The following is a 72,089-nucleotide window of genomic DNA, read 5'->3' as shown; positions in this document are numbered from 1 at the left end:
CCCAGAAATTACATTAAATTAAGGGTAACCAATTTGTACGGGATGGTTAGAGTATGAAACCAACTCCGATTTGAAATCTGAAGTTATAGGGATCTGTATCAGATACCTAATGGTTAATTTGAACCCTCAATTGCACCAAAGTACAGTGATTAGCACTGATTAATCACTGATTAGCAAATTAATGCTCTGGTTTGTGTGCAAAAATCAAAGTATGCGGGGAGTCCAGATCTGGTGCCTTCCACTTCAAATGAGCTCAAATGCTTTCAAAGGCATCAATAGCAATGAGTCTAGTAGAGGATTAAGCCAAGAAACATAAGATTTGACCAAATATTGAAAGGTTAATCTCTGTTTTACCAAAGTCACCTGCAGATTTGATGAAGAGCTTGGATCTCAATGTAGACTTGATGAAACTCAATTCTATCTTCACCAGCTTGTAGAGCATGCTTGATTACACCTTGGGCTAGGAGGAATTGAATCAATTTGACTTGCACAAGGAGAAATCTTCAAAATGCTTCAGAAAAACGGCGCCCTTCATTCTGCAAAAATCTGCAGTTCTGCGCTGAATTGGCCCACAAGAATTGAGTTGAGTGTAGCCCTATGAGTCTACTATAAGTACCTAAAAGGGCTTAGCCTAATGTTATGTGTGCAAGGAGAATGGAGTCCTCCACTGACTGGGGGTGAAGGGGGAAGTAGAAAACTCACTAAAATTTGATTTTTTGCTAATTATCTTACTAATCCTCATTAATTAACTAATGGGCTCATAAATCTGATTGATTCTAGGCATGGCTCTGATACCATGTTGAAATTTGAGCATAATGATGAGCTATGGTGGATCATACACTAGAATCAACATGATTAACAAAGTAATTAAGAAATTATTAAGACGTTATTAGTGAATAATTAGCAAATAGATTAATGTAGGCATGGATACTCAAAAACCAGCAAATTCTCATTAGGGCTATGCCTCAATTTATAGAGTTTACATCAAGCATCAAATCCCATTGATTTCTCCATGATTCACTCCCAAAATATCTCCACCTTTTGCCTGATTCTCTCCACCTCTTCTCTTTTCCCTGAATATCTCCCAGAATAACTCCACACTCCTAAATTCCCTCATGCTACCCATTATTCTCTCCCAGTAGATTCTTCTAACCTTTTCACAGGTTCTTTCACAATTACATCTCCTCTTTTACAGCCTCTATCCAAGAGCTTGTTCCCACACACACCCTATTCACTTGTATATTTCAACAGTATGAACCCTAAATCAGTTTTGGCAAGGTTAAAGATGTCTGACAGTGATCATCAAGGGCCGGAAGTTGGATCCGAGGCATGGTTGAGAGAAAAAATTTGATGTGTGTGTGATCGATGCAAGGGCTAGTATATACAACGTCCATAACAATTGAGCATGTTCGGACATATGGTCTTCATGAGGCAGTGGCACAACCAAGTGCGGATGATGACATGGAGGAGAACCATAGGAGAGTTCTAGGTAACATGCCACACCATTTGGTGACATCGAGTAGAGAAGGTGGCAAGGCTTCATATGGAAAGCATGGCTGAGACTCTTCTTTCCCAATCAATGAATGAGGTGCCTCCACCATTGCCACATGCCATTGCCACATGAGAAGGAAGAGACTCTCATCATGGACGACATGGTGAATGACTTCTTTGGATGAGAGGTCATAGATGATAGTGAGCAAGCTCCAATGTCACAAGAGGAGGAAACCTTGCATAGAGAGGCAAGCACCCCTTTGTATGAGGGATGTTCGTACTCCACACTGTGAGAAAACTTGGAGCTATTGAACTTGCAAACAACTTATGGATGGAGTGATGCAAGTGTCACAAGTCTTCTTCTGTAAGACCGCCTCATTCTATTGAAAATATTTCATGTTCTATATACTCTCATTGCTAATATTTGACATATGATTTCTTACCCTATGTTGTAGGCTTTTCAAGAAGATTCTTTCCCCTCAAAAGCTATTACCAAACTCAATAGATGGGTGTCGTAAAATGCTATCTATGCTAGGTATGGATTACACAAAAATACATGCATGTCCCAATGATTGCAGACTATTTAAAGGGGTTAATAAAGATGCAACAGAATGTCTACAATGTGGGGAGAGCCGCTATAGGGATGACTTGCAAGGAGATAAAGTTCCCCGAAAGGTTTTGAGACATTTTCCTATCATTACTCGCATCCAATACATGTTTAAATGTAAGGGGATTGCAGAACTCATGACGTGGCATGCTACTCATCGCTCGACCGATAGTATCATGAGGATCGTAGTAGCTGATTCACCAGCATGGCAACATGTGGAGCATCAATGGCCAGAGTTTAAAGATGAGCCTCGTCACTTACGTCTTGGCTTGGGCATGGATGGTGTTAACCCTCAAGTCCACATCATGGTCTACTTGACCTATTGTATTGGTGAATTACTACTTCCTGTTGAAATTTGAGCGTAATGATGAGCTATGGTGGATCATACACTAGAATCAACATCATTAATCAAAGTGATTAGTAAATGATTAAGACATAATTAGTGGTGGGTAATTAGCAAATAGATTAATGTAGGCATGGATACTCAAAAACTAGCAAAATTCTCATTAGGGCTATGCCTCAATTTATAGTGTTTACATCAAGCATCAAATCCCATTGATTTCTCCATGATTCACTCCCAGAATATCTCCACCTTTTGCCTGATTCTCTCCACCTCTTCTCTTTTCCCTGAATATCTCCCAGAATATCTCCACACTCCTAAATTCTCTCATGCTACCCTTTATTCTCTCCCAGTAGATTCTTCTCACCTTTTCACAGGTTCTTTCACATTTACATCTTCTCTTTTACAGCCTCTATCCAAGAGCTTGTTCCCACACACACCCTATTCACTTGTATATTTCAACACCTCCCCTCAAGTGAATACTCCTAGTACACCTAGACCCTATACCAAGTTTGCCTCCCTTTACTTGATAGTCCACGACTAGTGTCTACACCTCCCCTCAAGTTATCTCAGCACACCTGGACCCTATATCAAGTTTCTCTCTTACTTGATAGCCTGCGACCACTGCCTCAGATCCCTAAACTCATAGTCCTTGACACTCTCTCTCTCTATGTGTCCAAGGCTACTATAAGTGCCCGCGACCTTGACTAAAATGCTCACACATACATCTACCATGTGGCCTACATCATCGGTGGCTCAGAGGTGGTTTTACTTTATTGGGGTAGGTTACATTGGGTTGTGGGGTCTCTCTCTCTCTCTCTCTCTCAGAGATTTTCACATGGCTCCTCACTCTTTGGAGCCTCACATCTTCTCTTGTCTTCAGTCTTCTTGTCGTGGCAGCTTCTCTCCACGCGTCCGTCTCTTCTTTCAGTCTTCTCGGGGCAGCTTCTCTTCTTGTGGCAGCTTCTCTTCTCGTGTCCATGTCTTCCTTCAGATCTTCTTGGTGTGGATCCTCTTCTTGGGAAGAGATATTCTTCTTCTTCCATGGCTGGGGCCATGAGCTCGTCCGTCAGGTCATTTCGCTCCATGTGTGAGCAACATGTTTCAATGTTTTGCTAACAGTTCCTTTGGGCTTTTTATGTTTATCTTGTATCATTATGCAATGCAAACCCAAATTTATGCGGGAGGTCTTACCTCTTGCCTTATTCTGGACAAGGGCAGTGTCTGTTCCCATTTTTACACTGATGCAATGTGCCCAATACATAATGCGTATAGCATTCATTCTCATGCACATTCCAAATGCAACTCTGGCTGTGAATAATCTTGAATTTAATGAGATTTACAGGCATTAACCAAGGGTTAAATGCAAAATGATGATTTTCACAATTTTATCAGCATAATTTTCCCAGAAATTACACTAAATCAAGGGTAACCAATTTGTACGGGATGGTTGGAGTATCAAACCAACTCCGATTTACAATCTGAAGTTATAGGGATCTGTATCAGATACCTAATGGTTAATTTGAACCCTCAATTGTACCAAAATACAGTGATTAGTACTGATTAATCACTGATTAGCAAATTAATGCTCTGTTTTGTGTGCAGAAAACAGATTATGTGGGGAGTCTAGATCTGGTGCCTTCCACTTCAAATGAGCTCAAATGCTTTCAAAGGCATCAATAGCAATGAGTCTAGTAGAGGATTAAGCCAAGAAACACAAGATTTGACCAAATATTGAAAGCTTAATCTCTGTTTTACCAAAGTCACCTGCAGATTTGATGAAGAGCTTGGATCTCACTGTAGACTTGATGAAATTGAATTCTGTCTTCACCAGCTTGTAGAGCATGCTTGATTACCCCTTGGGCTAAGAGGAATTAGAAGGATTTGACTTGATGAAGTAGCAATGGCAAAATCTGCAGAGAAAAAAGGCATCGACAGAAAACGCGAAATCTCCTTTGTTACTTGGCGGTTTGCTGCGCCGTCTTGCTGAGCTTGAAGCTAAAGATGTTAGCTAGCTTGTGTTAAAATCTCAAGACCTAATTTTGACTGTGCAAGGTGCTAGAGATCCTCCACTGGCTGGGGGTGAAGGGGAGAAGTGAAAACTCAGTAAAAATTTGATTTTTTGCTAATTATCTATTAATCCTAATTAATTAACTAATGGGCTCATAAACCTAATTGATTCTAGGCATGGCTCTGATACCATGTTGAAATTTGAGCGTAATGATGAGCTATGGTGGATCATACACTAGAATCAACATCATTAATCAAAGTGATTAGCAAATGATTAAGACGTAATTAGTGGGTAATTAGTAAATAGATTAATGTAGGCATGGATACTCAAAAACCAGCAAAATTCTCATTAGGGCTATGCCTCAATTTATAGTGTTTACATCAAGCATCAAATCCCATTGATTTCTCCATGATTCACTCCCAGAATATCTTCACCTTTTGCCTGATTCTCTCCACCTCTTCTCTTTTCCCTGAATATCTCCCAGAATATCTCCACACTCCTAAATTCTCTCATGCTACCCTTTATTCTCTCCCAGTAGATTCTTCTCACCTTTTCACAGGTTCTTTCACATTTACATCTTCTCTTTTACAGCCTCTATCCAAGAGCTTGTTCCCACACACACCCTATTCACTTGTATATTTCAACACTTCCCTCCATGGGTGGCAATCATGAAAGGTCATATCATACTTGCTCTCCTTGTACAAGCAAGTATAAGGTGGCAAACATGGATGTGTACCTTGAGCCTTTGATTGAGGAGCTTGAGACACTATGGCGAGGTATCAAAGTACATGACATTTCAAGGCTAATAAATAGGCGTGAGGCAAAGGTGAAAGGAGTTTTGCTTTGGACGATGCATGACTATCCCAGGTCCTCCGAGTGCTCAGGTACCTACTTGAACCTTATATGCATAAGAGTTTAGCCTTTAAACTTTAAGTTTATATCTCTATCTCAATTATCTCAATTTTAAAATAGGTTTGGCAACCTCCAGACATCATTGATGTCCGATTTGCGGACCATCACTTGTTTCGGAAAGACCCTCTACACTTAAGAAGGTGGTGTATGGCAAACATCATCGATTTCTCCCTCCTTCACATCCCAAGTATGTGCCACATGATTGAGAGGTAAAGATTGGTTTGAGGCATGGAGAAGCACTCCCAATCCACCACCAAATGGGATGTCTAGACACTCAATCTTCTTTCGACTTCCATATTGTGTGACATGAAGATCAATCATCTCTTAGATCCCATGCATATCTTCAAGAATATGGTAACAAATATTTGGGACCATTTAATTGGTAAAAGAGATACAAAGGGTGCAAAGGATGACTTACAAAACATTGGACACCTTTAAAGTGCATGGCCAATTCAAAGTGAGAGTGGCAAAATAGTCATGCCAAAGGCACCATGGGTATTAACCAAGAGGGAGAACAATAAGGTGAAAAGTGTGATCGCCTCTTTTTGTACGCCAACGGGAGTAATGCATTCATTGAAGGGTGCCTTCGCAAAGACCAAAAAGAAAGGAGAGGAACAATTATATGGCCTCAAGACACATGATTGGCATAAGATATTATAGGTATATAAACATTCGCTTATTCATTTTCTCTTTGTGGTACATAATTTGTAAGCTCATATACTAACTTTCATTTTTTTCTATGTATAGTTTATTCTTCCAATTGCTATAACTGGTTGTGGAGACAAGAAGGTGAGAGAGGTTATTTTTAAAATGGGAAGCTTGGTGAGGTATGAATCTTCTCTTCAATTCAATAAGTTATATTGCTTATTTGGAATTCTCATGTGCTCACAAGCTATGTATTGGTAAATAGTACATATAATTGCTATGTATGTAGGTATATATCCTTAAAGGAGATAGATCCTACATCCATTAAGATGGCTCGTCTCAATGCTATTGCGACAGTGTGTATGATCAAGGACAACTTTCCTAGAATAATTCTCACTAACCAATTGCATCTTGTGGTGCATTTGGTTGATGAAGTGGCATTGTGTGGTGTTGTTCATGTTCCATGGATGTTTTTTCTTGAAAGGTTCATGAAAACCTTAAAGGACTTTGTGAGACAAAGAGCAAGGCCAGAAGCAAGCATCGCAGAGGGATGGTTGACGCAAGAGTCTCTTGTGTATATCTCCAAACATCTATCTCGCATAGATCCTTCCATGCCACGATTATGGAGCAATGAGGAGGATGACCGAGTAATCACTAATGTGCCTCAGAGAAAAGGAAGGCAATGAAGACTGAATGAAGCATTACGCCACAAGGTGAATATATTCTGCAAATAGTCCCATCATGGAGAAGTGGATTGGGAGATACAAGGATGCAATCAATAGACGAAAGGATGAGAGAAGAGCTTTTAGAAGAGCAAATAGATGCTTGCCATTCCCACCTAGGTTGGAAACTATACCAAATGTGATCAATATAGAATGGCTTTGTATGGCAATATCGATGGCATCGCAAAATGGAGAGATGATCACAAGAGAAGAGCATGAGTATGCAAGAGGATTGTGACCCTCAAGTAAGTACATTCTTCATCTCTATCTCACATATATACCTTGTTTAATGCACTATACTAAATGTCATGCTTTTGTTTAATGTTAGTACAAACTATATAATGCAATATGGTCAGAGGGAAGGAACTTTCGCACAGAGTGTGTGGATTCTAAATGAAACACGTTTGATTGTGGTGTGATGGCAACTTTTGAGTAAGAAAGTCGAGCTAGTAGACATGATACCAATGTCATAGAGGACAATCTTGAGTATTGTGGAACTATTCAGGATATTTTTGAGGTTAGATTTAGAGCCTTTAGTCTACTCATCTTTGATGTCAAATGGTTCAAGGTGATATATAGATGCTCAAGCAACTGTGAAGAAACGTCCAAATGGGTTCTTTAAAATTGATTCCACAAAGTTTTGGAATGATGAGAAAGATACCTTCGTACTACCTCAACACTGCAACAGGTTAGTAACCCAACCAATCCCAAATTAAATCTTGATGTAGTATAATAAAAGTGTAACCCCTTTGCTTTGTGATATTAGATTGTGTTTCACGCCAATCGAATTGATCCAAACTAGTGGTATGCTATACAAGTTTCCCCTCATTCAAAACATATCTTTCAAGATCAAGATGTGGAGGCGAAATCTTTGGATGAGGTGCAAGTACTACCTTAAATCAGCTCATTGGAAGAAGACGATGAAGAAAACATTTTGGATGGGGCCGATGAAGAGCATGAGGAACATCAATCGCGGAAGAAGATGATGAGTCACCTATTAATCATGACAATGCTTCATTGGATCATGATAGTTGTATTGATATTGATATGGAACCCCTTCTTTTCATTGAGCTTCCATTAGATATAGATATTGATGAAGCAACACATATGGATTTATTACAAGATGGGATAGATTCATGATCTTGACATTGTTTTGTTTCTCAAAAGTTTTCAACTATCTTTTTTTTTTTTTGCTTGAAACATGTCTCCAAGGGTCTTAATGGATTTTAAAAAAAACTATATATCATTTTCTGTGTGTATGTGATATGTATTTTGTGAATTCAGCATCCAACAACTCTCTTGAATTTCATGCAATGAAAATAGTAGAGTAAATTCATTGCGATTTTCGTTGCTCAGTAGCGAAATCACAGTATAGCAATGAAATTTTGCTGCTAAAGATGCTACTCAGTAGCGTAATTTTGTTGTGGAGTAGCGAACGAAATCCTTGACATCTCGACAAAAAAAGCGCTGTTGTGTCCCCGACGTATTATAGTGTTGATTACCTGGGTTGATGTTCCCCTTTCCTTGCTACCCCTTGTGGGTAGAGGTGGTATTGGAAAAAAGGGCCCCCTCTTAGGTAGAGGAGGAAGGAGATGGTTTCTTGGGGTGAAATTGGTCATGAAACTGAGCGAAGCGCAAGAGCTGGCACTCACACTCATGAATACAGGTTAGGCATAGGTTCTAAACTAATGGTTTGTATGACAAAAGTAAAGAAACTAGGTGGCAACTTTTCCATAATGTGATGACCTGGTCTTCCTAAGACTTGGCAGAGCCAATGGTGGTGTGCTCCGCGTTAAGGCAACAATATTTAGCAACCTTGACTTTCAAGTCATCCCCTCCTTTAATTAATGGAGAACAAGTTTTGGATTTGATGCTCGAGATCAATGTGATGTGCGCGATCAAGTGCTACATATCTCTCTACAAGGTGTGCCCATTTGTCAGAGACATAGGGGAACTGTTGGAGTTGTGAGTGAAACTCATGCAGAAGGCTTACATGAGCTCCACTATGGCAATGGCATTCCTAGCTTCCCAATAGTGAGGGGTAGGGTTTTCCAAGAACCCTGGGAAGTGAAACCGTGTTCCATAAGGTTAGCGCAGGTGGTGTAATTAGGCCCATTGAAATGAGTATTTTCTGTGAAAGCATTTCTGAACATAGAAACATTAAGGGAGGAGGTGGTGGGGTCTGGTATCCATATCCGGAGTGTAGAGGGTTAGGAGAAACTTCAAAAAAACCACTAATACTCGACACAGGTGTAGGACCTAGCAAGGGTACTCCATAAGATGGGATATAAGGCCGGGCACTCAATGCAGGTGGCTGAGGCACAAATCCTTGAGTAGGCACATAAACTGGTATTGGTGTAGTGCCTGTGATGGGTTGGTAAGCTACCTAATACCCCAAAATGCTACGTGGCAACACAGTGTCGGGCATAGTGCCTAGAGATCCCTGTGTTGGGTAAAACCCATACGCAGGTCTTAGTGGTGGTGCAACTGGTAGTAATAGCTGCATGCAAACACCAGCAACAACAGGAAGAAACATGGATTAGGTGGGAGGGTTTTGTGCTTGTGGTTGTGCAATATTCCAAAACACATTAGGAGCAGGAATAGAAGGTGAACCAGAAGAGAAAACAATGTTACCTCCTTATACACCAGTAGTATGGGAGCATACACTGTTCCTAGAACCTTCTCTATTTGGATTCACATTACTCCAGGGATCAAGGGTAGTTGTTGGTACTATATGCTAAACCTATGCTGCAGGAAGAAGACACCCAGGTAGTGTTAGGCACATAAGCACTCAAAGGTACATATAAACTTGACACAGTCTTTGGTTGAGTTGATGACGATGGATCTCCGGACAACCATGGTGGTACCTATCCTCCCTGAGAGAATGTCACAAACCAAAGTCCAGGCTGTCGGCTAGACTACGCAGTAGGGTTCTCCAAATGAGGCTAGATACCAAGGTCCAGTACTAGCACATTGGCTATAGGAATGTATCCCCCTCTCGAAGTGAAGTCTGATAAGCTCAGAGAGGAAGGACAAGATGCCAAAGGTGTAGAGGGTGAGTAGGTGTAAATAGTCAGGTTGTCTCCTAATGTAAGAGCTCAAATAGGGCTCTCCAATGAGTAAGAAGTTCCATCCTCCATGTGGTCTAGATCTGAATAAGGAGAATCAACTTTTGGTGATGAGAAAGGTTGGTCCTCTGAATCACGGGTATACGATCCATGCTATGTGCTCTCGAGGTCTTCAATCCCTTTGCTCATAATAGCTCTGATATCATGTGAGGGAAAAAAGATGAAAGGACCTGATGTGCAATAGATCAAAGAAAATCAAAATAGGAGGCCCTCTGATATGTGCGGTGACTCTGAGTAGTAGATTGGGGCGAAGGAGCAGAGACAAAGTCAAAACAAGAGACTCAATCGATGAGACAAAGAGCCAACGGATGAAGATGATGTGTTGGGACTGGTTGCTGGGTTGCTGTTGATCGATGTAGATGTTCCAGGTGACTGCTGCCGAAGCGCAAGAGACACAGCCAACGGCTGCAGATATTCGGTGGTTGATTGACCACCTGTGCACATAATTAATATGTAAGTAGACACATAATTAATATACTCCTATTTCCAATTCTCTAACTCCCATATGACCATATAAGCCATACACCCCATACAACCAGATGTAATTAGACATATGACTCAAATACTCCTATTTTTAATTTTCTACAACTTTAATCGAAAAGTTATTTCCTCTTACATCATGTATACATGTTTAGATTTTGAATTAAAAACCTTCTATGTAAATTTACATACATGAATTACATTAAATAACTATTTATTTAGTCCCTCTTACATGTGTACATCATGTAATCCCCTCAATTAAAAAAAATGATCCATTAACTATCATGCTATATACCCCCCGATAAAAAAAAAGCAAAACCACCCCCACATAAATATCAGCATATAGAAGTTATGTTATTAGGATGATGGTTATAGTTGAGGTGTGAATCACAAATTAATGGTTATAGTTGAGGTGTGAATCACAAATTAAGAACAATCTTTTGGAAACTAATATATTAAAGAAATTCAAAAAGGTCTTGAATTTAATTCTCATACCTATGTCAAGTATTGTAGACCTATTTGATGCTTAAGGTGGCCATTTGGGAATATATAGTCACAACCTTTGTATTCTTAGCATGTGCCTATGAATATTTAATGATAATGACTAATTGAAACTTTCATTTAGAACTATAGTTATTCCTTTTTATAACAACAATTTTCAATTTCCTATATCAAACTTGAGTGAAAAAAGTAGCCAAAATTTGTGATCAAGAAAGAAACTATGTATTGCCTAACACATTCATAGATACACCACATGAACTTTTTATGAATAGTAAAATAATCCATTTGAAGTATATATACAAGGCTTCATCATACAAATCATATCTTGTAGTGTGCAAAGATCACACTTATTTCTCAGGGTAAAGTCATTCTAAAAAAACAATATAACTATATATAAGTAGACATGTAATTCATATACTCCTATTTCCAATTCCTAACCCATCTGACCATATAAGACATATAACCCATACAAAAACCATAACATGTCATTAGACATGCAATTAAAATACTCCAATTCTTAATTTTATACAACTTTAATCAAAAAGTGACCCCCTCTTACATTTATACATGTTTAAATTTTGAATTAAAAACCTTCTATGTACATTTACATACATGAACTACATTAAATATAACTATTTATTTAGTCCCCTCCTACATGTAGACATTATGTAAGTCCCCTCCTACATGTATACATCATGTAAGCCCCTCAATTTAAAAAAACCCTCCATTAACTATTGTGCTATGTTACATATACCCCCCTTCCCTTCTCTCCAAAAACAAACACCCCCATGTAAATATCAATATATAGAAGTTATGTTATTAATATGATGTTTATAGTCTAAGCAACATGGAATTATGGTAATTGACATGCGATGTTATGTTAGTAATATGATGGTTATAGTCTAAGCAACATGGAATTATGGTAATTGACATGTGACTCATAGATTTAGAACCCATTTGGAATACAAATATAATAAAGAAAATCAAAAAGTTCTTGAATTTAATTCTCATACCTATGAACTTAAGTATTGTAAATCAATTTGATGCCCAAGGTGGCCATTTGTGAATATATAGTTACAGCCTTTGTATTCTTATCATGTACCTATAAATCTTTGATGATAATGACATAATGAAAACTTTCATTTATAACTACATGAAGATATATTCCTATGAATCTTTGATGATAATGACACAATGGAAACTTTCATTTAGAATTATATGAAGAGTTATTCCTTGATAACAATAAGTTTCACTTTTCTATATCAAAATTGACTAAAAACAAAGTAGCCAAAATTTGTAATCAAGGAAGAAACTATGTATTTCCTAGCACATTCATAGATACAATACATGAAATTTTTATGGATAGTGAATCTATTTGAAGTATATGAACTACGTATTTGCTAAAACATTAAAAAACACACTACTTTTTATGGATACTGAATCTATTTGAAGTATATGAACTATGTATTTGGCGAAAACATTAAAAATTACACTACTTTTTATGGATAGTGAATCTATTTGAAGTATATGAACTATGTATTTGGTAAAACATTAAAAACACACTACTTTTTATGGATAGTGAAATAAATTATTTGAAGTATTATATAGCTTATATATCCCATATGAAATAATGATTTGAAGTACTATATAGCTTCTATATCCCATAGCACATATATGAATGCATGTGATTAAATATAAAATTAGTTGATTTAAAAAAGAACGTGATTGGTTTTGAGAAAACTTGATCACGCGTTTAATTATCATTACTTATTAAAATTTACCTTGAACCTAAACATCGAGATCACATTTTTATTAATTATAATAACTTATAGTATGACAAATGTTTACAAAAAATGTATACTTGACTATAATTTACAACACGTGTCATGCCTTAAAGCATGAAAATGTTTACAAAAACTATTATTGAGTATTATTTATAAGATAAGTCACATGTGTAAAAATTAGATAACCATGAAAAGAATCACAATTGTTTTTCTTTTTGAAACTTAAACTAAGAAAATAAACATTTTTGTCACTAAACTTAGAGATGCACTCCTATTCTTATTTTACATGTTCTTGGGTTGATTTTATAAAACCTATTTTTAGGTAGATGAATTTTTGTCGTCTTCAATCTTTATTATTTTCTTCTTAGGTTGAAAAAGTCTTATAATATAAAATGTTTGCATTAACATGTACAAAGTGCTATACCATGTGTACTCTTTGTAAAAGTAAACTTGCATTGGATGTAAAACACACACACGCATGCACCATGTACACACACAACACACACACACACACACACACACACAAACACACACATGCATGCATGCACATATGCACACACACACAAACACACACAATGTGACACACACATACAATATGACACACATATGCATACATGCACGTATACATGTGCGCATGCACACACACATGGGAAGTACTATACTGACTTGGAGTAGCAAGAAGCAACCCACAATTTCTTTTAGCACAGAGGTAGAGTATAAAGAAGTAGCTATGGCTGAAAAAGTTACTTGGTGATTGGGGAAAGCATCATGATAGAGGAGTCGTCATATATTGTGACAAGATGAGCAGTATTCAGTTGGCTAGTAATCTGGTTTTTTATGCGAGGACTAAACACATAGAGGTCCATTATCATTTCATCAAGGAAAAGTACTATATGGACAAGTTGATTTGACATATGTGAAGACAGAAGAACAGGTTGTAGATACCAAATCACTTGGTAAAGAGAAGTATGAGGACTTCAGAGATAGACTTGGAGTACATGAGATGGACATGGTGAGCTTGAGGGGGAATGTTGAGAATGCAAGCTCATTGACAGCTAGTAGATAGCATCACATATGTGGAAAGTAGTCTAGCAATGTGTGGATAATAATGGCCGTGCCCAACTGGCCAAGTGTGTGTGGACACTAGAACTAGGTTATATCTTATAGAATGTGCTGATTTTGGTGAAGCAGAATGAAGCTAGCTATTGAGCTTCTCTACTTTATGTGAGATGGATTAATGAAGTAATTAGGGTTTGTGTGTGTCTCGTCTAGTATGAGTCTGGTATCTTCTATTCTTTTTTCACATCTTCACAAAGGCTCTTAGTAGGGATCAGATGGATCACCATCTTCATTGACATCGGACCATAGAGGTAGTATAATTTCACGTGAACACTGAGGAGGGGTGTTGGATATCAATCCTTTGACCTCATATTATATTGTCCAAGAGCGCTAGTGGGGATAGCTCATATTTATATGGGCCCCATTATGAGAAGTAGTCCTGGTTGAGTAGCCCGAGTACCTAGTCCTTGTATTCACACAGGAAAGTGGCCTATGAGGCCAAATGGTTTGGAGACAACTTCAATTAGATTTTGCATAGCCAAGTAGGCTAAATGCTACATTGCCAAGTAGGTTACATGCTACACTAGACTATTATCTCATAATAGTCCACATATGGAGTAGGTAGAGTTTACTCTTGGACACCCTGTCTTGACATTGTGTAAAACTGCAAAGATGGATGTTATACACTAGTAGATGCAAGGGAGTGAGAGAATTGATGAACTACGTGGAGAAGGGGCTAGCAATGTATCCATATAGGCTTGTATACATGGAGTGACCATGACATGATTACATAGGTCTGTGATCATAGTCGATGCCTTTGTTGTCCGTGAGGTGGACTTAGCCCATAACCCCACCTCCCACGGCCATCCCGACTCATCAAGCCCCACACAACCATTGAAGCTCTCTTCATATAGGAGTACAAAGGTGCAAGGATTTGACATCTATTATATCACTTCAATAATACATTAATCTTCTCTATCTCTGTTATTGTGCAATTTAAGTTTTAAAATTTTATGTTGTGAAAGATCCTACTTCTTGTGAGCTTTCTCTTGTATACACTACACATTGTATTCACCATAAATCTTATAGTCTTTTAAAAAATTCACGCTTTCCATAATCATGGCTAGGCTCAAGTAGTATAAAGCATGATACATAAGATAGTCTATGTCTATTGCCACACGATAAATTTATCTTCATCATCATTCCTTGTGAATATCAAAGGGTTAGTAACATTGACCGGAGCAATACTCACTATAACTAAGGTAATAAGTTATAGTCATTATTCTATCACTGGCCATATGCTCAAATAATGAAATGTGAATAGCTTTTGATTCTAAAGTACAAGCCACACAACATTTTTAATTTAGACATTGTTACTTAAAATATAAGATTTACAAATACAAGAAACAAAGCAACATTTCTTCATTCTAAAAGTTTATTTAAGTATAATGAAGCATGCCATTAGGCCATCAATGATTAAATCTCACTCTCATAGAGAGACAATACATATGGATAGACATGCCATAGTAAACATACTCAAAGGCATGCCGAGAATTCAAAGTCTTATGGTGAGGAATAAAGTTCCTAAGAGTCCTATACATCTAATATAAGGTACATGTCCATCCCATCACCAGGGATATGGAGGCACCCCACTCAGTAAGATGAATCCGACCCATTGTGAGAGCTGTCTCATTGGTGCCTCTTCTGGGTGATCGGATTTATAAGCTATCTCCACAAGCTTGGGGGTCCTACCTAGTATGTCAAAATATCTCGTTACAATCTAATCTCTTGTAAAGGAAACACCCCACTCATCGGGTCCAATGTGACCACCCGCTTCCCAGCGACTAGAACCATTCATCTATGAGGTTTTTCCTAAGTTACTAAGCAGATTGTTTTCATTGATGATGCAACACAATTCATTTATTTGTTCTTATGCAAAGGTTCCTTTATCCCTTAATGAATACATTCTTTTCCAATTAAGTCATTCCACACATACACAAATTCATCATAAGAACAACCATAATTTCAAACCCTCGACATCCTAAGTTTCATTCATCTCCAATCCCTTGGATCACTGAGTCACAAAATATTCTAGAGCTAACAACCGTCATGGCAAAAAATCACTCATATAGTAGAACAAGAAGTGTCTCCTTCACCCTCTTCTTGCTATGGAAGACCTTTCCAACTCAGGTTTGTTTAACTACTAGAAAGAACCCTCGCCCCACCCCATGCTGGGCTACCCAACAAAGGCGGTTGCCCCAACCTCTATTCCAAGTATTTCTAGAGTAAGTCACATCGAAATGGTTTCCCCAAGAGAACATGTCTCTTGGTTAATAAAGAGCAATGTTTAAAAATAGATCTCCATACTCATCTCAATCTTTTATTTCCATTAACGTTTGTAGCAATTCATGTAACCAAAAATTACATACATAAGATCCTAATTTACCTCTCTAATATATGAGTGGCTGTATTAGACAATCTATTCAACCACACTTACAAATTTACTATTTAGGGTCAGGCACTTACATGGCAAGGAGTAGATTGACCAAAACTTAGTCATCGGAGGCCATGGGCCACTTTCTTTTCTGAGGTTGATCATAGTCAGGTCTTCAAGGTGCCTGATTTCCATTTCTAACCACTCTTGCCTCATTTTCAGATTGCCCGTATCATTAATATTGTCATCTCATACCTTGTCCACCTAATTGAAATAGTCTATCGTAGGCTACTATTGGAGCCACCACTAAAAGATCACTACCATCCATTATTTATTAATCACTACCATCCATCACCCATCTGGGGGAAGAAGCACTAGCCCCATTAAAGATCACTGCTCCAATGGCCTATGAAGATCCCAACATCTCCATCTCCTTTAGCAACATCTCTCCCACCTCCCATCTCCATGCTTGGTCTCTTGTCTACATGCTTTCACTGCTATAATGAGAGAGCTCTCTTTCGTGACTCCATGCAGTAGAAGAAAATAGAATACACAACGGATTTGTAGCTTAGGAATCCTTCATTGATTTTGGCATGGACCTCCCTGCCAATGGCCTCACCTCTTTCCCTTACAATGCTATAACATGCATCACTTGTGAAATGATCAACTTTGCAAGGGAAACAATACCTGTGGTTGTTGCCAATGTTGGAATCAAGGGTTGACATGTATCTCTCAAGGTAGGTAAGATGCAAAGAAATATCCTCAAGGGTTTGAAGAGCTTTCAGTCTCTTCACCTTTTTCAACCTCAGTGAATCCAACAAAGGGGTTGTGGAGTGGGTGCACTCAAAAGCAAGTGAGAAAGAGAGAAAGATGGATGATAGAGAAATTTATGGTTGGCTAGTTAATGTGTTTGGGGTGATGGAGAGCGTGTTCCTTTAACAATGTGGTAGGGTGTGGGGGAGGGTTTAAGGAGGGGGGTCCAACGGACTTGTAAATGCTCCAGGGCATGCCTGCCACCCCGCCACCCCCATCAGGTGACGGGGCATGCCCGCCACCCACCCCCATCAGGTGACATTCTTCCTCTTACCTTAGACTTTCCCTTCTCTTAATGTAACCCTTACCACAACCATGTCAACACGAGAGAGAGAGAGAGAGAGAGAGAGAGAGAGAGAGAGAGAGAGAGAGAGAGAGAGCTTACGTGAGAGTGTAAGGTCCCTAACCTAAAAAGGGGAATCCTTAAAAAATTCTACTAAGCCTTTGAAATAATTTCCTAGTCATCGACACCTCGACCATGTAGAGATATGAGGATAGGACTACTAGTAGTAGGTAAGACCTAGCTCTATCTCATAGGGGGACTGTGGTCTCCTAAATGGTTGTTATCCAAAACATACAACCATGCACAAGAGAGGGAGAGAAGAAGAGAATGATGTCATGCAAAGGTCGAGAGGCTTGCATTTAGCCAACCCTAATGAGGGTTAACTCCCCTATGTGAGGCCACTAGGGGCTCACTCCACCACCACTTGTGTCAGCCAAGTGGAGATCCACAAGCTAGGTAATGAGCAAAGAAGAAGGGAGCTATGGAGAGATCTACCTCCACTCAATGCCAATGTGCATGAAAGAGGGATCTTGAGAGGAAGACAAGAGAAGGGAGAGGAGAAGAGAAGCTAGACTAACACCATCCACTCCATGCATACACAACAATCAAGCAAGCAAGCATTCACAAACACAAGCATGCAACCATAAGCACGAGAGAGAGAGAGACTCAATTGTGACAAATGGGATTGTCCCTTTTCATATTCCATAAAATTATTTATATACATGAGCTCACTTTTTACAATGGCCGGCTGCCCATTTACAATTGGGGGCCCAAAATTGGCTTCCTTATGCATAAATAGATACATAAAAGAATTTTTTTTATAAAAGAGTTACTTTCATCAATATTGATTTTTATGTATAAAATGATGCATAAAAGAAAATTTTTTATTATAAAAGAGTTACTTTCATCAATATTGATTTTTATGCATAAATAGATGCATAAAAGAAATTTTTTAAATTATAAAAGAGTTACTTTTATCAATATTGATTTTTATGTATAAAATGATGCATAAATTTTTTTTTATTATAAAAGTGTTACTTTCATCAATATTGATTTTTATGCAAGTGTTACTTTCATCAAAATGGATTTTTATGCATAAATAGATGCATAAAGAAATAATTTTTATTATAAAAGTGTTACTTTCATCAAAATGGATTTTTATGCATAAATATGCTTTTTCGGCTTTAAAATTCCTACCAAAGAACAGTATAGTTTTGCTGTAGCTCTGCTCCCCACAATGAAAGCTTTTCAATCGGAGTTCATTTGCCGATGCCTCCCGAAGAGTTCCCAACAAGGGTGTAGTAGCCAATACAAAGGGGGAAGAGTAGATGAAGCTCTTACCCTCGTACCACTTCCTGTGCTTCTCTTTCTTGCTGCTCGGCCCTTAGCATGAACCAAGCTCTGATACCATTGCAGGGGAGAAGAGAGTGTGAGCTCTTGCAAGCATGCACACACACTCACACAAACCCTAAAGAAAAGAACACACAAGATGAGAGGCTAAAAATTCTTCTTCTTCTTCTTTTTCACATAACAAAAGAGGTCTACAAAGAAGATAAAGTGATTAACACACATAAAAGAGTATATACAAGCGGTCCATAATGTGAACACGCTAAGAGGAGTGGGTAAGTGTGGACTAGTTGGTGTAGTCCAGCTGCTGCAGAATCTCTGGGTAAAAATATGTCAATGCCAGCCACCAAACCCGCCAGTGATGTAAATGTCGAATGGTCATGCAGGCACCTCGTGAGTGTCAACTCACGAGGTCAAAGCTTGACATCTCAACAAAACGTGACAGCATGGTGCTAGTGGGGTCGCCACGAATCTTTTATGTTCTTAATTGAACATTCAACTACATAATGTGGGCCTTGAAAATGAAAACATTGCAATAAGTAAGCCTTACGATTGTATCTATGGTTTGAGCTCTTGGATACATGTCAATTTGGGTCATCTTGGAAGAGAGAATTTGGGTTGTGCACCTGGTGTTTCAATGGTGGGTTTGTACCCTCTTCCCCAACACCACATGATTAATTCAAATTTCCCTTGGCGTTGTGGGATGGAGTGGAGAGACAAGAGGATGTAAGGGTGTATTACGCACCCTTAGGATCCCCATTTGTGGGTTGTTTCTTATAGTAGGTGTCACAATCACCAATTGTTATGTATAGGGAGTTAGCAATGTAATAGTTGTTTAGAAGATACATGGAGCAGTGGCACTAGGATTGGGCTTGTGTGTAGTGTTAGTGATAGCATTGTGACTACAAAGCTGCATGCAATACACACAATAAAGATGAGGTCTCAGCCTTGGGTGTATGCACTCTAGGTTTGTAAATCCAATGGCACATTGTGCAACGTATCATGACTCCTTATGGGTAAAGATGTGAGTCTTCTTGTAAATCCCACTCATGCATAATGTCACATTGTTGATTTAGATGATCTCATTATTCTTGTGGGCTTGTTGGTATATAAAACTCGCCCAATAAAGGTGAAGTTAATGTCATCATATAAGAATAGTAATATATGCAGTTGAAATATGATAGGCATGCATTCTTTGAATTCGTATCTTGCATCTATCATATCAAATATTTCAAAACCAACGTAGTTCTCTATCGAATATTTCAAAACCAACACAAATATTTCAAAATCAACATAAATAGATGTCAATTTCTCTATATTTATCACACATAACATCCTCCTTCATCACCATCTCCACTATATATCTTCTTATTTTTCACAGCATTCCCTACACAACATAAACATGGACATCCAAGGTCCATTGTTTAGAAGGTTGTTTGAGCTATATGAAAGTCTGCAGTACAGAGTCCTTGAACTGATACCTGGCTCATACACTATATCTTTAGAAAGAATTGTTTTGCTATTCAAGTCAACAGTTTGCCTTAGCCTTGCCAAAGCATTTCCTTGGGTATTTCCTTTGAGGCGCAAATACACCTTTCCAATGTGACTTCATAGCTCATCCGTCGCGTCCTCAGTCCGTTGTCACACCATAATGCTCCTTGCTAAAGAGGTGAAGGGAGAGCTCTCAATGCCTAGATGGAAGCAAGAAGAGATGGTCCTTCACCAAGATGAATCTATTGCAAGAACAAAACCTACAATCAAACCTATCTAGCATGTGGTAGCTCACAGAATGAAGCTAGACTTACACACACAATGCTCAAAGACAAGAACAGAGAGGTGTAGAGTGTGGGAGAGATTGGCAAGCTCAAAGGAGAGAGATGAAGATCTCTACAAGTAAAAAATAAGAAAGTACAAATGATCAACAACCCTAAACTATGAATGAAGTTGCTGATATACCTAGCTAACCCTAAGGTGCCCATTCACACCTAGATTGCCATGGGGAAAAACCCAAAGGGACAAAAGTGCCCATGACATAAGTACATGGCCTCATAGTGTAGTACTACCAAATATCTAATTAACCCCCTCTAGTACAAACGTGAGGTTTATAGAGATTCCACATTAGTCTTTGAAAGGGAAGAGGCCAAAAGCTTTACAAAAGGCCTCAAACTTTTCATGTCAATACCCTCCATGGCACTAGGTGCCATTTTTTTCACTTCTGAAGCTGTAGACAAACATAAAGGTAACCAACCTGATTTCTAATAAATCTTGAAGCTTTGAGTTGGTGAGATTTGTCTCTTTGGCCACATTTTCCCATAAGGCTCCCTTGCCTGCCATTGGCATAAGCTCTTCCCATGCTGGTATTGGTACTCTGATGGGGTATGGCATCCAGGGCTATTGTGTTGTTGGCAATGTGTAAGTGTCTAGGTAAATCCTTGTTATACTAGATTGAATGTAGTAAGGCCTTTGCCATCAACTTTGGCTTCAGACTGGATTTCCACTGTGATCATATCATCATAATCATGTATATAGTAAGTTCATGTAAAGCAAGATTAGCAATTACAGAATGTAAAGGTGGATCACTAGGATTTACCTCACTTGACGTGGATGCTTATTGCTACCCTTCGGGGTCTAGAGGGTGGTGAATTCCAAATGAGGAGGAGAGTAAGAACTGTTAGTATTTTGACAATCAACATTAGTAGTGTCAATTCTTTGGGGAGAGGGATGGGATGGCAATCGATGAGAAGAAAGAGCTCTATAAATGGGATAAGTATAAGCATATATGGCCCTAGAGAATCTTCCTCCTTTCCATCACTTTTTGGTGGTGGAGGTGGCGGCTTACTGAAATCCATGAAAGCATCTAGGGATTCTTGTGTACTTTGATCAATGACTTGTGGGTTCAAGAGAAAAGTCATTGATTAGAGTGACAAGCATGGCTTCTAGATGCTTATATATGGTATGGTTTAATTTTTAAATTCCATAAGGATGGTAGAGTGTAGTGTCATGCAATTGCAGATGGGGATATGTATCTTTACTTCTAGCCATCCCTAATTCTTAAGCCAGTCAAAACTATTAGTGATAGTATCCAGATGACTAGGTGTGGAGGGCAAAGGATTTGGCATAAAAAGCTCTAACTTCTCTTCAATGTCCTCTACACCATGACCTGAGGTTGAGCACAATGGGATGCAAATAATATGTATATAAAGATGTATAATTTGTTGGAGAGATATCTGCGTGGAACATTGCCATGACAAGGGTGGGGTCCGCATCTCAATGCCATATTGAATGAGTGAGAGAGGGTTAGTGTGTTGTAAAAAAGGGTGAAGGTTAATGGAGGGGCTTTCTTCAACCTCAGCATTCTGTACTTCCATGACCTGGAACTCAGGAGCGAGCTTACTGAGTTCTTCTGTGGCCCTATTCAATTCTCTTTCTTGGTTGGCACACTTACTTGTGAGAGTATGCAGGTCTTCATCTTTCTCTTTGATGGGTACAGCATGCTTATGGGCCACAGTGTGTCCATCTCCCTTTCGGGGACAAGAGGAGTTGTTCTTGTCTTTCTCTGTACTCCTCCACCCTCTTGGCCTTTTCCTGCAGGAAACTAAGGGTCCCGTGATGAAGTTCTAGGTTGCGGTCATGAGTTGAGCAGCCATCAGATGGCAATGAGCTAGTCGTGGCTCGTAGGTGGGCATCTTCTTTATCCATATTAACGACATAATCCTGGATATCATCGTATTTTTCCAAACAGTTATACTGCAAACCTTCCATCCTGCGCAACAGTATTTCCTTGGACATTTCTGTTGAGGTCTTTGCTCCTGTCGGCATGTAATGTATGTCAGGGAATCGGAGGCCAAACGTAAGGCACAGTCGCTGGTTCTCAAGCACATCATCTTCTTCCTCGTCTTCTTCTCTATCATGCTTCCTGGATGAACTTGCCACTATGGTCGTATCTGTAGGTGGTGCTACAGTCATGGGTACGTTCAGTGCAGCAGAGGCTATTCCTATGTTGTCAATAACATCATCTATTGTGTTTCGGACCACTTCTTCAACTGTTAGATCAATAAATGGAACCTGCTCTTGTGTCATGATTGGGGAGCTTGCTGGCTACTGGTGTTTCCAAGGTAGGTGGTACCTCTGACGTGATCTAGGCTTTAGGCACACCATCGGAGTGTCCACTGGCACACATTCCTCCAATGCTATGGGGTGACATGTGGGAGTCCTACACTCTTTGGTTCTCGCTAGCACCCTCTTCATGAAATGTTAGTGTCTCCAATCTAGTAAAATTTCAATTGTGCTTGTAAGTTGAATATTGGTACCTAGTGGGGAGTGCGGAACATCATACAAGGAGGACCTTTTCACACAGTCCCCCTTAAATGCCATCATAAGGTTCCAAACCAAGACAAGGGCAGTACCCAAAGGAACATCTCTAACGCTACCAATAAACAGAAAGCCCAAGCTTCAACTTCGAAAGCAACAAGTAGCCAAAGAGCCAGAAATGTAAGCCCCCAAAGGCTTCAGTAGCCCCTACTAAAAAGGCCAATGAACCAGAATCAAAGGTCCAAAAGAATACCTCAAAGATCACAAGAAAATGCAATGCACAATCAATTGTCAAGGGTAACAATGTCGTGACCTTTGAAAGTAGTTTAGATAATAGCTATTAAGCTCATAGTAAAGAAGGCCATTTTATATGTTCTAGCATCATCTTATAAAAGATAGGGCCTATTCGAGCCGAATCATCCCCTTCTTATTTAATAGTACCATTGAACCCTTCTTTGGTTGTTGGTTTTTGTTGGTATTGTTAGTTGTAGAGATGACAATGCAAGTACAATTGTCATTATTTTTGTCTTAATCTTGTGTTAATGGCCTTCCATATTGTCAATCTAAATATGTATTATTGTAATTACATGTACTTAACTCTCTACAAATTCCGAGGGAGGAGGGAGAGCTTCGTTATTATGTTTCATATTTGTATGTGACCCCAAAAGTATAGCCTTAGCTCCTTACATTATCAATATCTATGCACCAATGTTTATCCTTAGTTATGTGGGGTTATTTGCAAAGATCATAGTACTTGTAGGTATGCATGCATGGTGTTGCGTAATCTTCCACCTATTTGAGCATCCAAACCCAAGAATTTGCATGCTGCCTCTCATGCCCATGAGATTTCAGGTAAGTGATCGCTGATAGGAAAGTTGGTTTAACACCTTCTTATGCCATATGGTGGCCTTCAAAATCTTTCATAGTGCCCATTAAAAAATATGAGCATTACTTTGACAAAACTTAATTTTGCCTATGTCCAACCCATTATTAACTTGGGATCAAATAAGCCTAAGATTAGGGGATGAATTAACCGAAGGCCCATAGGATGGAGAGCTAGGGCTTAACCAAGCTTACGGATTGGTAGAATGCTAGACACGAAACTACCACCATCAAGGGTGAGACTTAACATTACCAGAGGCTATAACAAGGTCAAAAATCCAAAGATGACTGCTTCTAACAGCAAAGTGGGTCCAAAAAGCAGAACGTTGGGCACATTGCACAGGAGAGACGATCTACAAGCAGAGATGTCTACCACGAATGTGGACCCTCAAGGCCAAGCGTAGCACAATGTCACCTTTGAGGTGTGGGCGCGGTATGTATCGCAAGTTCTTACTATCATGGCAGAGCTCGCTTGAGCTCATCAGGCTCAGAGGGAACATAAAGCTAGGTGATGGACTAGTAGCCATCTTGTATTAGTCATCCCAGTTTCAAAGTGCTTTCTCTTTACTCAGGGAGAAGACCCAAGAATGTGTGAAACTTAGACTGCTTTGGGAGAGCATCTTGTTATTTAGAAAATTGATTGCAAATTATTTTATGTAGGAATCAGTGAAAGGAATCAGAAAACTGATTGAAAATAAAATTGTTGATTTCTCAAAATACATGTTGAATTTTGGTAAAGATCTTGAAGTATGAGGGGTATAGATCAGATGGCCATTGGTGAATGCTTTAATCTCATCCACTTTCAATAATTATTATCTTCAGTCAATTATCTTGGCACTAAAAAAAAAGTGATATCTTTTACAACACCAGAATGCTTTGCAATGTTCCACTTGGCAATGTCCCTTTCACTACCTACCCCAAAGACCCTATACTCATATGTCCTCAAATGGGACGAGGACAATCGCTTTACATGATCACAAATGGCTGCCTGTGACCTGTCTGCGTTGCCAGTAAAGATCATTAAAGAATTGCATCCATTTTCATATATTCGTATCGGAAGCAGCCTATATTTACGATTACTACCGCTAACAAATCGCCAGCACTTAAGCAGATGTGAGATTTCCAATGAACAGGTCTAAAAAATGAAATTATAGCTTCTTCAATCTTCTAAAGACCGCTTTCGTGCCTTGAGATTCAGTTGCAAACGTTCTGGTAATGGAGGAGTCCTTCCTCGTCGAAACAAAACAGCAAAAGCTCTAATGTTCTTACACAGCGCAAAAACCTGCACCCACAGTAAGTTTGTCATTAAACATGAGATTTCAAATTCTCGGGAAAAATGAGATTTCAAGACTCTAGGGAAAGCCCTTGACTTTTGCAAGACCAGCCTTGCCCAAAATACTATCCTCACAACACTATTACCTGCTTGTAACTTTCTATGAAGTCACAAACCTTACCTGCAATTTACAAGGCATGCAACTGTAATGTACACACTATCGGGGCATGCAACTGTAATGTACACACAGTCCAATGCCTCAACACTACCGGGGCAATGCATTTATAAATAAACCTTCACAAGATCTAGCATGGGTATATATCAGGGAAACAAATGGATAATCATGGATATGCAAGTTATGCACACCCGAGGCAAGGGGAATGAAGCATACAAATGCCCAACTTTAACCCTATTTTGGACAACTTTTGATGGTACAATCAAAGGAAGAGAGTATATCTCCCACCCTCTAGAAGAAAAGAAAGACTAACAATATGGCTGCTTTCATGTAAAAAAGCTTCACTGCTAGGTGTAATCCCCACACCTAGATTTACTCCACACCTAGATTTACTTTTGTTCACGTCTAAAACTGTCACGTGTATCCCACACTTGATGCCACGAGGACATATCTGTATAGCAAGTGCAGGACCTGGAGTGGAAACTAGTTCCTTGTGAGCCCCAGTCCGGGACTAGTCAGCTCTAAGCATTCAAGGTCAAGTGTACAAGTCCCGTACATGGTCTTGGTCAACTGTGCAAGTCCTGCACATGAAGCAGTGCCACTCTGTACTGTGAGTTCACCCTCTGGAATGATGACAGGTGTTCTAGGTGTTTGATTTGTAGCCAGATACCAGACCGCATATAGTTGCATGTAGAAGAAAGGGGAAGCCCTTTGGGCTACCTCAGAAAAGGATTTGAGACCCTTGCCTAGAAGAGGGTAACCCTTGTGGGCCACCTTAGGGGCCAAGAGGCCCATGGCCAATGCCCCACAGCCAAACCCATGGCTGGGCATGCTGTCTGCCAGGCCTGGAGGGCCTGGGCAGCAAAGGTGGCCAGCCATGGGCAGCCAGACTGGAAGGCGGCCAGACTCGAGGCAAGCTGGACAGTATACCAAAAGGCAGCCAGAGCATAGAGCAAAGAGGCGCCTATTGTATGGCATTAATTCAGATCATGGAGTTGATAAAACAGATCGACCCCTGCATATATCAACCGATCGCATCTAGAAGGTGCTATAAAAGCATAGGCTAGAAAATCATTTAGTCGTCTCATAATTCATGAAGTGCTGAAGAACTCCAAGGGGGCCGGGACAGCCAAAGGGAGCCTAAGCACACGTGAAGCTTGAAGGTCAAGAGTCAGATCATCTACAGGCTAAAAGTCTACAGCCACGAGAAGATCTCCAGATTTGCATTATTTTCTCATCATTCTAATAAAGCAAATACACCATCCGTGGTGGGGGGCATACAGAGGGTATTCGGGACCCAATACTGTGTCCAACTCACTCTCTCTCTCTCTCTCTCTCTCTCTCTCTCTCTCTCCATCCACATATCTATCTATCTTGTGTGTTATCTTCATCACAAAAGTTTGCTGAATTCTGTCCATTGAAGAACCGATTCTATTCATCAAGCTTCCGCATGTTACATATACCCAAATGGCAACAATCTCTCTCTCTCTCTCTCTCTCTCTCTCTCTCTCTCTCTGTTTTTTATTTTCCATTCCATGATGAGATATGCCATGGACATTACGGTCTTATAGGCCCATTGGGTCTTTAGTAGACGCTTAATATATCTTTCTTTCTTTCTATCTCATGAGATATACATGGATACAGAACAACTCAAGAGGGATCAAAGGAGGCAGGAGGACCAGACCCAAAGCAAGACATTCCTCATGTCATTCCTCCCGAGCATCAGATCGCACCTAGCAAGAGAGCTAGGCGACAAGGAGATGCAGGCCAACCAAATTAGAGCATTGCATAGAGAGACTCCCACCACTCCGGGTTTCCATCATGACCTCCAAACAAGATCGATCCCGCCCCCACGCAGCAATACCAAACTGAAAGAGACCCATTTCTCCTCAAGATACAGGACCATTTTTGACAGTGGCAATCTGAGTTTGGATCTCTCACCACCGTATTCACACATCTCATATTGGATTGAGCCATTCTAATGTTTTATCCTTAAGCAAACAGTAATGGAGACTTTGACAGATTATTTTTCTACCAAAATTACAAAAACTAGAAGCAGAGAAACAGAGAAATGGAACGGTAAGGTTGGGAAACGGAGTTTCACCATTTTTAGGTGGGGAAATGATGTTTCCTGGTAACTATGACTATCATCCATAGCCTCTACACCTTTCACAGCAGCCAGCCACCTTTTCCTTTCAACTCTCCATGGTCCACTCTTTCAACTCTCCATGGTCCACTTATATCTCCATCCACTTTAAAAGCGCTCTTGCTGCCCTTTTGCAGCCCTAAATCTCCACTGTTTTGAAACCCTAACTCAGGCCCCTCTCTTGCTCAAGCTTTTGCCTGATTTCAGCCCTAAATCTAAGCTGTTTTGAAAACCTAAAATCAGTCCGCTCAAGCTATTGGCCCAACTGTCATCTCATGTGCAATCCAATTGCAATCTTAGCTGTTGAAGTTTCAACTTGTAAACATATCACTGAATGGGATAGATCTCTTATGGTAGAGATCAATTCTAACTCTTCTGACAAAGCAACAAGTTCTCTCAACAAAGTGGGTGTCCCCCATTTGGCCCCTAGTGTGAGCCTTCTTTCTCATGATGGTTTACTTGTCTTGTTTATTGTAGTTAGGGCATAGCAGACCCCTTTTTTGCGCTTCTTTGATTCAAGCACTAGGAATATACTCCTACACAGTATAAAGTATTTGATAATTTTCTTATTCAAGTTTTATCTAAGTCTATTGTCTTTATATGGTTAAGTCAATATGTTTTGAACTTAATTAATATCTCATACTTGTGTTTCCATCCAGAGGATAACCTATCCACTATCCAGAATCCAACTTCATGCGCAAAGGATGGTGACTGTTGCTCATGTAAACCCTTAGAAAGAACTTACTGAAGTCAACTGACCTAACAGCTTCTGATAACAGAACTACCACCCACTAAAGGATTGAGCACACTCCAGGAAGGCCGTGATGTTATGCCAGTCCATCGCCAATGACCAACCTTCCTCGACTCTGGTCAAAGAACAAACATTGCCGGTGACAGTATACAAGACAAGTAGATGCTGCAACATGGATGCCAGCAGATGCTCAATAATCTTCTTCACATCAATGTTCGAACTGATGCAATGTTTTGGCCAACTTTCTGAAATTATGATGGACCTCTAACATGCCCGGGATAAAACTTGCCTAAAATGTCGGCAAGGGTGCATTGCCCTAGGACAATGCCTACTTTTTTGCAGTAAAGAGAGTTCACTGACTCTCTAGTAGAAAGTAATTCAAAACAGCTCAGGTCGAATATCATGGACACCAGTATCAATGAATCAGGATTGAAAGCACACATAAGACTCAATTTTTAAGAGCCAAAGAAACATTTAGAGCACAGCCATAAATCCATGAAATATTGCAGGTCAAGGAGTAAAGTGGAACGTACATCAGAAGCATCTAATTCGGCTACACCCATGCAACCCTTCCCTTGCCCATCCAACAAGCTGCAATACTGTGTTGCTTCCTCCTCATCCTCAAATACCTGCAATCAAACAATATAATCATGAAAAACTTCTGATTCGAAAAGGATGATGCAGCTTACCAACTTAGGTCTTGCCATTAGAAAACAAAACAAAAGATGCTCCTAAAAACATGGTAGACAACCATGCAAAAGTGATACTCAACCAAGAAGAGACAATATATGAAAAGTCAGCTAAGTTACCAGCACCCCTTCACGGACGTCCTCCACAACCATGCGAAACCGGTTGTCATTAGAGGTGGCTGTACTTTTAGAAGGTGGAGAGGACGACCGAGGAAGTCCATTAGAGCCCCTTCTGCTGCCCCGTTTGGGAAAAAGAAGACTCAGCTCATTCTCCACTTCACTAGTGTGAGGAAAAAAACCCGACAAAACAACATGGAGGACAAAGAAGTTAGAGAAATATTGACAACAGTGTGTCACAATTAGGTTCAACAAATCAAATTTTAAAAAAAACTATAATCACCTGCGTGCTCTCCTTGTTCGCATGGTTAGAAGCTTGTTCTCTTCTTGGGCAAGAACATAAACAGGTTTTGAATCTTCCCTCCAAGGGTTTGCCTCTAGCACTGAAATAAGGAGGCACATGTGCACAGTGAGGACTATACAGATTTTCTCTTCTTAATGGCACATCAAATATCAAACACAAAATTTGTCACTACCATGACATTTTTCATTATTTTTCTTTTGGGTTAAATGATGGTGTTGTACCATGATGTCATGTGCATGACATGTACATACTATTCTCTGAGCTAATCCCTGAAGGGCAGCAGCATAAACAGAAGTTTAGGGCATAAGCCAGGCTCAAGAGTGTGTAGGAGAACCCAGGGAAGACTAGAAGGCTGTCGGCCTGAAGCCACTATAGCTAGCCGACAGCAGGTCAGGTGGATTTATCTGCTGGCCAACAGCAGGTCAGCCAGGTTCCTTGCATCAGGAGAGCCTATAAAAGGCTATGCCAAGGTCATTGTTAGGCATTTGGTCCCCTTTTGGGATTGGGTCATAGACTAGGGTTTTCAACCTTTTCAAGGGGCAGCCTATGGCTTGCCAAGAATCGTACTTTCTGTACTATATAGAATATACTGGCCACCTGGGGCTCTAATACCATGTCAGAATACGCAACGGATATGAGACAAACAACTAAGAGCACAACGTAGCAACACCCCACGATGAAGATGAGCAAATGCAAGAGAACCACCAGCCTGAAAACACAGGACTATGTGAAGAAGAGCAAACCCAAACAAGAGAGAGAGAGAGAGAGAAGCTGTATGAACTCTGCTCTATATACAAGATCCAGTACAATACCGAATAACTATGGAGTGTAGGGGGCAGGCCCTCTATATATATGGCCCTGGGCTGCTGGTCGGCAGCCCAAAACAGGCCAACAGCAGCCCCATCTGCTCACAACCAGAAAATACCACAGTCGGCCAGAGAAACTCAGCCGGCCAGCACTGTACAATAGGTTGGGAGGCAGATGACCAGTCGGCCAACAGAAAGGAGCAAGTCGGGTAGCACAACAGCCCCATGTCCACACAAAGATAGGGGAAAATACATGGAAAAACAGGGGAAAACTGGAGAAACACCTAATGGGCGGGCACACCCACAACAGAGGCCCTAGTGTGTAATGTACAGACAAGAGATGACTGCTAACAATATGATGGTTTTGTACCATGGGACTCGTGGATTGTGTCGGGTTATATCATGGTTTAATACCTAGGAACCAACCATAGACTTCTTTGGGTTAATATTACAGTTTCACACATCAGACCAAAGGAACATCTTTTTGGGGTATATGATGATATTTGTACCCCAGGCCCAAGGCTAAATACAAGCAATAAGAAAGGAGATTGTTCAATGCAATCTGTGTGTGTGCATATGCACGTGGATGTGTGTGTGTGTGTGTGTACCCTGTTTTAATGAATGTTGTTTGGACCATGCCTGTTTGACATGTGTAAATGTGCCCGAGGAGCTGGCGACGCCCAAAACGGTGCAACCTCAGAGCTGTGGCATAAACCTGTCTGTTTACAGGCTTTTGACTTGGTTTTACAACCAAAAATCCTTTTCTATTTAATGGCATTTTAAGTGGTCAAAGTTGTGTACATTGACAAGGTATGTGTACACATTCATTAATGTGTAAGGCGCACAATTTACTGTAAAAGCCTGCCCAACACATTAATAAATATGTGAGGAACCTTAATACTTCAATTATAATGTGTTTAACAAGCTTTTACAAATAATATTTTGTGTAGAGCCAATTTTGGAAAATATTGTGTGCTTTTGGACATTGGAGCAAATCAACTTGCATATATCTAGACAAAGAGGTAAAATACTCAGTCCTGTAACACACATGGACATGCTTCTTACTTGCAGTTGTCTTCTAGGCAAAGTACATGGGAGAGAGTGGTCTTTTTGGGGCTGTTTTGGCAGCCCAACAGGTTCCCAAGCCATAGTTTGGACACAAGTTGGGCACAATATGATAACAATAACAGGCATTTAGGCTCCCAAAACTGCTCCAGGTTGCCCATATACAGTCTCCCTTTAGGAGGTTGCAAGAAATAATCATGTCTACGGGGCACCGTCAGAAGGTGTGCATGTGACAAGTGCATAGCAGTACGGCCAAGTGCAACATGTGTACGGAAAATCAAATCGGCACTTGAACGAACAACAATATGGATGTACGGGGATGTGTACAGATAGTGCTGGGGGACTGATTCCTGAATGGCTGGCTGCACATATCCTTTGGGAAGCGTGTAGGTGTAAGCATAGTTAATTATGTTTTAAGCATGTTTAAGCATTCACTAATCATGTTTAATCCAGTAAATGCATCTGTACATGTGTGTGGATTCAAATACATGTTTGGTGTGTGTGTACATGTGTGCATGCTCATATGTTTGTGCATATGCATGTATATGTGTGTTTCTCTTATCTTGTTGTGCAGGAGCATCAGCTGAGGCATCTTGTGGGTTAGCTCTGCAAGTACCATCAGGTACAGGTGCAGCTGACGTGTGGCGCTGTCGTGTGGCTGATGCAGGCGCTATCATATGGTTGGCTGCAGGCGATGGCACGTGTACAGGTGACTGGCTGCACTGCAGCGCCTGGAGCCAAGCGCAGGCAGCAAGCAAGCGAAGCGCAGCAGTGAAGCACAAGGCGGGCAGCAGAAGCGCTGGCGGCTAGCTGCCACGCAGGCGGACAGGCGCATACAGCGTGGGCAGCAAAAAAGCATGGGCGGCAGCGAAGCGTGGGGCGCCAGGCAGCAAAACGCAATGGAGAAAAAAAAAAGCGTCGGGCAGCAAATCGAAAAAAAAACGCTAGCATGGGATTTTCGAAAACGCTAGCGCCGTCCTATTTTTTTGTTATAGAAAATATTCAAAGAGTTTTTGAATGAGATAAAAGCACTTGTATAGTTTTTTTTCTCTCTAAGGGGGAAAAGCATAGCTTTTCACCTCTAGACTTGTATAAATAGGGGGCCAAGGCTCTTGTATCACACTACACATCTTGGGTGAAAGCTTGAAGGAGATCTCCTCCCCGTGGATCAAGGAGGAATCTTCTCGGGAATTGTACAAGGGCTAAGCCCACCTTGAGTGATAAATAAATACTTGCGGGGGCGCCATGCTTTGGGGCCAATTGGTCTTTTGTGCAAGAGCACTCTAGCTCCACTTAAATATTTTCTTTTTCTTCCAAATTTATTATTCCAGTTCATAAAGTGATTAAAGTGTGATTAAGTGTGTTCACCGCCCGTCAAGTTCCCGAAGGCCGGTTTCAAGGTTCCATTGCCGGGATTCATCGTCAACTTTTTCAAGAGGGCGAGCCGGTGGTCGACACATTTAATTCTATGGCTAGAACTAGTGCGGAGATGAAGGATCTATCTTCGGAAGAGGACAACTACTATTTCGATGAAGACGAGGAAAGCGAGCAAGAAATACCTTCCGATATGCCAGAGCTTGAAGATGATGATGCCACCTATGAAGCAAAGTTGCAGAGTTTGATGGAGGAATTAATAGAACTCGCAAAGGACTCACGTTTCCCACGAAACTTCAAAATTGATTCCAAACCACGGAGGCAAGGGTCTGAGAAAAAAGCTAAGCCTCAACATTTGACTCCCATCCACCCAAATTTTCAGCCATACCCTGATTCTTCTTCTTCTTTTCCCCCACCTATCCATGGAAACCCTTTCAATACTTCTCATCCTCGTTACTTTGGTGGAGGCTCTGTCTTTCATTCCATGACAGTTGTACCCAACATGGGCATGACTAGGAGCTATGGCATGCAACCAAGTATGCATGGAGGTATGTATGGAGGTATGCCAGGAAGTATGTATGGAACTTACGGTGGTGGTGGTGGAAGTGCTTTTGGTATGCCTAGTATGGGAGGTGGTATGATGGGAATAGAATCTAATGCTGTGGGCAATTCTCTTCTCAAACCACATCCCTGTAATAATCTTGTTCAAGGCGAGAAGCCAAAAGATTATAAAGAGGGTGGTGCTGCAGTAAAGTTTGATACTTTTAGTGGTGCAAAGGACCGTTTGAAGGCTCTCACCTTCATTCAACAGTTTGATGCGGCATTTTTTGGTGGTAACTTCACAAAGGCATCTAAGGTACGAAAGGCAACTTCTTTCCTAAAGGGTAATGCTCTTCAATGGTGGTCGACACTTCTTCATTAAGGAATAGCACCTAGCACTTGGGTGGAGTTCAAGCAAATCTTCTCTTCCTTATGGTTGACACCGACTTTTGAGATGGATGTTATGACAGCTTGGCATCGATTAGATTCCAGAGATTGTAACAATCTGGAAGAATATAACAAGAAATTTTGGGATGCTCTACTACCGGTCACATCCTTTAGGCCCGTGTCATTGGTTGAGCAGATAGAGACTTATTGCTGTGGGTGTTCCAAGGAGCTTTGCATCAAAACAAAGGTCATTAATATGACTCAGATGATAGAAAATGCTCGGACTGGATATGCCATGCTTACTGGTCAGATGTCAGGATTCAAGGATCAACGTCTCTTCTCCAAGAAAGCATCAAAGGAATCGAAAGAGACCAAAAACACTGAACCACGAGAGAAGGGGCAATCCAAGAAGAAAAAAATTTAGCCTTTACCTCAAAGGACAGATGAAGAAAGGAAAGAGCTTATAGCTGGCAACAAATGTTTCTCTTGTGGAGAAGCAAGGCATCGGTACTATAGGTGTCCGAAGAGAGCACCTAAAAACGCAGATGATTCACAGAAAGAGCCTAGAGCAAAGAAACAGAAACCGTTTGCTGGACTAGTTGTCAAATCCCCACCGGATCTCCTCGTGATCGTTCCTAGTACGAGACTCGAAACCTGCAAACAAACAAACAAACAACAAGGGGGTGCAGGCCTAACTCACCTCCCAACTATGACAGCCGTGGGCAAGCCCACAGTCTTGGCTGTCCCCATCGAGCCACGAGCTGAGCTAACTAGGTTGACGTACCGACCGATCTCCTCCTCGCGACGTCCCATACCGCCACGAAGCTGCCCTCGCGGGCCTCGAGATTGCTGTCGGCCTCGGCTGCGTAAAGCAGGTGCACATCTGCACTAGATCCAGGCTCCAAGACCATAGAGCTCTCACAAACTCGCGAGACTCTATATATCCCAATAACTAACCTTGGCCACCCTTTTATAGGCTCTTGGCCGGTCATCGGGCATCCACACTTGAGCGCCCGCCCGTCCATACTTGGGTGTCCGCCCGTTAGTTTATCCCTAACTCAGCTCGTCAATCAGCCTGCCTAGCTCCAAGCTTCCCCAAACCTCGAAGCTAGTCTTGTGTGCATGTAGCACACAGTAGATACACACTGTGCACATGACATACTCCCCTTCCTCTAAGAGCTCACTCCTGAGCTCACTAAAAAGCCAGGGTAATCTCTCTGAAGAGTAGTCAATGTCTCCCATGTAGCGTCCTCCTCAACACGATCCTTCCACTTGATCTTGTATTCCGTGATAAGCGTATTACACAATCTTCTTTCACGAAATCCAAGAATCTTTTCAGGTTCGTGCGGAACAAATGTCATGTCTTCGACATCTATGATTTCTTGAGTAACTAATTGGTCCGTTCCACCCAGTACTTCTTTAAGTCTACTGACATAAAATACAGGATGAACTTTCACATGAGAAGGCAAATCCAATTCATATGCAACTAAACCAATCCTTCGTGTAATACGAAATGGTCCACAATATCTAGGGGATGATTTCGGAGATCGACCTGTCCGTAAAGTCTCGGAATGTTTCGAAACTCGCAAATACACCATCGTTCCTTCAAAGAACTCTCTGGGTGAACGATGTCTATTAGAATAAAATCTGTCTCGTAACATTTCCTGCATATCTCGCAAAAAATTACGTGCTGCATCATGCTGAAGTCCTGAGAATCCTACTGTAACAGGTGATCTAGATTGAAAACCATACATAAGCATGAAAGGACTAAAATCTGTACTCGTATGCTTAGTACTGTTATATGCAAATTCTAACATAGGAAGATAATCCTCCCATGAACTCTGTCTTTAGGATACATATGCTCGAAGCATATCCTCCAAAATCTGATTCACTCTTTCAATCTAGCCATCATTGAGGATGATCAGAGAAACTCAAATTCAAAGTTGTTTCCAACTTCTCAAAAACAAGTTTCCAAAAATCACTCGTAAACTTAGAGTCCCCATCACTGACTATGTCCTGCGGTAACCCGTACAGTCTAAACAATTGCTCAATAAACTGCCGTGCTAATTGCGTAGCTGTAATAGTCTTCCGGGTCGATAAAAATCTAGCCATTTTTGTCAAGCGATCTATCACAACCCAAATAGAATCGTGGCCTTGATGTGTTCTTGGCAATCCGGTAATAAAATCCATGGAAATACTTTCCCATTTATTACCTGGAATTTGCAAAGGATGCAACAATCCAGCCTATCTAAAGTGTTCAGCTTTATTTGCCTGACAAATTTGACACTTGAGAACATAATCTTCTACATACCCTTTCATCTTTGGCCAATAAAAAGTGTGTTTCACTAACGATAGCGTCCTGTGTACCCCAGGGTGTCCAGCAGAAGAGACGTCGTGACACTCCTTAAGAATCTTGGACCTAATGTCCGGGATCTGTGGTATACAAATTTTGTCGTTACGGAATAGTAAACCATTCCGAATCATCCACTGGCCTCCTGCAGCCTGAATGGTAGACTGCTAAGTCATTGAGTCTTGGTCAATCAATGAGCTCCCATCCTGGATCTTCTACCAAAATGGACCAAAATAACTATCAGTCCTGCAAAGCCCTCTCAATGGCTGAAATAAGTCAGTAGAAATCTCGGTGAACGACAAAGTATTCACCTCTCGAATTCGACTAAGCGCATCTGCAACACTATTCATGGACCCTTTCCGATAACGGATCTCAAAATCAAAATCTTGCATTAACTCAGCCCAACGAGCTTTCCTTCCTCTCAAATCATCCGCATCACACACATACTTGATTGACTGATGATCAATCAATACCACAAACTTGGAGCCATATAAATAATGTCTCCAAACCTTGAGAGCATGAATCACAGCATAAAGCTCTTTCTCAAGGGTTGGCCCAACGAGATTGAGTGTCGTCTAGCTTTTTACTTTCAAAAGCAACCGGTCTACCATCTTGAAATAGAGCAGCCCCAATAGCATAGTCACTGGCATCAGTTTCAAGAACATAAGACCGACTAGGATCGGGTAATGCTAAGATAGGTGCTTCCTTGACTTTATCTTTCAAAAGTCTAAAGGCCATATCCAAATCGCTATTCCAAGTGATAGGCTGATTTGACTTACGTCCACGACCTTTCAATAAGTCGGTCATCGGTAGTGTGAGCTGAGAGTACTCCCGCACAGATTTCCGAAGAAAAACAACAAAACCGAGAAAAGAACGAAGTTGTTTCACTCTTCGCGGTATAGGCGAGTCCAGAACCTTCTGAACTCGGTCATAGTCAATACTCAATCCATCTCTAGTGATCTTGTGTCCCAAGTAAATGATGTTTGTCATAAAAAACTCACATTTACTTAACTTAGCATATAGTTCGAGCATCACAGAGGAGACCTATGCCGATTAGAGCCTCACGGATTTCATCTATCCGCAGTCGGTTGAGTCGCCTTGGCATTAGACAGCGCTCGGAGGCCTTTGATTATACCTTTACACGGCTTTTTGGAGCAAAGGGCCCCCATGAGCCAGCACCCATTCGAGTCCATGTAGTGATACCTCCGGCCCGCGGGGAGGAGGCACTAGACTCAGCGGTGGCCTTCTCGTTCCCTCTATGTGGACCTTGTGATCGGGAGTGGACTCTAGAGCTCGCTCTCAGCACTTTGAAGACTCAGGCAGTTGAGTTTTCTCACCACATGAGCGATCTGGAGGTGACAGATGTGATAGGCCGACTTTGGGAGTTGGCTCATTTTTTCATGGATCCCGGGAGTGTGGATACCTCAGGGATTCGGCATCTGGTCGTGCGCATAGTGGCAGACTTGGCACGCGACCCTGGATATGTGAGTATACACGAGGTTTCTCTGTCAGGGCAGGAGGCAGTCGCCATGGGCCACAGCCACTGGCGCCTGATCCGGGATTCTTGCAGTACACCGGGTGGGCGGATTCGCAGCCGTTCGGATGGGGACTACTCTCCATCCAAGCCGCTTGCGAAGGCCCGCCGCACGGCTGAGACAGCATCCACCTCAGCAGGGCATCCATGAGGATCATCTCATGGAATGTACAGGGCCTTGGCGGAGCACACTTTATACGCTATCGAGGTTGCTTGAGGCAGGAGCTTCAAAGATGCCTGGTTGGTGGCAGCATTGACATTTTGATGATGCAGGAGCACCACTTGGGTGAGAGCAGGATCCGGAGATATGGTTCGGTGATGCCTGGTAGATGGGACACTTTTTGGTCTGCAGGGTTTGGTCCTTTGGGTGGACAGGGAGGAGTATGCATGGTTATTGCAGATGTATGGCGGCAGGCCATTGTGGATCGAGGGATCATTGTGCCTGGTAGAGCACAGTATGTCATTCTGAGGATGCATGATGAGCTATTGGGTGTGCTCAACATCTATGCGCCCAATCATGCTAGTGCCAGAGCAGAGTTCTGGACTTAGGTTACAGATGCATTGCCAGAGGCCGCACATTGGTGTGTTGGGGGAGACTTCAACATGCTTGAGGACCCGGCAGATAGGGTGGGAGGCAGTCATGTTACAGTGCACGGCACGGAGCTTGCAGCTTGGGACCGGTTTTGCATGTCACTGAGGATCACTGATGCATGGCAGCATGGGGCTTTCTCCCGGTCTCAGGACAGTCTTAGTTTCTCTCGGTCGGACCGCCGGCAGGGAGGGACTAATCTATCACGGATTGATCGCTTTTATGTGGGCGATTGGTTAGGGGAGCGAGGGGGCTCCGTCGGCATTCTCGCTGGCACCTCATTTTCAGATCATGCGCCAGTTATATTGACATTGGAGGAGGGGACACGAGAGCCCAGCTTGCAGTTGAGGATCCCAGAGAGGGTACTTGCAGATCCCAGTCTCGCTGAGGATATTGAGAGGATCTGGCATGATAGTCAGTGCTCTGACCAAGATGCAGCGGGCCAGTGTGCCCAGGGACTCATTGATCTTAGCTCTTTTTTGCACGCTGCAGCTTTGACACGTCTGGGAGAGATTCGCGAGCGGGAGCAACGGCTGAGACGCAGCCTTGCTTCGCTACAGCGCCTTCAGGAGCAGCAGCCTGCATGTGAGTGGGTGGCGTCCCAGTTGAGCCAGGCACGCCAGGAGGTTAGAGAGGTAGAGGAGCAGAGACATGAGTTTTACTATCGTCGTCAGGCCTCTCAGTGGACGCAGCTTGGTGATAGAGTGACTGGGGAGTTTTTTGAGATCACTGGACCCCGTCATGCGCGAGCAAGAGTCTGCCAGCTTGGTAGACCGGATGGATCGGTAGCTACTGAGCTCGGGGAGATCAGAGCCATTGCCACTGCTTTTTATAGTGACCTGCTTTCAGCGGAGCCAGCCACTGAGGATCGAGATGTTTGCAGACAGACTGTGTGGGCCCATGTGCAGAGGAGGGTCACAGACCATATGCGTACAGTTCTAGGTGCGCCTCTGTCAGAGATTGAGCTTGCCGAGGCCTTGAGGGTCCTGCCGCGACATAGTTGCCCAGGGGAGGACGGACTGACGCCGGCCTTTTTTATGCGCTATTGGGACCTTTTGGGGCCAGGCCTCCGCAGGGGCTTTCAGCATGTTTTGGACACTGGGGTGATGCCACAGAGCTTTTCAGAGGGCTTGATCTATCTTATCCCCAAGGGGGAGGGAGTATCAGATGACATTCGGCATTGGAGGCCTATTACGATCCTCAATACTGTCTAAAGGTCTTAGCAAAGGCCTTGAGTTTGAGGATCCAGCCCTTCCTGGGGGAGTTGATTCATGCTACTCAGACAGGATTTGTCAAGGAGCGCAGTATCCTTGACAACATCTTTACTTTCTGGGAGGCGACGGCCCGAGCTAGATTTCTTGGCGAGGACTTGGTCGTGATGCTTCTCGATTTTGAGAAGGCATACGATAGAGTTGATTGGGGATTCTTAGAGGGCACTATGCTTCGCCTGGGCTTTGAGCCAGGATGGATCAGAGGGGTGGCAGCTTTGTATTCCACAGCTCGCAGCCAGGTGCTGATTGCAGGAGGTCGGGGGCCGAGTTTTGAGCTGACCAGATCAGTCCGTCAGGGGTGTCCTCTCGCCCCTTTCCTTTTTCTCTTCTTTGCGGAGGCTATGAGTATGTATTTGACGGCAGAGGAGGTTGGTTTGAGAGGACTTCAGCTCCCAGTCCGGGGGGAGGATTTGCTTGATGCTGAGTTTGCAGACGACACGGGCTTATTTTTGCATGGCCAAGAGGCCAATCTTATGCGGGCTGAGCAGTCGCTCCAGGTTTTTAGTGCAGCTTCGGGAGCATTGATCAATTGGCGCAAGACAGTGGCCTTTTGGATCAGTAGTGCTCCCACTCCGGCATGGAGCCCGGACCCCGGTTTTAGATGGATTCCTCCAGGCACAGCAGTGCGGTATTTGGGATGCCAGATTGGCCTCGATTTGTCACCAGAGCAGCAGATTGCCCCGCTTCTTCTGAGCATTCGGAAGAAGCTATTGTATTGGAGTACAGCTCGACTATCCTTGGCTGGGAGGGTGGTGGTGGCAAATCAGGTGCTGTTAGCGACCGTGTGGTACATTACGTCTTGCTGGATTTTCTCAAGCTCTTGCATCAGCCAGGTACAGAGGCTGATCAGGAACTTTCTGTGGTCTGGGCGGGACGGTCAGCCAGCTCGGGCAAAGGTTGCATGGGCAGTTATTACACTTCCGCTGGCTCAGGGCGGTTTGGGTATTATAGATCCAGTCGATCAGAGTAGAGCCTTATTGGAGAAGCTTATTGTTCGGGGGTTGCTTCCAGGCGCTGAGCCTTGGAAAGAGCTCCTCTTGCAGCGACTGCAGGCTCGGGCGCCCCCTGCAGGGGGTACTTGGGCACCAGAGATTCGCTGGATCTTCATAGAGATGAGGAGGACAGGCCTCAGTAGAGGATGGGAGGACAGATTTGCTTTGAGTATCCTGAGAGCTTGGGAGCTGCTGAGACCGGGGCTCTCTCAGCGGCCTCCTTCTTGTGTTGAGGAGCGGGCCAGGCAGCCGCTCATCTGGAGCCCAGCGGTTCGTACGGAGCAGGGTCATATGCTGGGTTCTCGGCCTCGTCTAGCCTGGGGACCTTTAGCGGCAGGCCCAGCTCGTAGTTTTGGAGACTGGCAAGCTTTCTGCAGTCTACCAGAGGAGATCCAGGTGGAGAGGCTGAGTCACTTCAGAGGGGGGTTGATTATGAGGGATGAAATTCAGGAGGCACTTACAGAGGAGTGGTTCACACCTCTCAAGCCAGTGGCCCCACGGTGGATGGGAGCCTTTACGCAGTTGGAGATCCTGATTGCTGTCAGAGCTAGCACTGAGGATGGCAGATGCCTCTACTATGAGATTCAGGATGAGGGCAGACTCCAGAGAGTGGAGGTGGAGTCGCCTTTGGTTGCAGAGTGCACCTTCCAGAGGATTCGGGTAGTGGCTGCCGCTTCTCGGAAGTGGCATATTGATCCCGACCCTGCTGATGTGCTCCCGGATTGGCGCATATGGGCATATGCAACGCGCCCCTTGGCCCGGCTACAGTGGGACCCCGGGGAGTACGAGTGGCATGATCCTTATGCATCCCTTGAGGCCACAGAGATCACCTTTTTCCAGTATACTGTTCGGCTGGGACGACATATTTTGACAGCGAGGAGGACGGTTTCTCCAACGGCAGCGGGGCATTGGCGATTGCAGGGACTCTCACAGGAGTTCCTGGAGGATTTCTGGGCTCGGCTCTGGGCTAGTCGGCAGGCCCGCAGGATCTCGGCTTTTCAGTGGCTGGTCGCCCACAGGGGCTCAGCAGTTGGCACTTGGCTTGTTTACAGCGGTCTTCCGGCGGCCTGCGTCCGATGCGGCCACCCTATGGAGACACAGAGACATTGCCTTTGGGACTGCCCTCAGGCACAGCAGATTTGGCTGCGGATACTGCGTATTCTTGCCCCCCTCTCTCCAGAGGGTATGTTTACGTGGGGTGCCGCTGCTTGGTCGACTTCGTCAGGGCCTGCTATGGGCTATGAGATGGAGCAGGACAGTCAGGCCATCAGATTTATTAGGGGCCAGCCTCGCCTGGTTCCGGCACCGGATTTCTCGTCCGCCAGCTGGACACAGGAGAGGGATTTACGATGGGAGCTCCTCAGCAGCCTCACTATCTGGTTCACCTGGAGGGCCCGGTGCTTTACGGCCTTTGAGGGGAGATTAGAGCCACCAGCAGAGACTGTTCGGGGGATTTGGCAGGAGTTGATCCACACCCTGCGAGGACAGTACGACCGCATCCGGGGAGACTCGGATGAGGCGATCTTACGGCGCCAAGCCTTTCACACCACTTGGCGCTGTGGCCCGTTCTACACCTTACACACGGGATGCCCCCGTTGGCACTACAGGCCACCTGTTTGGCTCTTCCCCCCCCCCCCCTATTGTATGATTTAGCCGCTCAGTTTTTTATACTGATGCTTGTATTTTGCAGCACCTAGGGAGAGTCTCCCGGGCTGCCATGATGTATTCACTACTCTTCTCTCTCTTAAGAGCAGGAGAGATCTTTTGTAGCCCTTCGGGCGTTTTTATATAACTAATGAAAGGATCTTTTCTCGGAAAAAAAAAAACTTAGCATATAGTCGATTCTGTCTTAAAATAGATAAGACAATCGGGAGGTGTCTAACATGATCCTCAAGAGTACGACTATATATCAAAATATCATCTAGGAACACCACCACAAATTTCCCCAAATGTTCACGAAAAAGATCGTTCATCATTTGCTGGAAAGTGACTGGAAATTGGTTAACCCAAAAGGTAATACGAGAAACTCATAATGGCCATACCTAGTCCGAAAGGCGGTTCTTTCCACATGCCTTTCTTGAATACGTATCTCGTGATAGCCAGTACGTAAATCTATCTTCGTGAAATATTTCGCTCCTGCTAACCGGTCAATCAGGTCATCTGATCTAGGGAGAGGATAACGGTTCTTAATTGTCAGCTTGTTCAATCTCTTGTAATCTATACACATTCTCCAGCTATTGTCCTTCTTTCTCCTAAGCAACACAGGTGCACCCCAAGGTGATTTACTCGGACGGATCTGGCCCATCCTCAAATAATCTTCGAGTTGTTTAGCCAACTCATCTTCCTCACCTTGACTCATCCTGTAAGGTGGAATACTGACAGGATGAGCACCAGCAGGGATCAAGTCAATACGATGATCTACTGCCCGTTCAGGTGGTAAACCCGATGGCAGTTCCTTAGGAAATACGTCGTGAAACGAATCAAGTATCTTCTGTAATTCTTTGCTTTCAAACACACTTAATTCATTGACATCCATGGAAGGGATGAGAAAAGGAAGAAAGTGGAATCAATACACAATGGAAAGCAGTATACAAAGAAGAATCCATTATATTTCCAAAATCAATTGTATTTACAAGAGGTCCCTGAGAGAGATGAATACAATCACCTAAAATACTATACTGGATGTCCCTATGCTGAAAAGAAAAAATATAACTAGACCAATCTATCTGGACTCGAAGAGTCTTAAACCACTCAATCCCTAATAACAAGTCTACATTTTCTAGGTGCATAACATAGCATTCCAGAGTATCTTTGTAGTCCTGAATCTGGATTGGAAGCATCTCCTCCTCGCGACGTCCCATACCGCCACGAAGCTGCTACGTAGGCCTAGGCGCCCGCCAGCCTGCTGGCCGCCTGGGTAGGCCTGGCCACAAGCCAACGTAGGCTTGGGCCTGGGTGCCTGCTCGCATGTCTGCCCACCTGCAACACGTCACGACCAGCACTGCAACGTTCGCCTCTCACGCTTTCTCTCTCTCTCTCTCTCTCTTCCTCGCTCTCATACGTGCAACCAAAAGCAAACGAACATGCTTTTTTTCTGTTTTCTCTCTCGACTCGTTCATGCGACTGCACAAACTTGAATCTTCAGCCTTCTTGCAAAGCAAACGACCCTACGATCTACCTACACCCTCATCTCACGGGTTTCTTTGATGAAAAAGCACGTACTATTCTGAAAAAACAGCAGTATGCATAAACAAAACAGCAAGCTTTTTTAACACTTACCTTTCTTCGACCTCATCTTCTCTACCTACCGACTTGCTCGTTCACGAGGCATGCTCTGATACCGCTGTCAAATCCCCACCGGATCTCCTCATGATCGTTCTTGGTACGAAACTCGAAACCTGCAAACAAACAAACAACCAACAAGGGGGTGCAGGCCTGACTCACCTCCCAACCATGACAGCCGTGGGCAAGCCCACAGTCTTGGTTGTCCCCACCGAGCCACGAGCTGAGCTAATTAGGTTGACGTACCGACCAATCTCCTCCTCGCGACGTCCCATACCGCCACGAAGCTGCCCTCGCGAGCCTCGAGATTGCTGTCGGCCTCGGCTGCGTAAAGCAGGTGCACGTCTGCACTAGATCCAAGCTCCAAGACCATAGAGCTCTCACAAACTCGCGAGACTCTATATATCCCAATAACTAACCTTCGCCACCCTTTTACAGGCTCTTGGCCGATCATCGGACGTCCACACTTGGGCGCCCGCCCGTCCATACCTGGGTGCCCGCCTGTTAGTTTATCCCTAACTCAGCTCGTCAATCAGCCTGCCTAGCTCCAAGCTTCCCCAAACCTCGAAGCTAGTCTTGTGTGCGTGTAGCACACGGTAGTTACACACTGTGCACATGACACTAGTACCTGACTTGATAGGGATGAAGCAAGGGGATGCATTTTCAGAGTTATGCAGAGCATGGGGAAGACTTCGATATCAAGAGGTTTTTATCTTCTTCGATACTGGGGCTCGTGCGAACTTCATCACCCCCGAGCTTGTAGCAAAGTTGGGCATCAAACCAGAGAAGATGGGTGTGTTACATGAGGCTACTTTGGCTTGTCCTGGACATTCGGTTGAGGTTACACCGATCATTGGGAAACTCCGTCTCAGTGTGCAGACTTACACGGACAGAGAGGATAACTTCTTCATTATGCCTTTGGAGGGTTGTGATGTTTTGTTGGGTATGCCTTGGTGCCATAAGGTTAAAGCGGTGGTAGATACTTTCAACAGGAAAATCTCTCTCACTAATAAGAATAAAGAACACACTCTTGATGTAAAGCTTAAAGGGGAATCTATTCCTGTTGTATCGGCCTCGGCTATTTTTCGTCTAATAAAGAAACATCTTTCTGTTTACTTACTGTTTGTTAAAGAGAATCAAGATACTAACCTATCTGAGCTGGATAAGGAAAGATTGGATTTTCTCAAAAGTTTTCAAGATTGTTTTTCAGAGGCTTTGCCAGGGGAATTGCCGCCTGCTAGGCTTGAGGATCATGGGATTGATTTGATTCCTGGAAGTTCACCACCGAATAAGCCACCCTACAGGGTGAGTGCAACCCAACAATAGGAGATTATGAGCTAAGTGCGTGATCTGTTGGACAAAGGGTTGATTCAACCGAGCTCTTTACCCTATTGTTCACCAGTGCTTTTGGTACAAAAGAAAGATGGTTCTTGGAGGATGTGCATTGATTACAGGGCACTGAATAAGATTACCATCAAGAATAGATTCCCTATACCTCGAATCGATGATATTTTGGATCGATTACAAGGAGCAGCTTACTTCATTCGCATTGATCTGAAGAGTGGATATCATCAAATTCGCATCAGGCCAGAAGATGTGCACAAGACAGCTTTCGGGACAACTTTTGGACTTTATGAGTTTTTGGTCATGCCTTTTGGTCTTACGAATGCTCCTGCGACTTTTAACAGGATGATGGATCGGATTTTTCGACCCCCACCATGCTTTTGTGAGCACTTTCTTTGATGATATGATTGTGTTTTCTCACTCAGAGAAGGAGCATTGGGAGCATTTGACCAAAGTCTTTGAGGAACTTAAAAAGCATAGGTTGGTTGTCAATGGAAAGAAGAGTGAATTCTTCATGCAAGAGATTCACTTTCTTGGGCACATAGTGTCTAAGGATGGCGTCAAGATGGATCCAGCAAAAGTTGAAGCGATAAAGAATTGGCCGGATTTACAAACTATTCATGATGGGAGAAGTTTCTTAGGACTTTGTTCATATTACAGGAGATTTATCCGATTCTTTGCAAAATTTGCTTCACCTTTACATCCCCTAACCAAGAAGGATGTAAAATTCCGATGGACAGTAAAGGAAGTGGAAGTTTTCAACAAGCTTAAGGAAAAGCTAACCACTAGTCCAGTTTTGGTTTTACCGGATCTTCATAAACCTTTTGTGGTACAGTGTGATGCATGCGGGAATAGCATTGGAGCTGTTCTTATGCAGGAAGGACATGTTATTGCTTATGAGAGTAGAACTCTGTCACCAACAGAAAGGAATCTACAAGTATATGAGAAGGAGCTTCTTGCGATTATTCATGCTCTTTCTACTTGGAAGCATTATCTTCTTGGGGCTGATTTCATTGTTCAGAGTGATCATCAAACTCTTCGATACTTCCTTACTCAAACGAAGCTCTCAGAGAAGCATATGAGATGGGCAAACTTTTTGTCCATGTTTCACTTTCAGATTGTTCATGTAGATGGCAAAAAGAATGTGGTAGTGGATGCTGAAACCGATCCCGTCAAGTGGGAATAGACTCCATTGGACACCCACACGCGTAATAGCACAACTTAAATATCACAATTTAAATGGACAACTTAATAACAACTGAAAATGAAATGAAATGAAATGTTGATAGATGGACACCAACACTGGGGCCAGAACGGGCCGACCCCCCCCCCCCTCAATATATGATATATTATTGGGAGTATTTAACAAATACAATGCTCCATGGGTTCAATGAACCAGATGATGTCCATGTACAACTGAGATGAATACAGTACCAAACAAGAAACTCGAAGTAGACGTTCGAAGGAGAGCGACCCACTTGAGTGGTCAAATCTCTACGGTCCTGTGCCTTCACTGGAATCCGCGGAGAGCGTCCCACTGGTGTTCCAGGACCACGCACAAACATGCGCTCCCGTACTAACGCCTGGCTCTCCCGATCTCGACACCCATGGACCGTGGTTCTCCAAAAGCTTGGACTACCCGGCACCGAACGGGTGTTAGCGGTAGAGAGAATCCTTTATCAGATTTACAAAAAAATCCTGTAGCTTGCTAATGGAAGACAAATACCCGAGGCGTTTGTGTGTAGCTACTTGAGAGAGACACCAGGACGCAGCAGCCTGTCGAGGAGGATGAGGAGCAGTTGCCTGTGGAGAAGGTGTAGCCACTTGAAGAAGGCGAAGAGATGCAATCGCCTGCAAAGTGAAGCGCAGCCTGCTGGTAGAACACAGCCGCCTGAGGATGCAGAAGCCGCCTGGCTGCAGTGGAGAAGGAGCAGTCGTCTGCAAGGGAGGAGGAGGAGGCGCAGCCGCCACAGCTGAAGAGGAGAATGAGGAGGGGCAGCCTGCTGTGGATGCGCTGCCGCCTGGAGAAGGCACAGCCGCCTGCAGGGTAGAGGGCAGCCTGCTGGAGAACAAGCGCAGCCACCTGCAGAAGGTACAGCCGCTTGCAAGGAAGGAGGAGCAGTCGCCGATGGAAGGGGGACATCCGCCTGTTGGAGAACATGCGCAGCCGTCTGCTTGTGGAGGTGGAGGTAGCGCAACCTGAGGAGGAGGAGGCGCACAATCGTCTGTCTGTACGTGAGCAGAAGGATGGTCGCTTTTCTTTTGTAGATGTTGGAGGGGAAGTATACGACCACAGCTGGCTGGCTCCCCAAGCTTGCATGGGGGCGGCCAGTTTCAAGGTGTGGTGTGGGTAGGTGGCCATGCACCCACCCCCACACACATAAGGGGTTAAGTGTGGGGTTTCCCTCCCCACCTTGGCCCACACGTGGGTGCCCACTTTTAAATGAATGTGAACTTACAACCTTATAAAATGAAAGGTTAGAAAGGAAAGCTATTAAACCAACAAGTGCAATACACTTACCACCTGTTCACACGCAACAAAACTCGTCAGAAGACAGAGCAAACTTCACGACTCACTGGTAGGCGTCCCCGCTCAGTAAGTGGCACGTCAAATAGGCAAACACAAGAATACAAGTCATGCGAAAACAGTTTCAAACATGCAAAACATGAATGCATGTGCAAATAGTATCATGGACATATCTCCCGTTCATGGAACAAGTACAAAACATCTATCGGGCACAAAAATGGCACGACAGAAAACATAAATCCTAGTCTTCCTATGGAGTGACAGTCCCATAGGTAAGACACAGATCCAGGCACGAGCCTCCCTATGGAGTGACAGTCCCATAGGCAAGACATGGCACAACTACTGGCTCTTCCATGGCGTGACCATCCCATGGATAGAACACAGTCCAGGTCATACACGGGTGGCACCAGTCTGGCTCCCATCCATGTTAAGCAAAAATACTGGCCCCTTCACATGAGACACCGGCCTGGCCTCAAGTGAACGAGACACAAATCTGGAGATGGACCAAATGGTCGGCCAATTGGTGACAGATGCCTTGTCTAGGAAACCACATGTGGCCGCCGTTTCCATTATCTTTCATCATGAACTTGATGATATGCGAGAATAGTATGCTAATGACTCAGATTTTGAGCGGATTTTTGATCGTTTGACCGAAGGAGAGCGAATTGATCATTATTCTCTCAAGGAAGGATTCTTGATGATGCATGACAAATTGTGTCACATCTCAGCTGAGGCAGAAGGTTTTGACAGAATGCCATGCTACGCCTTATGCGGGCCATCGTGGTATTGAGGCTACAGTGAAGGCTTTGGAGGCATTCTTTTATTGGCCTACTATGCGCACGGATGCTGATACTTTTGTTCGTGATTGTATCATTTGTCAGAAGGTGAAGTATGACCGTCAAAAGACACCTGGGTTACTTCATTCTTTGCCTATTCCAGATAGACCGTGGGAGAGTATTGCTATGGATTTTATCTTTGACCTTCCTAGAACAAAGAGTGGGAATGATGGCATCTGGACTATCATAGATCGTTTCAGCAAACACGCTCATTTCATTCCAGTTAGGAAGAAGATTAATGCAAAGCAAATGGTGAGGATATTTTTGACGAATATCTTCAAATACCATGGGATGCCCTCATCTATTGTTAGTGACCAACTACTAGTCACATGGTTTGATTGATGGATATACGAATATCAGCTCATCACTAACAATTTGCAGCTTTGTCACCACTGCTGATGATGATGGTCTGTCGATGCCTTCACCATCATGCTGCCGCTTCTACTGCTGCTGCCGCCGCTAATTCTGCAGCCCTGCCAGCAGGTTGTCCAACAACAGTGCTCTGCCCTCCTGAAGAGTTCGCATTTCCCTCCCTTTGGATCCATGTTCTCATCTTGGGTTGCTCCTCAATCCTAGACCTGGTCCTTGCTAAAGTATTAACTTCATCACACTATCTGTCACATAGTTGCATCCAAACTACGTTTGGATGTAATCCAAACCTTCCAAATGTTTGGAACGTTCACTAACGTTTGAAAACGTTAGTGAACGTGCACTTTTGATTTTATAGGTTTAAAAAACAGTCGCAAGTCAACGTCATTTTTTTCCCCGCTTTTTTGGTGACTAGTCTAGACTTTGCTTTGTTTATCAGGGCCAGCCTCCAAGTTTGAGGGGCCTAGCCTCTAGGAATCAGAATTGAGATCATATTCTTTGTAGTATCATGTATGACATATGTCTACAGTCTTATGATTTTGGATTTATCCATGATCCATCTCACTTTCATCTATGTTCATTGTTTAATTATTTTATTTGATATTTGCATTTGCCATTGTCACTTGTGACTTGTAAGCTGTAGGTTGTACAAAATTGAAATTAAAGGTTATTTAGTATTAGTAAGTGCTTTAATGTTCATTGATGAATCTTCAAACTTCATATTTCAAAATTTTATAAGTAAACTATAAATTTTGTATATATATATATATATATCAAGGGCAGCGTTCACTACGTTTGGAATCTTTTCAGCACATTTTCCAAACGTACTGAACGTATTGTTCACTACGTTTGGAACCACCTTGATCTATCACCATCACGATGATCGAGGGGCATTTCGTTGCTCTTCCCAAAGCCTTGCTGCACATTCTTCTTGATACCATGGTTCTTCAACTCTTGCCAATTCTACTTTTCACTCTTCAACCTATTTCTTAGAGATCCAACCGACCCTCCCAATACTCTCGAGTGTCAAATTTCTCCCATGCTCCTATCAAAACATAGTGGTTGAGTACGGTGCGATATGGTACGTGTACGGTAAGAGTACATAAAGTACGCATCAAGATAAGTACTTTAAGTATTTACTCTCTCTCTCTCTCTCTCTCTCTCTCTCTCTCTCTCTCTCTCTCTCTCTCTCTCTCTCTCTCTCTATATATATATATATATATATAGTAAAATAAGGAATATCTAGCATCCATACAAAAATAGCATGAAAGAAAATGGTCATGCTAAAATGAAAACTAGTCTATTAACTACTGAGCAATGACCACTGACTAAAATAATTAAAAAACGGGGCAAATAAGTGTTGTACATTGAACCTCGTATTTGGTACGTAGACCTTATCCGTAAGAGGTACAGTACCTATGGAGTGGTACGGAAAGTATTGAAGGTACACATCGGATGAGTACGGATACGGAATGCAACTATGTATCAAAAGCAATCTTCCAATACAATAACAGATGCTCTCTATGCCAAGCAAGCTGGACTAAGATCAAGTCAGTTTCTTGGAGAACCACGGCTGCCTACCTAGGCTCGATCTAGTTATGCCTGCAAACTAATGCTACATGCAAGACCTATGTATAGGGCCCTAACGCACATGCACAAAGCTAATTGTGAATGCAAAAACACAAACCCTGATTTTGTTGCCTATGTAAAAACGTGAACCCTAATTTGGATTTAAACTTTCCTAGGGCTAAAAACCTTGTTGTAAGGACAGATTTCATGAAAAATAGGAAATCCTAATTTTGGCTCCAAACCCTAGTTTCAAAAAACCCTAATTCTCAACATGAACAAACTCTACTTAGAATGCACCTATGCTTTGATGAGAGGTTAACACCAATCAAAACTTGGCAAGACGCAATAGAGAAGGAGAGATAGACCTAATCTATTGTGTATTACAAAACATGAATATTTACAAAATGAACTTACATCTTGACTTAAATCCTGGCTAAGCAGACCTATCTATTGATGCATACAAAGTTGGCTTGCTGATTCACAGCTTTTGTAGTGATTTCCACATGCTTGCATTATTAGGGAGTGAAAATTTCTAGCCAATGGTGTCAACACTTTTGTGTGCAACAATGAGATGGCTATGAATGATCTTTGGCCTGCCTTTGTATATGGAATTGATAGTAAGTCATGTTCAAGCCGGGTAGGGCTTTTATGACCCCAAAAAGTCATCAAAAGGCCCTTCATTGTGTCATATTGTGCCCAACTTGTGTCCCAATTATTGGTCTATGTCCTAGGCACCTCCGGGCACCTATTGGTCACAGGTCACTTTTCCCCGTACTTTGCCTAGTAGGCAACTACAAAAAGAAATATTAACATGTGGCACTCACATGGGTGATGCAAGTGACATATCTAAATAATGATTTGAGGGTGTCTGAGCTTGATCACTCTCACATTAGGATCAATATCCACCAAGAAAGCTAGTACTGGTACTAATATAGTGTCATTTCCCATTTCAGTTCGTGGTCTTGAAAAATATACTCCGTAAAGAGAAAAACCGAAACTTCTAACTACAAACAACATTGCTAATCTGTAATGTGCAAGACATGCATTGACTAATCCCAAGCTAATCCTGAAGAGGCAACAAGATAAAGACAGATTAGAACCAGATGTTTGAGCAGGTGTTGCTGATTTGGCAGGGAATGACTAATGGAGGACTTTGGGTTGCTGTCGGCCAGCACATGAGAGAACAAAAGGACCTGTCAGCTGCAACACAATGTGGATTTTTGTCCAGGACCTGTGGCCAACCAGCAGTCGGCCAGTCCATCAAATTATTCTAAGCCTATAAAAGGCAACTAGGCTCATCGATTTGAGTCATTCAGTCCAGCCAGGACTAGGTCAAGATTTTAGGCATAGACTAGGTTACACACCTTTTCATAAAGGCAGCCTATGGCTGCAGAATCTGTACTACCATTTTGTACTATAAGAACATACTGAATACTCAGCTATCTCTCTCTCTATCTCTCTCTCTCTCTCTCTCTCTCCTCTCTCTTTTGCACGCATTTTTGCATCAGCATGTTCCAAGATGTGTTTAGGGCTGAAAGAAGAATCCCAAAGCTTCCAAATGTTACCAAATTCTCCATGCGTTTTTGCATCAACATGTTCCACGATGTGTTTAGGGCTGAAAGAAGACTCCGAGAGCTTCCGCAAATGTAACATTTGGTAACATTTTGGAAGCTTTGGGAGTCTTCTTTCAACCCTAAACACATCTTGGAACATGCTGATGCAAAAACACATGCAGAAGAGAGAGCAAAGAGAGAGAGAGAGAGAGAGAGAGAGAGAGAGAGAGCTGAGTATTCACTATATTCTTATAGTACAAAAGAATAAAAAAGGTAGTACAGATTCTACAGCCATAGGCTGCCTTTATGAAAAGGTGTGTAACCTAGTCTATGCCTAAAATCATGACCCAATCTTGGATGGACTGAATGCCTCAAATCGATGAGCCTAGTTGCCTTTTATAGACTTAGAATAACCTAATGGGAGGGCAGAAGGACCTGGCGGCTGCAGCACAATATGTGGATTTTTGTCCAAGACCTGGCCGACCAGCAGTTGGCCAGTCCATTAGGTTATTCTAAGCCTATGAATTTTTGTCCAGGACCTGGCCGACCAGCAGTTGGCCAGTCCATTAGGTTATTCTTCACCGGCATCACATGAGAGAACAAAAGGATCTGTTAGGGCTGCAGCACAATATGTGGATTTTTGTCCAGGACTTGGCCAACCAATAGTCGGCCAGTCCATCAAGGCTCATCAATTTGAGGCATTCAGTCCATCCAAGACTGGGTCATGATTTTAGGCATAGACTAGGTTACACACCTTTTCATAAAGGCAGCCTATGGCTGCAGAATCTGTACCACCTTTTTGTACTATAAGAATATGCTGAATACTCAGCTATCCCTCTCTCTCTCTCTCTCCTCTCCTCTGTATGCATTTTTGCATCAGCATGTTCCAAGATGTGTTTAGCGCTGAAAGAAGACTCCCAAAGCTTCCGCATGTAACATTGGTCATCAGGCTCACCAAGGCTAAACACTGATTCAGTCCCAGACGAAGGTGCACAGGTCCAAGGTACAGGAAAGTGCACAGGTACGAGGCCCAAGGCAAGGAACACAAGACATGTAAGAATTCCCGGGAGGTTGGTTGGTGCCGCTCCACAAGGCCCACCGGAATGGCAATCATGTGTTTCAAGTGCCACTTGGGGCACACCAGGAAAGGCTTTCAAGCGACGGTTCCATGGAAGGTTGATCCTCCAAGGGGTGGAGTGAGAGTACCAAACTCAATAGTCGGGAAAGAAGACTAGAGACACTGTCCAAGGACAAAGCAAGAATGGAATGGGGACTAGATGGAACAAATGCATAGATCTTCATTAGCGCTAGAAAGGATTCAGAGACCGTCGGGCCGGGTGTTCAATGAAAAGGTTGCCAGAGAGGGAAGGATGACAAGGGGACTCCAGGATTAGAGAATGGAATGATGATAGTCATTCAAGAACACAAATTGGAATCCCATCATCAAGTTTAGCAGAGGGGGATGTCATGTGCAAGACATACATTGACTAATCCGAGGCTGATCCTGAAGAGGCAACGAGATAAAGACAGATCATAACCAGATGTTTAAGCAAGTGTTGCTGATTTGGCAGGAAATCACTGATGGAGGACTTTGGGTTGCTGTCGGGCAGCACATAAGAGAACAGAAGGACCTGTCCGCTGCAGCAAAATATGTGGATTTTTGTCCAAGACCTGGCCGACCAGCAATCGGCCAGTCCATCACGTTATTCTAAGCCTATAAAAAGGCAACTAGGCTCATCGATTTTAGGCATTCAGTCCATCCAGGACTGGGTTATGATTTTAGGCATAGCCTAGGTTACACACCTTTTCAAATAAAGGCAGTCTATGGCTACAGAATCTGTACTACCTTTTTGTACTATAAGAATATACTGAATACTCAGCTCTCTCTCTCTCTCTGCTCTCTCTTCTACATGCGTTTTTGCAGCAGCACGTTCCAGGATGTGTTTAGGGCTGAAAGAAGACTCCTAGAGCTTCCGCATGTAGCATAATCATTCCCTTTGTATCATTATGTAGACTTTAACTACCATTTGTAAGGATAAATTAGGTATTTCTAGCCCTTTGTTGAATAAGAATTGCTTACTTTGTCTCGCTAGATGATTCTTTACATTCACGAGTTCAGACAGCATTGCAATTTCAACAAATTCCTTAGAATTTGACATTCAATGTAGCAATCCTAAAGCCTCTTAAAGCTTTTGATGTGGTATAACTTTGATCTTTATTTCTTTGGTCACCATGCTACATGTATAATCCCTCGGACCACAGATTTCGCTCAAGGCCTCCATGATTTTCATGTTTCTACTCATAAGTGATTTTGGCCGGCCTTAGATGTTTCCACCTTTCTAAGGCTCAAAGTGATTTTGACCCCAAGCAACTCAGTCAAAAAATGAAGAATTAGTCAGACTTTGAGGAGCTTGCAAAGAAGGAAAGTGCGCAATCTATCATAAGGGTAGAGAAATCCCTATTTTTAGTTGACGTGAGGAATAGCATCCCAGGTCCGCTAGATGATTAATAGGATTTTTCTTTCTTTCGAATGTTTTCCATTGCTGGACCATATTTTGGTTCAAGACCTTAATATTCTTCATATTGTATTTGGTCTCAAAGGTCAATATGGCCTTTCATAGACGTTGAAATTCTCACTCTCTCTCTCTCTCTCTCACACACACACACACATATAACTATGTATTTCAAGCTTGCCTGGAACATTCCATAGCCATGAATATGGAGCAAATTCTGGATAGCACCTGGTAAATTTTATGATAGACATGGTGCTCTCTAAGTAGACGGTTTCCCAAAAGCAAATTGCAACATCTCAGACAAAATTAGAAGAGCGGACCAACCATCGTAGCTGCTAGTATCGATGCTCTGCTCCAACTGCCGCCGCATATCGTACGCTCGGGACGACACCTGCTTGAGGAAGCCGTCCGACGTGGGAGGGATCTGACCATCCAGATTGAGCGCCTGGTCAACATCAGGCTCTTCCTCATCGGGGCCGTCTGAGCTGCCGAAAGGTCCCGGGACCTTAGATGATGCGCAGCAGGCCCATCTGAAGGCCCTGGTGGGCGGGCAGGAGATGCACAGGCGGTGTGAAATGAGTAGATTTGGACGGGCAAATGAGTGCGATTTGGGGACAGCGTCCAACCTGACGGGGAGATCGGAGGGCAGGAGGATGGAATCGATTGGGGGGGCAAGCGCCATCGCCGTCACCAGGGTTTGAGCAAGCTTCAGAGGCTTCTGTGAGGGTTTGCAAGAATAGGCGCGAACTGCTAGCAGGGTTGCGGGTTAGTAAGCGGGAAAGAAGCAGAGAGAACGGTTCTTCTCAGGCACAAGAGTTCGAGATATTTTGAAACTCCGTTTGCGTGCCCTCCCTGTGCATCTCATTTTGACTCGCCACCACCACCACGTGTGCCCCCCCGCCAAAAAAAAAAAAAAAAATGTATGAATCTTGATTTCGCCACATCAGAAAAAGCCTTCTCCTCAAAAAAATGCAAGATTTAGTTATATTATTCATATTAGCGTGAAGGAAGTGTTTGTTCAAAATTGCAGCCCGCCCTTTAAAATGGCCGGTCGAGAGAGTCTCTTCTTCTAGTTGATAGAAACTCAATAATTGTGTAAAAATTTCAAAAAGTAATGCTATTTTCGTTGCACATGAAAAAATGAAAAAGGAACTCATATTCTTCCTAAAAGTCAGGACCTATTCTTGCTAAATGTGTCTAGGAAATGCAGAGCTCGGTGTGTATATTGCACGTGCCATGTATGGGCAATGCGCTAAAGGTGTGCTTGTGTAGAAGCTCCACTCCAACACATCACTTTCTTTGACTCTTATCTTTCTCGACTCTGACACATGGTTAGGGATAGGAAATTGAGTGTTGACTGGCCAATAAGACGATTGTGAATGAGATTAGGTTGTCCATGAGAATAGAATAATTTTGGACAACCAATATGGCGTGTACCAATATTGGTAAACCATAAGTTATGGGTGGCTTGCCAAACATGGTCAAATGGATCCGAGCAATTCTTGAGTCTATGTTTGAAGTGTTAGTGGCGAACTTGCTTAAAACATGTCAATGTCGCCAAAAAGAAGTGAAGAGTTTGAAACCGTGAGATGGGTTGAAACCGTGAGAAGGGTCGAAACTGTGAGATGGTCAAAACTGTGAACTATTTAAAGCCGTGAGATGGTTAAAACCGTGAGATAGGTTAATCCGTGAGAAGGTAGGGTTTGAAACCCGTGAAAGTGCAGATTTTTGAACCGTGAAAGTGCAGGTTTTTGTACCGTGAAAGTGCAAGTTTTTTGACCAAGTCCTTTGTGTAACTTGTGAGTTTTGATCATTTGTTAGAGTTAAATTGTGAGTTATTATCTTATGTCTTGAGTGTAGAATATAAGATCAAACACACGCATGTAGTAATCGCACTTTGGATCGTTTGCAAGAATTAATCATGACATGCAATTTGATTACTTAAAAGAAAGAAAGAAACAAAAAGAAGAACACAAAGGCAAGGCACAAGCTCCCACCTCAACCCAAAGATGCCGAATACGGGGCAAACGAGCACTTGGGAATCGAGAGCAGTGAGATGCAATGCTTGGTGATGCACACATGGAAGAATTACAAAAGCAGAATGGACAAATAAGGAAAAAATGTGATTTTATGGCACGGTCGTCGGCCTGGCGACTGTCTTAATGAAGTATGCCACGTGGCATTCCATGATTGGCCGAGGGAAGGTGACCATTTCACGCCGCGAAGTAGTAAGGCAGTTTCACGGCATGAACCATTTAGAACCAATTCACGGCGTGAACTGTTTTGGACTGTTTCATGGCATGAACTGTTTTATGTTGAGTGCATGCAAGGTTGATACCCTATGTTCCTTTCCTGCTCACACACTCAATCATGCAGTCAAAAGTTGGTTGAATGAAGCAAAGGATCATGTTTCATGGCATGAATATTAAACATTTTTACCTTGTATCCATTTTTGAGTAATCGATACCTTTGTACTTCTTTTTGTTTATTGCCATGGAAACCAAGGTGGTACTTTGGCACTTCTAGGTATTTGTTGTTGCAATCATTTTAGCTCCATGTGAGAGTGCTTGATCTTTCCCTCCATCCAACTGAAGAGTACCTCTACTGAATCTTGTTGATTGGGATTTGTCTTCGTCTCATTTGGTTGCACCTTTTCTCTTTTTTTTCTCCTTATCTTTGTCTAGGTCTTGGGTGCAGTTGGCAGTAGTGCTATCTTCACTTCACCGTGTTGAATCGGCTTCTTCCTCCAAACCAATTTTTGTGCTTTCCTAGCATTTGTTTTAGCGAGGAATTGGTCTTGGTTGCTCTTATTGTCCCTTCCTGTGTTTTTGAAGGTATTTGCAGTACTGAACTTTGGGTGGGATTTTGGCACCTAGATTGTTAAATTGCCCGAGTAATAGCCTTGTCCAGCTAGCAAATCCCTTCAAATCCATTGCTTTTGAGTGCCTTGTAGATATGCTGGCTTTGTTTGGAATACTGCTGGCTAACATTGGAAGGCCATCTCTGTCCCTTGCCTATAGCTCGAACTTTTTGCCCTGATTTCTCAATTACTCCTTTTGCATCACTATATATCTGGGCTAAGAGTTGATTTTTAGGCACTCACTACTGAATTACTGGTGACTTTGGCTGTTTTTTTGCGTATGGACTGTGGGGTTGATGCTTTCTCTAGTACTTGAGATGCTTTCTTTGGCATTGGTGTTTCCATACCATCAATCATAGCCTACTTCCCCTTGTTTATTGGGCTCCATAAGGGCACAGGAATGATATTGTTTCCTTCGTCCAGTTGTGCAACCCTCTTTTCCCACTAGATATTACAATTGCTGGCATAAATCCAAGATCGTCCAAGGATCATTTCTTCCTCTATAGTTCCTGCAGGCATAACAAACACATTTCCAACCAAGGGATTATTTCTAATGGAAATATTAACACTTAGGAATCCTACAGCTTTGGTAGTTAACAAGTGCACACTTCGTACTTGTGCATTGGTGGCCTCAAGGTGTGGTTTGTCTAGAGCTTCCCATGTCTCATAAGAGATCACACTATGACTTAATCTCGTATCTATTAATGCAATGCTTGTTGCATTACTTTTAGTCATAGAGACTTTCACCCTGAGCCGTGCTGGCTCAATGTCTAGGTCATCCTCATCAAGGAGAGTTAGTGAAGCCATGTTCACATGCAGTACTCTCTCTTGGAGTATTTGTTTGGCCTTGGCTTCTTCCTGATGCTTAATTTTTTCCTTGGCTAGCTCTTTCTGTTATTTTAATAGATGCTCTTGCATGAGCATCTCTTGGGTCAGTGGTCCATAATACTTTTAAATCTTGCTTCCATTGATGTTACCCTCCATTTGTATGCCCTCAATTGTTTCAATTCTGACTGACTCGAGGTATGATTTCGGACACTCGGAAAGGTCCTAATCCTCTGTACTTGAGTTTCTTTTTTTTTTTGTGCTTCCGACACCATGCATGAGGACGAGGTCCCCCGTTTTTGGTTCTTTTTGTTTCAGGTTCTTGTCAAACCAACGCTTCCTTCGTATTTTTTCGACCATAAGACCATGTGATGCAATTAGTCAAGTTTCTCCAAGTTAACCAAACTTTCGACTAATGCATTCTCAATTAATCGTTCTTGCACCGCAATTCACAGGCTTGAAACTAAGTACTCCATAGGCCTTACTGCCTTAACGCCATAAGCTAAACGAAAGGGAGTATATCCTGTCGCTCGCTACCTTATACGATATTCGGTATGCCCATAAAGCTGCAGTTAGCTTATGTTCCCAATCCACATGACTTGCTTCCAATTTTTTTGTCAAGATAGTACACAAAATCTTATTTGTACTCTTCGCTTGACCATTTGCCTATGGATAATAAGGGGATGACCTCCAGTGGACAAGATATCTAGCAAATAAGTGATCAATCACCTTATTATTAAAGTGTGAACTGCGATCATTGACTAATTCCAATGGGTAGCTGAATCTCGAAATGATTTGTTCATATAATAACTTAGCTGTTGTTCGTGCATTAGCTCGCTTAGAAGCTTTGGCCTCTGCCCATTTCGTGAAATAGGCTGTGGCCATGATGACATATTGGGCTTGTGATGGATGCACAACTGGACTAATAGGCCCAACAAAATCAATTCCCCATTTCTCAAAAGGTTGTCTTACAATAACAGGGGTAAGCGGCATCCTATCACTTTGTTATGGAATAGGAAATCTTTGACACTATTTCCATCTTTTTAAAAACTTCATGGTATCCCCAAATAATGTAGGCCACCATAGTCCCGCTTGAAGCACCTTGCGAGCTGTAATTTCCCTAGTGAAGTGTCCTCCAGCTATTCCTCAGTGTGCTTCATCTAATATTGTGACAAATTCGTCTTCCCACACACATCTCCTTAAGTGTCCTTACCTAGCTCGTATAATTCTCCAGCAATTAATTGATAAGGTGCATCCAGCTTAATAAGCTGACGCATTTTATCTTTGTTCAAAGGTAATTCTTTGCGAAAAACCATAAGCTAGATAGTCTGATATTTCTTCCCTCCATTTAGGCACCATGTCTAGTTAAAACAAACAAGCATATGGGATATCATCATCAACACCAGTTGTTGCTGGTTTCCCATTTGGAATTCTCGACATACGATCGGCCAACACATGTTGTGTTCCCTTTCTTATCGTGACCATGAAGTCAAATTCCAATAGTAATAAAAACGAGCGTGTGATTCTTCCCATGTTGCTAGGCTTATTCACCAAGTATAATAAGGCATGATGGTCCACAAAGAATACAATTTTGTTAGCTAATAGGTAATGTCGATACTTCTTGACAGCATAAACCATGGCCAAACCCTCTCCTTCTGTGGTGGTATAATTCACCTGTGTATCATTCGATTGGCGACTGGCGAAGCAGACTAGGTAGTCCAGTTTGAGCTCACCAAGCTATGCCAATACACATCCTATAGCGAAGTTCGATGCATTGATGTGTACATGGAATATAAGATCCCAGTTAGGTGGTCTCAGAATTGGTGCACTAGCCAGTGCTTGCTTCAATTTATCATATGCTTCTTGGCATTCTTCAGTCCATTCAAAGACAATGAGTAGCCTATATAATGGTTTGGCAATTTTAGCATAAAATACTATGAAGCACAATAATACCCAACATGGCCCATAAACCTCTATACACCTTTGTAATTAGTGGACGGGGGTAGTTTCAAGATCAATTTAACTTTGCCTTCGTCAGTGGAGATACCGTTCTTAAGAGACAATGTGTCCCAAGATCACACCGTGTTTAACCCAAAATTGGAATTTTAAAGGATTTAAGGATATACGATACAATCGACATCGCTCAAACACCTTTCTTAAGCAAGAAAAATGGTCTAACCATTGGGAGTGTACACACAGATCATCAATGAATACCTCCAATCACTTTTGCAAGTAGTCTTTGAAGGATGTACACATTAATCCTTGGAACGTTAATGGGGCATTGGTGAGACCGAAAGGCATAACTTTGTAAGAAAAAGTCCCCCACATTGTATTGAAGGCCATTTTATGCTGGTCTTCGAGTGCTATAGACACCTAATTGTAGCCTGAAAAACCCGTCTAAGAAGCTGTAAGCTTCTTCACCAACTACTCTTTCCAAAACGTGTTCCGTATAAGATAATGGGTAATGGTCCTTTCTAGTAGTTGCATTGACCTTTTTGAGATCGACACAGACCCTAAGTTTCTCGTTCTTCTTTGGCACTATCACGATTGTGATAACCAATTCGTGTGTTCTATCTCGTAGATGAAGTTCGGAGCAATGAGTTTATAAATTTCCACCTTTACAATTGCTATATATTTAGGATTCATCTGGTATGATTTTTTCCTAGTTGGTCTTGATCCGTCCATGATTGGGATCATGTTGTACCACTTCAGGTGTTACGCCCTTAATCTCTTTGTAGTTCCAGGCGAAAAAATCCTTAAACTCCTTAAGAAGAGCAACAAGCTCCTTTTTCTCAGCTAGAATCAAGTCCTTAGCAATATAAACAGGTTTGGTTTCCTCCCCTGGCTTTGCAATATCAATTTCCTTGACCTCAGTTGGGCCATCGTATGGCCATCGTATGATGTAGATAAAGCATCTTCCTTAACTCTTTTGGCCGTCAATTAGACCACTTTTCGTTTGTCAATTGTGTATGTCTTGAAATGATATGGCATTGAAAGTAGGTTGGGTTTATCCTCATCCTCTCTTTTTGTTTTAGCCATCACCTTCTTAGCCTCACGCTCGGCTTTTGCCAAAGCCTTGTTTCGTTTTCGGTGCCTTGCTTTTGTAAGCTTAAGCGTTTTTGATTCTTTAAGGGTGACTTCCTCCCTATGTTTCCCTTTAAGGGATATCTTACTCAACTCCTCACAGGCAATTCTTAGAAAACTCATTGTGTATCTTAGTAGCTTCAAGGTATCTCAGCCCACTGGGTATCTGTGGGTTTCTTCGTAGTAGTAGGGCATTTCGTCGACGAGCGATATATCGTTTCTGCTTTCGCCATCTTCTAAGGCATTGGGCACCGGTACGGCCTTGTGATCTAGTCCCTTCTCTGCTGGAAGCTTCCTCCTCTGATTCCTCTTCAATGGGTTGCCAATTGACCATATAGATAGAGGTAGTGGAAACATTCCCAGATTCAACGTATTGGGTTTCTTGGGGCTCTATAACATCTATGATGGCTAGCACATGCATCTAGTTTTCACTGAAATCTGGAGGAGATAGTGATGCATACATTTTTTATTCCTCTTCCTCCTTTGAAAATTCCACTGTGGGTTGGCATACTTGTACGGATGTGGTTCGACAGATGTGGTTCGCTCGGTTGTGACCAAATCATTACCAAATAGTTGCCCTTCCATGGGGTGTGCTTTCCACGTTCGTAGATCTATCTTTAGGATTTGTGAGTCCCTTCGAACATACACATGGTCTAATGCCCAATCATGCACCAATTCGGATTCCCTCATGAAGGGTCTCCCCAAGATTATGTGATATGAGTATGGTTGGCGCAGAAAGTCCATTACCACAAATGTATGACGATAGCGGAACGTAAAGAGTTTCACACATTCTCCAAAAGTCCCATGGGTCTTGAAGATGTTCCGTCTGCCATTTTAACAGAAAGATTTGCACTTTTCAGGTTGAGTTTTCCCTAATTTTCCTAACATCGTTTTGTGAGGATGTTGAGTCCCGCCCCACCATCCAAGATAGCAACTACTTGGTATCTGTTATGACGAATTTATTGAGATTACAAGCTCGATGATAGCTAGAGCCAAGCACGATATGGCATGGTAGATAGCAGCATGTATGTGGCAATAAATGGCCGCGTCCAGCTGGCCACAGTGTGTGGACATTAGGTAGGGTTATTTGGTGTGTGAACACAACATATTAGTGTGTGGTGTGTAGTTCTCTTCTATTATGCATTATGTGAGAGTGGATATGGCTTCCCTCTATGGTTGAGGTTACACTACTGGATTAGGGTTTGCTCTCTTGTGTGTGTGCTCTCTCTTTTATCAGTCTTATATCATGGTATCAGAGCCTGGTGCTCTCTATTAGGGTTTTGTGAGTGAGTAAAGAAGAGGAAAATTTTCTATTTTGGAGCTATCCATTGTGGAGCTTGGAGCTTGGAGCAAAGAGAAGCTGGAAGCACACCCCTACTCAACAGATCTAAAAGCTGGTAAGCAAAGCTAAACACCCTTGAGCGGATTGCAGGCGATTTGACACAAGCAAAGCAGGATTTGAGTTGCCCAAAGCAAGTGAAAATTCTAGTTTTTTTCAAGCTTTAATGGAAAGCATGAGAGCTTGATTGGAAAGAGACAAATGCATGTATTTGGTGAAGGACACATGTATGTGGTATTGTGTGATGTAATAGCAACTTGGGAGCAAGCACTAGCATCGATTTGAAGCCATTTGATGCATTGAACAAGAGGGAAAATCACTATTTTTGGAAGCTTCACAAACCAGAGAGTATATGTCCAAAGTTGATGCCATTAGAGGTGTGTAATGCATAAATTGGAAGCATTCATGTGTTGGGAGCATACATAGGTGGATTGCTAAGGTATATGTGCACCCATTGATGATTGAAAAGCTTCCCAAATTCACTAGGAGCAGGCGGCGCTAGAAAAACAATCCATTGGAGCAGAATTTCACCATTTTACACATGTTTGGTACCCCTTGGAGCTACATGGAGTGATTGGTTACACATGGAGCTTAGCAAATTGGTGCACATTGATGTGGAGAAGCCCTTGCAACATTGATGTGCAGAAGCCCTTGCAACATTTGGTTAAGTGTATTGAGCAATAAAAAGTCTCATTTGGATGTTGTCAGGAGGATTATGAGATATGTGAAGACCACTGCCCTTATGGTCTATTTTATGAGTCAGGGAAAGAGGTGAATGGTTACATAGATGCAGATTGGGTAGGAAGTTCATATGACAGGAGATCTACTAGTGGGTATGCATTTACCATTGGGAGTGCTGCAGTGAGTTCGAGTAGCAAGAAGCAACCCACAGTTGCCTTGTCTAGTACAGAGGAATAGTATAGAGGTGCGGCTATGGCCACATGTGAGGTGATGTGGCTGAAAAAGCTACTTGGGTGATTTGGGTCAGCATTGTGATGATGGAGTTGTCATACACTGTGACAACATGAGCAGTATATAGCTGGCTAGTAACCATGTCTATCATGCGAGTACCAAACACATAGGGGTCCATTATCATTTCATAAGGGAGAAAGTGTTGGATGGACAGATTGATTTAATTTATATGAAGATAGATGAGCAAGTGGCTGACATATTCACTAAGTCACTTGGGAAGGACAAGTTTGAGTACTTTCGAGATAGGCTTGGAGTACGAGAGATGGATATGATGAGCTATCTCCTTTGTAGTGGATGTTGGATTTAATCCGCCCTCTACCCATTCTGTTATGTCTGCCCACAGTGTTGGTGAACTACGTAGCAGTTGTCCTAATGGCATTTGTACAGAAGTGGACAATACAGCTATGAGATTGCCTATGTCTTTGGACTCTCTGGCAACTGAGGGTTCCTTCCACGTGTGCGTCTCATATCCATCCCTAGGGAATGAATGAATGGACACATCCTACTCAACCTCCTCAAACATTCTTGACATAAGGTTTCCTTGAGATCCTTCTTCAAAATCTTCTGGAATTGGAGTAGGTACGTCCAATTCTCTTTCCATTATTTCTTGGATACATTGTATCCTTGGCCTGGTTAGTAATTTGGCTTTGTGAAGTCGTTGATAGTCCTCTACTAGGGTCCTAGCTTCTTCAAGCTTTCTTATCTCTTCTTCAGCATTTGGATATTCACCAATTCCCTTAGGGTTGCTGGTTTTTTTCTTTGCGCCTCCTGATCAAGCTCATCTGATTTTAGCGCTTGATCACTCTCTTCTCTTGATTAGGTGGATCCAGTGTCGATAGTATCTTCTTCAAATCCATCTTCAAATCCATCCTGAATTGTGACCTCGGTGTCACCTTTACCCACTTTTTCACACTCCTTCTCTTGCCAGTTCTAGAAGTGGTGGCATCTATTGGGTTCTTCCCTTTGTTCCCTAGTTGGGCTTAGGCTCGTATCAGGACATTCAGTGGCATGATGTTTCCATGCTGCACACTTATGGTCCTGATAGTGGCCTAGTTAGAAGTGGAAGTAGAACCACTTGCGCGATATGGGAAGTCTTTGATCAAATGATTAACCCCACATTTCATACAAGTAAGCACTGGCATGTCATTAGGTGGTGCAGTCATTTGCTGAGTTTTATGCGTATGAACCACATTCTTGTTAGGCTATTGATGAGGTCTACTGCAACCATAACATTGTAGTGGCCCCCTCCTCATATTTGCATTTATGTCCTTACCTTTCCACTATACCATGGCTTGGAACACTCGTATTGGCATGTTATTTTGTAAGACATAAAATTCTGGTGCAATCTCCGTAGCTTCCTCATAGTACTCACTATTGATTTCTACCTCACGCACCATTGCACCTTCCTCTGATGGCACTTGGTTGATTTTAGCTTGTGGTGGTTGTGGCCGTAGAACAGGTGGCGGCAGAGGTGACATGTCGTGTATTCGAAACATCCCCCTAAGTAAATAGGATGGGTTTGGTTGTCCTGTAGCCACAGTGATTTGCACGGGTGGTGCTGGTAAAGCTAGTGGTGCTCTGGGTGCTGACAATTGTGCTACGGTTTGGAATCTCGAATACCTATACATGGAAGTGTCATGGTTCCTTAATTTTACACAATGAGCACAATAGAGTAATGGCCTTACTCTTAACTGTGGGCATTCAATGGTAGTGTGATTCATTCTGCACATAGAACACCATACCAGATCTACGAGGGTAAAGATGACTATGCCCATACCCTGATGTTTCTCTTCCATCCTTCACCTTCAATTTGTCCAATATGGCATTCGTGAGTTCATCCACAGTCATGTTCCCTCCGAGTTCCTATGTCTTGGTGACTCAAAACTCGCGAAGTCGTTGCTGCAGAAGCTACCTTGACATCTTTAGGTTGTGCCAATTCAAGCATATTGTCTTCATATTCGATTGCCAACTTACAACATGCATCAACAATAGCCGGTGAGGCTAACACTAGATAATCATGCATTTTGTGATCCCGAACTCCTCTCCGGAAGAAGGGCAATAACTGATCATCAGTTAGCCTCTCCCGTAGTTTACATCTTGAGTTCAAGTGCTCTAGTCGACATACATAATCTCGCATAGACTCATTTTCTTTCTATTTGATATTATGTAGTTGTGCCACAGGGTTCCATTTGTGACCACTTCGGGCAAATCTTGGCACAAACACATTCTTGAGCAGAGTGAAATTGATCTTATCTTCTAGCTTGAGGGTTTGAAACCATTGATGAGCTTTTCCTTCTAGGGTCAGTGATGAGAAGGCATAAATCATGGTTTCATCACTTATCGGCCTGTAGGTTTCGCATGTGGACTCAAAGATCTCGAAATGTTGGATCGGGTCCCCATCCCCTGAGAATTTTTGTATGAGCTTTGAAATGATGTGTGGCTTCATTTGGGATGGTCTGGATTCTAGAGCAGTGCCTAGTTCTCCTTAACCATTCCTCGATCAATTTCCACAACCATATTAAACAAATCTATCCTTGTGGCCACATTAAGATCTACATTTGGATCCGCCATTCGTCTTTGAGGAGATACTCCGCCCTACCTAGACCTCGTCCTCTTCCAGCATTGGCTCTTCTAGGTATTTCGGGTCTATGGGTAGGTCTGACCACCTCAGTCTATCCCTACTCATTATTAGCAGCCTCCGTCCATCTTTGTAGAATTAAGAGCTCCATGTCCTATAAGAACGTGGGATGATTGATCATTGTCTATATGTCTTTCTTGGTGTATAGGCGGTCCTCTACTTTCACAATTTCCTTATGTAGGTTATCTCCTTCATTCTGGGTAGTATCAAACGTTTCCTCCGCTCTTGGCTCTTCATTAATGGGCTCTAAATTTGGGATGTCTCCCTCAGTCTTGCCCATGAATATTTCTGGTTCCTTGCCATGTGATTGAAATGGATTCACATTTTTCATTTCATTTTGTTTAGCCCTAGCCCTTGGAGTATTGAGCTCTTGTTTCCTTAAGCTCAATTCTCATAGTTGTCGTTCTACTTCAACCCTTTTCAAATCTAATTCTACTTCCTCTGAGGCCGCGCTTTCCAAGTCTCTTCTCATTCTGGGGGTGCCAATGTTAGGCAACCTAGAACTTGAAGGTTGGGTTGGTAATTCCTACCTTGGACCTAATCCAGCGTTGGTTGATGGGTATGTACCCGTCGCTCGGTCGCAGATTGCGCTTCCTCATCGTTGCTGGTTTGGAGACCAAAAAATCCCCAGGCTATATCAATGATACCACTAGATCTTGTAGGGGAAGGTGGTTTCTCCTCTTCTCCAAACCCAGAGAATCGTAGCCCTTCTTCCATGGATTCTTCACTACTTGTATCGACGCTGGTTAGATTCCTTAAGACACTCAATTGAGTGCTTCGCTGAGTGACTTGAACCCACACTCTTTTGATAGGAAGATCTTGGGTGGTTCGATGCACTATCGTCGAGAGCGAGGTTGTCTCCGATGAGTTTTCCAGACCTCAAGTGCATGTGAATGTGATTTGATAAGCTAATTTGCTACCCCAAATGAATTTTGGTAAGGTACTCTCGATCTTTTTTTTTGGGTTTTCTATGGCCGTGAGACTGCAAATAAAAGTTCACGCTATGAGATGTCAGAGAATCATTCAGATCGTGAGATCTAAATCGTTCACGTCGTGAAATGGTAAGTTCACATCGTGAACTAGTTTCTGCACTCACGTGCTCAAAGATTACTTCGGATTTACAAGTCAATGTTACCTTGATCTAATTTGACTAGTCTCAATTTGCTCAATTAAGGCACTTCCCTAACCTTAATCTGACAATACTAGGTTGGTGAACTAAATCTGGTTACGTCGTGAAAAGCTATGCAATTCACATTGTGAGATCTAATTGATTCACGCTGTGAAATGCCAGAGAATCGTTCACGTCATAAGATCTACCTGGTTCATGCCGTGAACTAGATAGTGTTTCACGTCGTGAAGTATTCTCTGCTAGTTCACGGATTAAAATTTTGTAGCCTACTTGGTTCATGCTGCTGTGAACTAGATAGTGTTTCATGTCGTGAAGTATTCTCTATTAGTTCACGGATTAAAATTTTGTAGGACCGGTGTCAGAGATGTCAGGATGAGGTGACCTATTTTTAGCAAGGTAATCCCATGATTTACGACGCTAACTGCTGCAGGAGCAGTTCACGCCGTGAGATAGCAGGAAGTAGTTCACGTTGTGAACCGTTTTCTCGCACTTTCACGTGTGAAGTTCCTGCGTTGATGACAGAGAGAGGAGTTTGGGTGCAAATTACCTATCCAGATGCTCCAAAATGATTGTACTAGACATAAGGAGTGTAATGTGAGTTCAAAACACAACCAATGACTCCTTATTTTTGTGATTTTTGTGGATTTTTTTGAAGAAAAAAAAATGCAGAGTATCACCCTGCTCGTTCACGTTTACGAATTTGGTTATACAAACATCAAAATTGAAAGGAAAAAATGGTGTAGCTTTCCTCTAAGGTCACCCCAGTACTCACCCACACAACAAAAACAACCAATTTCTCACAAACCTTCACTTCCACTCAAACCTTATCCATTCATTCCATACACAATGCACTTCCAGAATGCACTTCCAGAATACAAAGGCAATGATGAAACTTGTATAGTGGGAGCTGAAACTCAAGGAGGAGACGGAAGAAACAAGGGTGTTTCCCCCCGACAACAGTGCCAAAAATGTTATGGGCTACCACACCTCCAAAGAAGGAACTCTATGCATTCACCTTTGGAAGAAGCAATAAAACACAACCGTCTCATAGGGAACTTACCAATGCTTCGAGCTCGTGTCCCTTGAGGTCTCCAAGCTCACTTCGAGAAGCTCCAATCCTCCAAGCCCACGCTGTCACCGTAGAGTCGCTCACACCACCACACAAGGCAACCTCTCTCTCGCTCACTTCTCTACACAAGCATACATGCATACAAGCATAGAGAAGGCACATGTACTAGAGTACACTGTCACACTCTCTTTCAAGACAAAGCAAGAATTCTCATAACACAAAGGGGGATTGTGTCCATTCATTATGAGAAAATACCTTATATATAATTGGTCCTTATTCACGCTTGGGCGCCCAAAGCTTACTAACTAAGGCCTTGGGTGGCCAATATCTCATAATGTTACAACTTTTATGGTGTCTTTGCATGGCACTTATTAATGTCCTCAAATGGAGGAGCATAATTGTTAATCTTACCTTGGATTAACAATAAGAAATGAAAGGAATTGACCCAAGCTTCTTCCAGCATAAGATATGAAAGGAATTGATCCAAGATTATTCTAACACAAGATCCATCTAAAGGAGGACATAATACCCATCAAACAAGGCAGATATAGGATGAACCCAAACTATGTAAGGAAAGTTAAGGAGGAAATAGATATGTTGTTGATGGTTGGATTCATATATCTTATGGACAAAGTAGAATGGCTATCACCAATAGTCATTGTCCTAAAGAAGAATGGAAAGTTGAAAATCTACATAGGTTTGAGGAAACTCAATGCGGAAACAGTTACCAATGCATTCCTTATCCCTTTCACATACTCCTTGCCTTGCTGGATGCAATGGTAGGCCATGAGATACACTCATTTCTAGATGGATTCCATAGGTATAATCAGGTCTCGATGGCTACAGAGGACAAATAAAAAACAATCTTCGTAATAGAATGGGAAGCATTTTCTTCCAATGTGATGACATTTGGGCTTAAAAATGCACTAGCAACTTTCTAGATGACAAATGAAAAAGAGTCTTTAGAAGAGGGAGCATTTTCTTCCAATGTGATGACATTTGGGCTAAAAAATGCATCGGCAAGTTTCTAGAGGATGGTCCAAGAGATCTTCTATACCTAACCACCTTCATGAGAGACTTTGTGGAATACTTTAGTATCCTAGATTAGATAAAATGGCACTACAAGTTCATGAGGCTTCTACTCAATGTGGCTAGAAACCTACATCCCTGTATTGCTTAATAGGAAAGGATGCAGAGTATGTGGGGATGCATCAAGTGGTTATAGGGATCACCATGATATGCAAGAAACACAAGAAGGATGGTTTCGACCAATGTATGATGCAAGAAAAAGGCTATCTAAAGTAGAGAGAAACTATTCCACCACAAAAAAAGGAATCATTGGGGATGATCTATTCCATCAAAAAGTTTAGATATGTTGGAGAACGTGTTTGCGTTTCATGTGGACCACAAAGCGCTTATGTTGGGAAACATGTTTGAGTTTCACGTGGACCACAAGACACTTCTATATTTGAACAAATCCAATCTTGAAGGAAAGTTGGAACAATGGATATTGTTGCTTTTCAAGAGTTTAACTTCAACTTCTATATCTGAACAAACCCAATCTTGAAGGAAATTTGGAACAATGGATATTGTCATGTTGAAAGGGAATCTAGAAGTAATCAAATACATCCAAACAAGGGTCGATAAAGAAAAAATCTAGCTTATCAAGATGGAGGCTAGATTGGTAGTGTATGAGGCCTAGACTCCTAAAGTGTACAAGTTAGATGTAATCAAGATGGAAGAATGGAAAGGCCATGCAAGCAATGAATTGAAGGGGTTGTGGGTAGAATATCTATAGAAATTGAAGGACATTATGGAAGCACCCACCACACACACCCTATGTGCAACACTTGTGCAATGATTTAGTTCCTTATGGAGAAGAAGACCAAAATCCAAATGGGGGCAACGGATAGCAATAATGAGAATGCAAGGAAGAGGGAGAGCGTGAGTTCCTTGCAAGTAAACACACACACATGAGAGAGTAAGACACAAGAGAGAGATTGATGGTTGAATTTTCTTCCATCTTCTTCTCTTCTCTACAACCATAAACTAAAGAGATAATAGTACATACTATAAGGGAAGGTACTCTCCTACTATAACAAACAATGGTCTCGCCGACGTCCATAGTGTAAACTTGACTATATAAGCTGGCGCTATAACTATGCCATAATCTAATAATCCAAATATGGTCATCACACAACCTATCTTCCACCGTGGGCGACATATCAACTATAATCTCACCAACCGTACCAATGGCATAAGTGTGGAACACCTAGGTGGGTCATCAATGTTCGCAGCTCTAGTTGAGCTTGATATCTCAAGATGATCCCTATGGGTATCCAATGCAAGCTCCATCCATAGACTATGCCTCCTTTTTGGAACCCATGCTACAACAAAGAATGAGGGACCTTAACAACATGGTGTGATGCTTTGAATGTAAAGGCCCACACCATATTGCAAAGTCCACACCATTTTGCATGGTCCTCACAAAGACCATGCACCAAGTCTCCCCATTATTCCATGCATTTCAAATCTCGTACCTAACCCCAATGCAATTCCTTATGGAGGCACATGCTACAAGTGTGGATTCGTCGATCATGCTTATAAGGATTATCCGAACAGAGTGACGATTACTCCAAGGAAAAAACACGAGCCATTTTAACAAGCCTTAACTTGTTGAGTGTATAAGGAGAACTTATCCATGTAGTCCCCTTAATATTATCACAAGGTTCCAAGCCACAAAGCAAGGGTAATAGTCAAGGGAACATCCAAGGCTACAAATAAGCAGAAAGCTCCACCCTAAACCTTGAAGCAAATAGCAAAAGAGCCCGAGGCACAAGCCCCCAAGGCAATAGTATCCCCTAAAAAGGCTAGTGGACCGGAGACAAAGGTCCAAAAGAAGAAGATGTTGAAGAGCATGTGGAAGTGTAATGTACGACCAATTGTCAAGGTGGATGATGTCATGACTATTTTAAGTGATTCGCACATTACTCAAGAGTAGTATGTACTTGGATAGTCGTAAGCCTAAGGGAGATATGATACCCAATTATGTGTAACACTATAAACTTATGATATCTTTTAATAGGAGGAATGTTTACAACAACCCACGAGGTACATTTCTGTATGTAAGTCTAGACTCTAGAGATAGCCAGAAGCCTTGTAAACCTATAAAAGTGAGATCATTATAATCATTTTAGACCTTATTCCTAGAAGCTAATGTTTTCTCTTGGTGTTGTAACTTAATACCTTTTTGTACTTTGATCCCCATTCTTTGTAAAATATAATACAATACTCAATCTTGCTCATATCTTGCTATTCTAGCACTAGTAAGTAACTTTAGTTAGTCTACCTAGTCTCATAGCAATAACGTCCGTAGTACATCCACCTAGTTTTATACCAGTAACATCAATACATCCACCTAGTCTCCTAACACACTCACCATCCTCATTACTTCAAGTGCAAATCCAGTCATCTAGCATACCTCTTCTAATTTTTGGAAGAGGTATTCTCATTAGACTCCACATGTGTAGATGTTTCCTTCTCATGAGATGAGGAGAAAATTGTATGTCTTCTAATGGAGTGGAGGCTTTGTCATGAGGAGGAAGAGACTCTAATGAGTGGTCCAGCTTTGTCATGAGAAGGAGAAGATTACATGCCTTCTAATGGAGTATGGTGGAAAAAGTTGCTTGCTAACCAAAGGAGTGGTTTGTTTGTCCTCATGGGGAGAGGAGTGGCTAGTTGGAGTGGGGAGGGAAACTTAAAAGAGAACTCCCTCTCCCAAAGTGGAGAGGTCTACTTACTTCTAGGTGGAAAGGATTGGGCTCCTTGCCTTAGGATGGAGAGGTTTGGTCATTTGCATGGAGGAACGGGCTTTTAATCAATGCACAAAGAGGGTCATAGCTCACATGGAGGAGTAAGCTCCATGTCCTATGGTAAAGACGACTCGCTAGACAACTCTCTAATCAATAGTGGTGGAATTTATGGATGGAAAGGAGTCATCGTCATACCATATTGTTTAAGAGTGGGTGTGAGCTTGGGTGAAAGTATTCTCTCAACCTTCTTAGTAT

At 42.5% G+C, this 72,089-nt stretch overlaps 1 protein-coding gene across 1 annotated transcript; it reads right to left on the bottom strand.

The window, feature by feature from the left end:
• Nucleotides 1-24,435: 24,435 nt before the first annotated feature.
• LOC147610737 (plant/protein) lies at nt 24,436-54,963 on the bottom strand. Its single transcript, XM_086785207.1, has 5 exons — nt 54,431-54,963; nt 29,185-29,284; nt 28,905-29,064; nt 28,629-28,724; nt 24,436-25,032 (listed from the first exon to the last, which is right to left on the bottom strand). Exons 1-5 carry the CDS (start codon nt 54,786-54,788, stop codon nt 24,910-24,912), a joined length of 837 nt encoding a protein of 278 aa, XP_086641333.1. The 5' UTR covers nt 54,789-54,963; the 3' UTR covers nt 24,436-24,909.
• Between the last annotated feature and the right edge of the window lie 17,126 nt (nt 54,964-72,089).

Source organism: Cibotium barometz, chromosome 48 (genome assembly GCF_041138505.1).
Source record: "Cibotium barometz isolate CiBa-2024 chromosome 48, ASM4113850v1, whole genome shotgun sequence".
Taxonomy (NCBI): domain Eukaryota; kingdom Viridiplantae; phylum Streptophyta; class Polypodiopsida; order Cyatheales; family Cibotiaceae; genus Cibotium; species Cibotium barometz.
Note: the sequence above shows the minus strand (reverse complement) of the source record. Positions and strands in the feature narration are given on the sequence as shown.

Excerpts from the sequence above, each read along its gene's own strand:
- LOC147610737 (XM_086785207.1), bottom strand. The coding sequence starts at position 54,788 with ATGGCGCTTGCCCCCCCAATCGATTCCATCCTCCTGCCCTCCGATCTC. Across the intron at positions 29,065-29,184 it reads CGAACAAGGAGAGCACGCAG|TGAAGTGGAGAATGAGCTGA; the intron begins GTGATTATAGTT and ends TCCTCACACTAG. Across the intron at positions 28,725-28,904 it reads ACGTCCGTGAAGGGGTGCTG|GTATTTGAGGATGAGGAGGA; the intron begins GTAACTTAGCTG and ends GTTTGATTGCAG.